At 36.3% G+C, this 72,089-nt stretch overlaps 2 protein-coding genes across 7 annotated transcripts; one reads left to right on the top strand and one right to left on the bottom strand.

Annotated features, from left to right (window-relative positions):
* Positions 1 to 11,467: 11,467 nt before the first annotated feature.
* LOC144447435 (uncharacterized) lies at positions 11,468 to 21,850 on the bottom strand. Of its 3 annotated transcripts, none has more exons than XM_078137460.1 (7): positions 21,708 to 21,850; positions 18,806 to 19,079; positions 18,095 to 18,151; positions 17,422 to 17,562; positions 16,975 to 17,112; positions 16,272 to 16,500; positions 11,468 to 12,309 (listed from the first exon to the last, which is right to left on the bottom strand). In XM_078137460.1, exons 2-7 carry the CDS (start codon positions 19,049 to 19,051, stop codon positions 12,260 to 12,262), a joined length of 861 nt encoding a protein of 286 aa, XP_077993586.1. In that variant the 5' UTR covers positions 19,052 to 19,079; positions 21,708 to 21,850; the 3' UTR covers positions 11,468 to 12,259. The 3 variants fall into 3 exon arrangements, with proteins under 3 accessions (XP_077993586.1, XP_077993585.1, XP_077993587.1); XM_078137459.1 differs by lacking the exon at positions 21,708 to 21,850 and adding an exon at positions 21,546 to 21,696; XM_078137461.1 differs by lacking the exon at positions 21,708 to 21,850 and adding an exon at positions 21,599 to 21,682.
* A 6,739-nt stretch (positions 21,851 to 28,589) lies between these two features.
* On the top strand, positions 28,590 to 37,474 carry LOC144447478 (uncharacterized). Of its 4 annotated transcripts, none has more exons than XM_078137512.1 (7): positions 28,590 to 28,688; positions 29,280 to 29,569; positions 34,009 to 34,065; positions 34,612 to 34,755; positions 35,097 to 35,240; positions 35,738 to 35,966; positions 36,322 to 37,474. In XM_078137512.1, the coding sequence occupies exons 2-7, from the start codon at positions 29,321 to 29,323 to the stop codon at positions 36,330 to 36,332; spliced, it is 834 nt and encodes a 277-aa protein (XP_077993638.1). In that variant the 5' UTR covers positions 28,590 to 28,688; positions 29,280 to 29,320; the 3' UTR covers positions 36,333 to 37,474. The 4 variants fall into 4 exon arrangements, with proteins under 4 accessions (XP_077993638.1, XP_077993639.1, XP_077993637.1 ...); XM_078137513.1 differs by having other exon boundaries at positions 28,618 to 28,743; positions 35,097 to 35,234; XM_078137511.1 differs by having other exon boundaries at positions 28,618 to 28,743.
* The last annotated feature ends 34,615 nt before the right edge of the window (positions 37,475 to 72,089 follow it).

The following is a 72,089-nucleotide window of genomic DNA, read 5'->3' as shown; positions in this document are numbered from 1 at the left end:
TAAAACTTAAAAATCTTTAAAGGTTATTTTACTTCTGTTGAAGGCCAAAGAATATCCATAAGAATACAAATATTTTAAAGATGCATCTGACTTGTGTTGTTGTGTTATAACGTTACGGATAGCTTTGAGCTTCCTCCACATGATGTTTGACTCTTGAAGGGTATGTTATTAAATAAATTGATAGGACATGTATTTAGAGCCAGTGCTGATATCTCAATATGCTAACTACATTAACACTAAATGATTGGTAAGAAGGGGAGGGATGATACTCTCTTCAGATTATTGAAGTATTGAAATATTCATGTGAAAAATGGGATTACTCAGTTTCATAGATGTACTGGTTCATTTCATTATATGTATATATATATATATATATATATATATATATATATATATATATATATATATATATATATATATATATATATATATAGTTTTGGTAGTACTGGAACTCTTTCTTGGTTGTAACTCGGAGTTTCACGCATAGTGCGATCATCAGACAACACTATCATCACGCATCACGCACTATGCGTGAAACTCCGAGTTACAACCAAGAAAGAGTTCCAGTACTACCAAAACTATTGCGCTCTGCCACTGTGGTATAGAGCACTGTCTTAGCAGATATATAAGCTATATAAGTTACAGCATCTCTACAAATAAATGGTGTTTGTAGTGATACGTAAGATTTCATATGTATGAGCATTGAAGTAATACTGCCATGTTAGGAGCAAAGGTAAAAATGACAATTGATGAACTGCTTCAATTCATTAATTTATTGCAATAAAGTTTTGTAGCACTGTAAGTAATCCTGGATTGATTTCAATTCTAACTCAAGAATATCATTTGAAACCCCAAGTCTTCATAATGAATATTCAAATAAATGGTCAATTAATTAAAAGTGGCCATATGAATGAGGACCGGGCATTTATATTGGATTTTTCATTTATAAAACATTTTTATCATTGCTTCCTATTTGGAAAATCAATGCAAAACAATTTGACTAAGTCTGTGTTTGTAACTCAGTGACTGCAAAAATTACAAAAAATGAATGGTGTAAAAAGTTTGTTATTGAACATTACAACAATTGCATCAAATGCATTGATCAACCAGATGAGTATCTGATAATGGATAAAATTTACAAGTGTGATTTCGATATGGTCATACTAAAAGATTTGTTTTCAGCAAACAACCTGATTGTTTATCTAATATTTACATGAGGATCTCAAGTCAGCTGGGACTCATGGAAAAACGGGTTCATTACAGCATCAAGAAAGATACCAGTAACAGCTGTTCTGTCTGTCTTCTCAACTATAAAATGCATATTTAGTATTTTACACCTTTTCTTTTGTTTCTCTTGTACAGTCAAGTTGCAAGGACAAAAGATGCACTGAAGTAATAAGTATCTCATTGTCTATTCAGGCAATGTGTGACAACATCTATCTAAAGATAAACATAGACAATAGCTAGTAGGCCTCTCCACTGTTTTGGGGATAAATTACCATGGTCTATTCAAAATATCCTGAAACAACACATAGCAATGCCAAGATCTTAATAAACATTTGTAACATCACAGACGTACTGGGGTCACATATGGAAAGTTTGGAATCAGTTCTACCACCAAGTATTTAGTCACTATTGAAGAAATGCATGGATTTGCTGCATATATTAAAGAGTTTGAAAAGTTTAAAAAAACAGTACTTGAACTAGAAATATAGCCCTAGCACAATCTGCCACATGTCAAGAATAATGATAAAAATTGTCACTCTTACCTTTGTTGTTCCAGTGAACTTGATTTTGACCAAAAGTTGATCAGATCATGGAAGTAATATCAGCCATGGTCAAACAGAGAAACCACTATTGTGGAACCATCAGTAGACGTAGACATGAGATCATCTTCGGTTAAAATTACACCAAAAATGGCAGAAAAGAGATCTCCTTTGCAAAGGCTGCTATAGCTAGGTAACTTGCTACATGCCAATGTGAAAATAAGTGAAAACTTGGCTAAAACTATGTATCAATGTGTGGCACCGTACTTTTACCAGTTGTTGTATGTGGTACAACTTCAGCTGAATTATGCTAAAATTGACCTCTGGCCTTTCCACTCTTTCAACCAATAAGCATGCATGCTCATTGTTATGTAGTATACAAAACAGTGACACAATATTATGTGTTTTGTGTTTGTACAAAGTATGCACACTGCCCAGTGATACAGATGTACACATGTAGCAAGAACCAAACAAGGTCTGAGTTGCAGAGTCGGCACATACATAGTGCATATGACAATCAGAGTTTTTACACAAAAATATTATTGTTCCTAAAAAGAAAGGTAAATTTCATTTTGGTCAATCCCATCTCAAATTAACAAAAACAGTTACATTTTTTTATCTTACATCATTATTTTTACCTACAAATAGGTGCATCGGCATAAAAATAATGATAATTTGTGTTTAGATAAAAAATGTACTCTGTGGATATTCCTGAAATTTCCCAATGATAGTTGAATTTAATGTCTTTGTGCTGACAATTTTGTACCCTGTTTTACCCAATATAAACTGAGTTTGGGATTTATAGATCCAAAAAAGACACGCTGTATCTCAGACTAGTGGTTTATAGTGGTTTGAGAGTGTATGTAGTCACTTCCTCTGTCTGTTGATTAATGTAATATGGATTCAGGCTACTGGGCTATATTTTCTGGATCTGCAATTTGACATTGCAGTTTGTTTTTGTGTGTGATGGATTCAGGCTACCGCTAGTACCAGGCTATATTTTCTGGATCTGCAATTTGACATTGCAGTTTGTTTTTGTGTGTGATATATATCTGATTCAGTTACATGCATGTGTTCTACAAGCAAGACAAATTTCCTGCAATAATTGCACATACATTGAAACATTAATTTTCAGACACTGGTTCCAAAATATATAGATCTCGCGCTATTATGTTGTACCATATTTATGAGGTACTTGTATAAATTCATCCTGGGTTTATTGTAAATGCTGCATGATTCAAACTTTCTGCATAACCATTCTATACTAGTATGTGTTCCTCACAACTCCACCAAGTTCAGTCAGAGAGGAAAAGTTTGTTTTCTCCTAGGCAACATTACATTTTAAATCTACAGAATTCCTGTACTCCATACATGTCTATTGTATAGTCATGGGAACAGTTAGTAACTTAGTCATGAGAACATTGATAGATGTATATACATTGTGTATTCCACTAGATAACTCTAATTATGCCCTTTATTAACTGTCAAAATGTTGACTAAGTTCATGGAAGTATAACCCTTCTTTCATGCTCAGTGTTTGAGATGTGCAGGATTAGCAGTCCGCTACTGGAGCTAATAGTAAAGTTTGTGCACAGGGGACAGCGAGCATGTAATCGATTGATTGATTGATTATTTGGTCGAATGATTGATTGATTATTTTTTCCTTCTCTCCCTGGCTACTTTTCTCTCTTTCAACTAGTATATAATACTAGTTTATGCATGATTGATTGTTTGTATAGGGTGTTATCCGCCAAAAGATTAGGCATAATGAACATTTTCACTGTAACCGATCATGGGATTAGGGGTGTTTTAATTTAGATAAGAAGAGAACAATTGACAAGGTGTCTTTATTTATATAGTAAAGATACAGTTGAAAGAGAGAAAAGTAGGCATATAGACAGTGTAGCCGACACGAAAATAGGGTACACGAAAAAAAGAAAAAAATCATGGGGGGGGGGGGTATGATGAACTTACTGCGTGGGCTGTAAGGTAGGGGGTGGCCCATTCCAAGCTATCAACTTACTTCTGGAGTTACCAAGTTAGGGCTTGGCATCTAAGGTAGGGGTGCCATGGCCTATTCCAAGTTATTCCAAGTTACCAACTTACTTAGTTACCAAGTTAGGGTTTGATCTCTAAGGTAGAAGGTGGCCCATTCCAAGTTACCAACTTACTTAGTTACCAAGTTAGGGTTTGATCTCTAAGGTAGAAGGTGGCCCATTCCAAGTTACCAACTTACTTAGTTACCAAGTTAGGGTTTGATCTCTAAGGTAGAAGGTGGCCCATTCCAAGTTACCAACTTACTTAGTTACCAAGTTAGGGTTTGATCTCTAATCTAAGGTAGAAGGTGGCCCATTCCAAGTTACCAACTTACTTAGTTACCAAGTTAGGCCTTGGGCTAGAAGGCAGTAACTTGTTCTGATTGACCCATTCAATGTTTCAGAAGTAGTTCTGCTGAGCACAGTCCCTCTGTATAGAGACTGTGTGCTGAGAGACAACATGGGTGATACAGGTTCATAACTCTACATTAGGGAGTTGGAACTTGGTAGACTTGCATATGATTTGCATGTCATTATCGGCTACACCATCTGTAGCCCGAAAAGTAGCCAGGGATAGAAGGAAAAAACAATCAATCAATCATTCGACCAAATAATCAGTCAATCAATCGATCGATCGATTACATGCTCGCTATGGCCCCTGTGGTTTGTGCAGTGGCTGATAACCCAACTCTTTGCCTGTGTTTGCTGTTGAAGTATTATCAGTAATGGATAGTGTAAGACCTTGAAGGAATTATACTGTCAGTATAATTCCTCCAAGGTAAGACAAAAGCCATGGTCACATTGGTTTATCTTTGTTATTCATTCTTATCTCTTCACAATGGCTGGGTCAAAACCCTAAATTTTGGACATTACATTATTTTTGTAGAAGTAGATCACTAAGATGGTTACATGCAAAGCTGTAAAACTACCTGTGAAACACTGGGATTTTCTGAACATAGGACTTTGACAAAGTTACATAATACTGGTAATACTAGATTGTCAGGTTGACATTTATAGCCGGTCATACAGCTGTTATAGCCGGGTGTTGTAACCGGTAACCGGCTATTATCTACATCACTGAGTACGCTGGTGTTTTTTCACAATTTTTTATTATACGCTATTTGCAATGATGTGTAAATGAGTGTCTCTTACTCTAGTCACCACATTGATGATTCTTAATAATGACTGAGACTGCCCCTGGATTATATATATCGATATAGCTAAAAAGTCATGTACTATTTCTTGTCTTAGGTTATCATGTACGCAGTCGTCCTTTTTCCAACTGACAACACAGTTGATGTTGTGCCAAGATCCTGGCTTTATGGCAAGGACCTCAAACAGTGTTGGTGGCCACCACACAAAGGCCTGAAGTTTACCAATATGATCATGAACTTGGAACCCTCCCAACCAGGCTGGGAAAGCTATGACGTGCAGCTCTTAAAAGAAACAGGTTGGTGTGTGTTATAAGTAGTTGCAGTATTTTATTGAAATTTGGAACATTTGGAGTTAGAGGTAAAGGATGTATTACTAGCTATGTATTTAATCATCTGAAGGACAGCAGTAACTAACTGTTTATTCTCAAGTTGATGGTGTCTTCTGTGCTCCCTCTGACAATGACTGGACCATCCCAAGATTATTCTGTCATTTTATCTGTTAGAAGTTATCTTTAAATCAATAATGTGAGAAAACATTAAAACCCTAAAAATTAGGAAAGAGACATATCTTAATTGGTGTGGAGATTTTACTCTTAGACTGATAATATACATTTATGAAATATATTCCTGAAGTACCCTTTTTGTGACTTCTTTGAGACATGATATGTATCTAAATTATTATCATGTAACCATTATTGGAATTCCCATAATTGGTGGAAGCCATGGTTCTTGGGCGTGGGATATCATAGAATTTTATCTGCACTGGCAAAAGTGTGTGTGGTATGTGTGCTTATCTGTCATACCAAGTAATGTAAATATTTCCCCTTTTATACCTGCTGTGCTTTGCAGTGTTTATCAAGTTAACTATAGATATCTTGCTTTGGTGGTAGGTGTATACTACGTTCACACTTAGGCAGTTAAACCGGTGTCGGGCCTACTTAACTTTAAGTCAACTTAAACATTTCTAATGTGAACGCACTATGTCAGCCCAGGGCCGACTTAATTTAGTCCCAGACAAAGGGTGGGTTTAGGCCCGGTCTCAAACCGACTTAAAGTTAAGTCGACATAACATAAGTTGAGTGTGCATGGTTAACCTGACCTAAACCCAACTTAAAAGTCATTCCAAGTTGCTAAAGCAACCTCTTCCCACCAGACCCTGCTGCATTGTCAACTCGAAAGGGTGCGATTCACTGTTATGGTTGAAGGCACGTTCATGAACATCCACAAGGTTATGTGTTTGTTTCAACTGTTCTCCTCCTTTGTCGTTGATATCGCGCTCGTCTTGACCTGTTTAATGTAATCTGTCCGTCATTTTCTTCACTGAAGTTTCTGAATCTAGCGAAATGACCTGTTTAACAGAGTTCGACCTTCTTGAGTGTAAAAAGCGTAAGAATAAAAGAAAGAGAGAGAACAACCTTGCTTGTGGTTGTCCGACGGCCGCCATTACGTTGGAATGAGGGTGCTATGACTTTGGAATGTTAGGTCGGGTCAAACGCAAAAACCTTTCATGAATGTAAGTCGAGTTGTAACATTTTTTGGCTTATCAGGCTAATCCTTATGTCGGCCCTGGGCCACTTTTGGATTTGAGTGTGAACGTAGTCGTACTCTGGGTTTTTGTTTTTTACTTATACCTCGTTCACACTCAAAACCAAAGTGACCCAGGGCCGACATAAGGATTAATCTGTTAAGCCAAAACAAATCACGGCTTGGAGTTAGTTCGGGTTCATACACGAAAGGTGGTAAGGCTTTTGATCCAAAGCCAAAGTGCCCTCACTCCACTCAAACCATCAAACAAGCCATATTCTCTCTCTTTCTACCATTCCTACATTTGTTGCTCAAGAAGGTTGAACTTTGTAAACCAGGGCCATTTTAATAAACTTAGAAACTCAAGTGAAGACAATAATGAACAAATTATACAGAATAGATCAAGACGACCAGGGAGAACAGTCGAAAAGAACACATACTTAATATCGATGTTCATGAAAGTGCCCTTTGGAGTGGACAACACCGTAGGGTATGGTAGGAAGGGGTTACTTTAGGGACGTAGAAATTGAATGATACAGAATGGGTTGTGTGTGCGTATTCAGTGCTTCTATGCTGAAGTCAAACACCGAGGACGTCCTAAAGTCGGTTGAACCATTCACATTCAAAATAGTTTATGTCGGCTTATCTTTTACCCCAGCCCTAAACCCCCCCCCCCCTCTTGTCTGGGACTAAATTAAGTATATATATATATATATATATATATATATATATATATATATATATATATATATATATATATATATATATATATATATATATATATATATATATTGTCTTGCATTTTTTGAATAAATGAATGGACCTCTTTATCACCGTACTGCTATAAAAATAAATATATAAATCAACAAATAAATGAAAAAAAATTATATACTGGGGTATTTCCAACATAAAACTTAACCCTGCAATGTTATGATAACATGGTTAAAGTCTTCTGCAACCCTGCAGTGTTATGATAACATGATAACATGGTTAAAGTCTTCTGCTACTTATATGTTTCCTGTACACTCTTTCAATTATATATTCCAGGTACGCCATCTCAGTACCTTGGGAGGTGTTTCTTCCAAGGATGTGGTGGAGAGGATAATGGTGGCCATGTTCTCTCAATCATTATCCACGATCTACAACTGGCTGGGAAAAGGGAAACTAATAAAACGTGCCCTTTCACAACTGAGTATTGCAACAATTATCAAAGGTAATTTCTCAATTAAGATTTTGCATGTATCCTAACAGAGGGATAATGTCTCTGCAAGGCGAATTCTGTATTATTATTTATTTTTCACAGTGCTGCTCACATTGGTATTCAGTTTTACTTTATTAGTTTATTAACCAAGGTAATGAAATGAGTATACCAGAGTAATGCAGTACATTATAAATAATCCTAATTAACCCCAGGATTGTAAGAGGCACAAGTGATGGACTTCTATATTCTCTCATGGTGCCAAATAATTTGACAAAAGCTTTTAGAGTGATATTCATAAAAATTATACCATCCAAATTATGATATGTCTCAAAAAAGTGGCACTAGCCAGGGATCAAAGAAATAAAAAAAAAAAAAATCAGTAATGAATCGAAATCTCATGCAACATTTGCCATTCCAGATGCAGCCAAACAGTCTAATGTAAAGGAGGCTGACTGTGAGGCAGCCATCAAGAACTGGCTGAAGTATGCCAGCGACCGGGATGGGGGTCGAAAAAAGAGGGCAGAAAAGCAAAAAGGTACAATTATAGTGTCATATCAAATATTCATGACCTCAGTGAACTAAATCAAGATCACAGATGTCAGCCTGACTTCAAAATACTCATTTCTTTATGGTGCATATATATTTTTCCAATCAGTTGACTTGTTACTTTGTAAGTTGTAACTGTGAAAGAGGAAGTGTGTTGAAACCAGCCTCCAAAATGTTGTCCCTGCTTTCAGGAAATTCATGTTTTACTATTGAAACTATAATTGAAGGTCCCGTGAAGTGTTTGACATAGAAACATTTAATTTTTACCTTGTCAGCCATGAAGATATGCTGTAACAGTTAAAAATATTGGTAATAATGTTATCTTTTTTCAGTATCTGGCAGTTTACATGTGTAAATGACTTAATTTTGACTCACATGCTGGAGTCTGAGAAAACACCTATGATTTAAAATCAACAAAACATGACTGCCTAAAATTTTACTTCTTTATTTGCAGAAAGAGATAGAGAGCAAGCAAGGAAGTTCAAGGCTCTTAACCTGAACCTTGACTCAAGTGATGAACAAGAGTGATTTTTAGCACAACTGAACTGAGGTTCAGTAGTGCTATAGGGATGGCAAAGTGTCTGTCTGTCTGTATGTCTGTGTGTGTGTGTAAACAACTTAAAGTCAAAAACTGCTGGACCGATGGCTTTGATATTTGGTGGTCATGTTACTTCTGGTATCTAGTTGGGAAATTGTTCAAATGAAAATGATAGTATCACAGATATGGGTTTTGGGTCAAAAAATGTGATTTTTGGTCAAAAAACTTAAACTCCAAAACTACAAGGCAGATTGGCATGAAATTTGGTGGGGACATTCTTAGGGGTGAGTAAATTAAGATTGTTCATGACATGATGATTCCCTCAGTAATATGCAAATTAGGGCTAAAAATGTGTCTTTTTGGTCAAAACGCTATAATTCCAAAACTACTCAGCAGATTGGGCTGAAATTTAACAGGGATGCATCTGTGGGTGTATAGACAAAGAAATACTAAGCATACTATGATTTCATGAGTGATATGCAAATTAGGTGGAAAAATGTTCATTTTTGGTCAAAAACTTATATCTCAAAAAGAACTTGGTCAATGAGACTGAAACTTGGGGAGATGTTTCTGAAAGTGTTATTCTTGCAGATTTTCTTCAAAAACATTTGGACAAAATCAAAATGATTGCATCACAGATGTGCATTTTGCATCAACAAATATGATTCTGGGTGTGAAACTCATGCAAAATGAAAAGTTATAGTTTTATAGATGCAATAAAATCATTAAAATCTTTTATGGGCTACTTCACATGTCAATGTCAATTGCATGAAGATTACCCTCTGTTTAAGGTTGCTTGGAAACACTGTTTTAAAAATACTCTCTATGATTAAACAGGTTCATTCTGTGCTACATACATAATACAGTCTTTGGGGGTCAAGAAAGTGTGATTCACCAAATGAACATGTATACCTATAGCATGCTCACCATGCGAATAAATATTTTCAAAACAGTACATTGTACAGTTGTGCTACAACACCATTGGTGGTATTTTTAGCATTCAAAGTTGGTGTGAGGAGACATTGTCCATAGGGCAACCATTTTATTATAAATTCTGCCATGTCTACAGCCTTTATTACTTTGAACTCTGTTAGCAAGATGTCATACATTCCACACACAATTACATTTAAGATAAGTTTTAGATATTTCCAAATATTCAAAAAAAGAAAAGAAAAAAAAAGCGGGAACTGTGTAATATCATTACTTGTACACTAGCAATAAATATTTGATAAAATCCAATATTTTGTGTCTTGTTTAGTGTATTTGAATCACATTCAGCCCTGAATGGAATCTCTGATAGATCTGTGGGCAGCTTGCCATTATGCAGTGAAGCACCATTGGGCCAACAGTGGCCCAACGTTGGGCCAACCTTACCACCAATTAGCAATGTTGGGCCAAAGTTGGGCCAACGTTGTGCCTACCTATTTCTTGCCACTGTTGGGCCAACGTTGGGCCAACCTTGCCAGTGTCCAAAGTTGGGCCAACGTTGTGCCAACCTATTTCTTGCCACCAGTGAGCCAACGTTGGGCCGACGGACAAAACGACGTTGGGCCAACCTCAGTTCCTGACGTTGGCCCAACTGATCTACTTTCGTTGGGCCAACGTTGGCCCACCACAGGTGTGCTATCTGGGTATAGTGTCATGTGTACAGTACAAGTGACAGTATAGTGTCATGTGTACAGTACAAGTATAGTGTCATGTGTACAGTACCTATGACAGTATAGTGTCATGTGTACAGTACCTATGACAGTATAGTGTCATGTGTACAGTACCAGTGACAGTATAGTGTCATGTGTACAGTACCCATGACAGTATAGTGTCATGTGTACAGTACCTATGACAGTATAGTGTCATGTGTACAGTACCTATGACAGTATAGTGTCATGTGTACAGTACCAGTAACAGTATAGTGTCATGTGTACAGTACCAGTAACAGTATAGTGTCATGTGTACAGTACAAGTGACAGTATAGTGTCATGTGTACAGTACAAGTGACAGTATAGTGTCATGTGTACAGTACCTATGACAGTATAGTGTCATGTGTACAGTACCTATGACACTATACTGTCATGTGTACAGTACTAGTGACAGTATAGTGTCATGTGTACAGTACCTATGACAGTATAGTGTCATGTGTACAGTACCCATGACAGTATAGTGTCATGTGTACAGTACCCATGACAGTATAGTGTCATGTGTACAGTACCTATGACAGTATAGTGTCATGTGTACAGTACAAGTGACAGTATAGTGTCATGTGTACAGTACCTATGACAGTATAGTGTCATGTGTACAGTACCAGTAACAGTATAGTGTCATGTGTACAGTACCAGTAACAGTATAGTGTCATGTGTACAGTACAAGTGACAGTATAGTGTCATGTGTACAGTACAAGTGACAGTATAGTGTCATGTGTACAGTACCTATGACAGTATAGTGTCATGTGTACAGTACCTATGACACTATACTGTCATGTGTACAGTACTAGTGACAGTATAGTGTCATGTGTACAGTACCTATGACAGTATAGTGTCATGTGTACAGTACCCATGACAGTATAGTGTCATGTGTACAGTACCCATGACAGTATAGTGTCATGTGTACAGTACCTATGACAGTATAGTGTCATGTGTACAGTACCAGTGACAGTATAGTGTCATGTGTATAGTAAAGAGAGAAAAGGAGCAGCAAAAGAAGGGAAAACAGTTTTATTAATCACTACAAAAATCAACAAGTCAATTGATCAATACATAGACCCGAGGGCATATGGTTGGATGAATGTTGCGGTACAAGTTAATAATCATTTGTGCTCAGAGAGAGTAAGATGAATACCGTACCATGGTAGGACATGTACAGCTCCAACGAGGCCATGAGAGAATAAATTGCATGATTATATCCAAAATGAAGATCGTAAAACCATAATTTGATGTCCGTCATTCATCGCAATCACTTACTCATGTTCTATCTCATGTTCTATCTATATCCCGATAAAATGTCATATTTCTACACACATTTATAGACAAAAATTACTGTATTATGTGTATATTGAACTCCCGTGTTTTTGCAAAGTATACAGATAAAGCATACTACCCCCCCCCCCACCCATCCCTGTAATTCGTAAATTTCACTTATCAGGCGTAACTGTACACATAAAATAATTATTTGTATAAGTCATAATGCACACATTATCCTCTTCACTATATATACACAGCACCCCCACCGTGCCCCACTACCAATCCACAGACAAGAAAACAAATTCGTGTACTAATTCAAGGAGCAAGGTTACAGCTTTTGTAAACTCAAATTACTCAAGTTGTATAACACACAGAGCCAGTAAAAAGTGAAACATAAAACTGTTTAAACAGGAGTATGGTTATTTCAAAGATGTTTCTAAGATGTTCCATCGGATAGGCACTGATGTTTACTTCAAGGATCTTTATCTGTGACACTGGTGTTACCGTTGGTTGTGGACATTCAGGGACTTCAGATGTAGGTTACTGCTGATCGAATGCTGAGTGTGATGGTTTTGTCTCTAAATTACCAGCTGTAAAAAAGTGTAAAGAGATGTATAGTTTAGTTTAGTTTAGTTTATTTCAGTAAAACAACAAGATCGACAGTGCAGATATACAAGTAAAAACTGGTACAAATTGTTGAATTACTTGGATAACCCACGAAAGTCAAAGACTTGTTTCCAGTGGGGTCCGTACAGTGATTCAAGAAAGTGGCAGGATTAGCATAAGTATTTGACTACATGGAATGGGAAAGAATAACAGATGAAAAGGAAAGCTATCGAGGCAAACTAGCTAATAGGGAATAAACACGCTGTTTCCAGTATTAGTGGTCCCTTAGTGTACTGGACAGATATGATTTGACTGCTTTTTTGAAGACATTCCTTTGTGATATCTGTTTTATCGATACTGGTAGATTATTCCAGTCCTTGATAGCATTAGCGTAAAACGTATTTGCAGCCTGACCTTTAATCATTGGCTGGTGAAAATTGTACCTACTTCCCCTAGTACCATAGTTATGAACAGAGGATACTTTGGTAAACTGATGGGACAAGTACTCCGGGCTGGAGTTATTGTATATTTTGAAAGCATGGTTGAATCGGAGCTGGCTCACTCTACCCTTGACATCCAGCATACCCAGGGCATCAAACTGATCAGCACCTATGTGTGATCTTGGCTCCATAGAAAGGATGAACCGTATTATTTTGTTTTGTGCAATTTGGAGTTTCTTTTTGAGAGTTGTGGTAAGAGCAGAGTACCAGGATGAACATGAATAATCAAAGTGACATTGGATCAGAGCAGAGCAAAGGGTTTTACGGGAGTATTGGTTGAGAAAATTTGCTTGTCTGTAAAGGAACTTAAGCCTTGAATTGGTTTTCTTAATGATATTCTGAACAATTTGGAGCCCTGATAGATTTTGATCAAGATCGAGCCCAAGGTATTTGACAGATTTGCTGGCATGAATATCATGTTGATTACAAGTTATTTTGAATTCAGAAACCTTACTTAGTTTGCGTTTCGAGCCGAATAGAATGAGTTCTGTTTTCCCGAGGTGGAGAGAAAGCTTATTGTCAATCAGCCATTTGTTACATGATTCAAGTTCTTTGCCCAACTCCGAGGCAATGTGATGCACGTCCTTATGTGACACTAAAATGGCACTGTCATCAGCATAAAGTAGGAGTTTACATTTGATGGAAATTTCCATATCATTCACATAGCATAGAAATAATAATGGCCCTAGAATACTTCCTTGCGGAACACCACAGTGAATATCCTTGATATCTGAATTCGTTTCATTTACATTAACTAACTGTTTTCTGCCAGTTAGATAAGACTGGAACCATTGCACTGATTCTATACCCATAAGGTTAAGCTTTTTGCACAAAATAATGTGGTCAACGGTGTCAAATGCTTTTTGAAGATCTAATAGAAGCATGCCAGTGTAATTTCCAGAAGCTGTTTGGGGTCTGATATAGTCCTGCAAATGAATTAAACAGGTATCGGTGGAATAGTTACCCCTAAAGCCAGATTGTAGGTGATAAATCATGCTATTATCGCTAAGATATTTTTCAAGTTGTACATAAACTGCCCTTTCGAGAATCTTAGATGTAACACTCAGTATGCTGACAGGCCTGTAATTGCCGACTTCCAAGCGACTGTTCTTTTTAAATAGAGGTTTAACCCTAGCAAATTTAAACTCATCTGGTACAGTTTCACTGGTGATAGATAGATTCACAATATGAGTGATAGGGACCGCTATAGCGTTGGAACTGTCTTTTAAAAACCTTGCTGGAATACCATCTAAACCTGTGCTTTTGCACACACTCAGTTTGTCAAGTTCAGACTGTATAAATTCCATGCTTACTGGTTGCAATGAAAATGAATTAGGAAGAACGCCTTTCTTATTGTAATAATTTTTGACAGTGTCTGAATTAACATTATAAACACCTGTTGCCCTAGGAAGCTTGCTTACAAGGGTCGATGATATAGTAGTGTAAAACGTATTGATATGGTTGGCAATTGATTTGCTATCAAAACACTGCTCTCCATCGATATTTAGGATGACATTACACTTATCTTTGGACTTAGCGTTATATCCTAAATCCTTAAACTGTTGCCATAGCTTTTGGGGGTTGTTTTTATGCTCCTCAATTTTATTGGACAGATAATCACTTTTGGCATTCTTAATTGACCGTTGTACTCTATTTCTGATTTTGCAATATTCTTTATAAAATACCTCGTTTTTTGTTTTCTTAAATTGAAGTAATACTGCATCTCTTTCTGAAATACATTCAAGGATTTCCGCTGTCATCCACGGTTCGGAACGCTGTTTCAGCCTTACTTCTTTAACAGGTGCAACAACGTTCAGAACATCGGTAAACATGACTTTAAACAATGACCAGGCCTCATTCACATCCTCACAGGTGGTAACACAGTCCCAATTTTTACTTCCTAATTGGCTAGTCAGCGTTTCCTTTGAATAATTTTTCAGTGATCTAATTGTAACATTTTTGTGGCAATTAATTGAACCTTTGACAATTTTCCTGGTGCAGTATATGAGAAAGTGATCGCTTATGCCAGTGGGGATGACCCCAAACTGACTTATTTTTTCAGAGTTGTTACACAGAATATGATCAAGAATTGTGGAACTGTTAGTGGTTACTCTGGTAGGATTTGTAATGAGTTGTTTGAGCCCAAACAAACTACAGACATTGGCATAGTTTCTATACAGAGATGACCTTGGGTGACGAGAACAGATGTTGAAATCACCTAGAATTATAATTTCACAATCTGACCTGATTCTAGACAAAGTATCTTCAAAGTTAGTGATAAAAGACGTTTGTGTTGGTGGTCTATAGCAAACACCTAAAACAATGGGTTTAGTTTTTGTCAACAGAATTTCTGTCCATATGGATTCTTGGTCATCAGATTCAAGTTCGTTTCTTGGGTTAAATGCAATATCGGAGCGAATGTACATGCATACACCACCGCCGTTCCTGTCCCGATCTCGCCGAAGTATGTTGTACCCGGGAATCTTCACCTCGTTGTCGGTGACTGTGTCATCTAGCCATGTTTCGCTGAATCCAATGATGTGAGCCTTGGACTTACTTGCTAGGACACGAATTTCTGATATCTTAGAGAGCAAGGAACGAGCGTTGAGATGAAAGCAGTGCAGACCCTTCTGTTTAAAACAGTCAAAGTTGAAACTAGAGGCGTTAGATATATCGTCTACAGGAACCTGGATATGTTCTTCTAGTGGTTCTATTACTGGGAAGGGGAGATCATTGTAAGAACACTTATTACAGTTATATGTGAATTCTATATTGTTGGCAACAAGGTTGTCGTAGTCTGACAGTGAAAGAAAACCAGTACATCTACAGTGAATCCAACGCTCACATTGGTCGCAGCTGATGGCTTTGCTTCGACTGGTCACCCTTTTCTCACAATGAACACAGGTGGATTTCAGTTTTCTTTGAGAGACTCGGTCAGGGTACTCTAGATTTATAGTTGGGTTATGTAGCCATGTCTATCTTCTGATTTGTGTATGTCATTTTAAGAACATGGCTATCCTATCTCGTAGTATAGAGACAGTGGACAATATTTTTATTTCATTAAGAAGCTTCGAGCCCCATCGCTGTAATTTTTTATGAATGGCTAAAGTACTTGGGCAAGATTTGAACCACGATTGTGCATCGGTCAACCCAGCTGTATAATTAGGGACCTGGTAGGATAGAGGTTGCAGTGTGAATGTTTAACACTATGCGCTTATAGAGCTCGAGGCTACAATGGATTGTAGAGATGAGGCTCCGAGGTAAAGGGCCGTTGTGCCACTATAGATCGTGCCGGGGGTGATAATAGTAATTTAAAAGCGCTTTGAGCATGGAGTGGAAAAACTCTATATGAAAATCTTGGTGAGTGGCATGTGCTACTTTTAGTTAACCTGGAAAAATAACTGTTGGATAATTTGATTTAGGGGTGGCAGAATGATAATACATACCTTGGTGTTCATATCCTGGAGGGGGACTGGTAGGTCGAGGATACATAGGGACGGTAACTTGGCCTGGCTGCAATGTCTGACTGTATGCCATCATTGGTTGCATACTAGTACCAGGCTGTATTGTCTGATTGTACATCATCATTGGTTGAGTACCTGGCTGTATTGTCTGATTGTACACCATCCCTGGTTGCGTATTTGGCATTAATTGTTGCTGTGGTAAGTAGTACACCTGAAAATGAAAATGACAATGACACACATTTATGTATTTGTATGTCTATACAGCCCGTATCAAGTTACCATTCAGTGGGTCTGTTTGATACAGCCATGTAGAAACCAATAAAGAAACTACACATGCTACACTTTAAGATACTAGCAAGATTGAATGAGTACAATTTTTTGTGAACTGCAGATATGAAAACATTGGCGCCTGTGTGTCTGCATCTAATTCCAGTACGTTTACATGGTTTATTTTATATTAGACAACATGTACCGAGAACTTGTGATCATGCTATCTTAGTGTAGAATATACACTTTCCTATTGGTGTACGTGGTTGTAGCAAACTGATCATGTAAACGGTAACTTGAAACGTGCTGTATGTGTTCAACAACACAAAGTTCAATGACAAAATCAAATTGTAAAACTTCAGAAAATATTAATGATTGAGACTCGAAGGTAAACGTTTTAACACATGCAATAACTCACCACTGTATTAGTCTGACGACTGCTTGTACCACAGCACACAGCTCTACAGCAAAATGCCGAGTTGATTATTGCAACTATTACATAGATGATTGGCAAAGCGATGAGGGTTGCATGGACGCCTTGCATATCTTCGTCTGGCTGTAAACGAATACAATTAAAAATTAGTTTCTTAAGAAGAAAGAAAAGCCTTATATTTGAGAGGGTATCGGAAACGTGACGGAGTGATGGAGATTAAAAAGAAGATTGTGCAAAGATGTTAGGCCGCTGTGAAAGGAAGATCTCATGTCAAACGATCTTTGTAGATACTCTTGAAACATAGAGAAGTCGAGGATATCAGAAGAGGAGTTAGCAACGTGTTCTTGATGGAGTGAGTTATTTGATAATTGTTAAAACCATTATGTAATTTTTTAATACATGAATTTGCATTTTTATAAATAAGTTACTTACACCACAATTGTAATAGCCGTTGTAACTAGATTGCCAAAAGTAGTCGCAGTCGTCAATCCAATTCATAGATGCTGACGCTATGCCCAATAAAGATGGGCTGAGTGACGCTGAAAGGATCGACAGAACCATTGACGTCACAATCTGTAAAAGAAATAACATATTGAACCGTAATCCGTACCTGCTAATAAAAATAAATCGGTAATGGTGAATATTTATCTAAAGCTTCAATCATTCCACATATTGTATGTTTTGCAATTAGAGACGACTTTATTTATGTAAGAAATTTGCATTTTATTCCCCAAAAACCAACACGTGTTATCATGACAATTAGAATAGTCCGAGAACAAATCATTAAGAAGCACCTTAAACTCTTTTAGTTACTGTGGATTGTATAATTATAAAGAGTTATAATTTTATGCAGATAAACTGAATTTATTTAAAAGTGAAAGACACAACATTGTACACATTGCAGACCAGACAAAGGTTTTAATGGACTCTAAAAAAGCAGACACCATTTGTATTTACAACTTATGTCCACTTGTCTCGAAGTCAGTTTTGACCCATGATTGGTCTTTCTAGAAATAAAGGTATTTCTTCATGAATCCTATATTGGTCTTACACTAGGCTTTGATACTCCTCATAATTTACACTTACAATTGCATTAATAACTTACGAGGCATGTTGTTTTGAAGTAGGCCGACGTGACACCAAATACTCCAGTCAATATCATCTACAAAAAAAGAAAACAAAGAGAAAATTGGAAATGTAATTTTCCTTTCCTTATTCAGAGGAGGAAACTACGAGTGATGCAGGGGTTCTTTATGTGTCAAGAGTATCTTCTGATTGAACAACAAACTTTTTTGGAGAATATTTTAATAAATACTTGTGCAAGCTAATTTCGGGGAGGGGGTTCCCATCATGAACAATTCTTAAACTAAAAACCCCTATTAAAAATGCTCTCAGTCAAATTTGCTCAGTAGTTTTGGAATTATAGATTTTTGACCTAAAAGACACACCTTTAGATCTAATTTGCAGATCACTGATGAAACCATAGTGTCATGAACAATTCTTAGACTAAACATCCCCAAGCACATTCCCAGCAAATTTCAGGTCTATCTACCCAGTAGTTTTGGATTTCAGTTTATTTTGACCAAAACTCATATTTCTTACCCAAAAACGAACACCTCTGATGCGTTTATTTTCATTTGAACACTTTCCCATCTACACATCCAAAGTAATGTCCCCACCAAATACCAACAAGGCAGTCGTTTACGCACACACACACACACACACACACACACACACACACACACACACACACACACACACACACACACACACACACACACACACACACACACTGATGGATTTCAAAAATACTTACCAGAACTCCACACCATATCGGACTCCCTACAAAGTACATCCCGCTTTCGTTCACGATTGTTACACTTCCTAGGATAATCGCCAGGACACCAATTATGATTTCACAAATACCAAGTCCTGCTGCCACCCTGTGAGCAAAGCCAGGCCTCTCACCATTGTTGGGTTGTGTTGACAGACTCGGTTGTTGTATTATCTGGACACTGGTTGGTGGTTGATGTATGAAACCTGTCTGGCCATAGGCTTGCATATTGATTCAGAGAGTGTATCTTAATAAGCTGGGACAAACAACAGAAAGAAAAATACCACAAATGGCACTGTAGCACAACTGTACAGTTTTTAAAAAAAAAAAGGTTTATCCTTATGCTAGTCCATCCTAACAGTATGTGTTCATTTGCTATATGACTATCCAGTTGCTTATCCAACCATGTTGCTATCTTTGTGATATACAAGATCATTTGGCTGTTGTTATGGGCGTGGTCATGTTGCTAGACATATTTGCAAATATTTTTGAATGTTTTTGTTCACTTGTGTATGAATTCCTGATATTATCTTTGCAATATATATGATAAGTTGGCTGTTGCTATGGGCGTGGTTATGTTGCTAGGCACATTTACATTCATTTTTGAATGTTTATTCATTTGTCTTGCAATTCCTGTTATCTTTGCAATATACATGATTATTTCGTTGTTGCTATGGGCGTAATCTTGTTGCTAGGCAAATTTACTCACATTTTTTTGAATTTTTATTTAATTGTCTATTAATCCATGTTATCTTCGCAATATATGTGATCATTTGGTTGTTGCTATTGGCATGGTCTTGTTGCTAGGCACATTTACATACATATTTTGAATGTTTATTCAATTGTCTATTAATCCCTGTTGTTATCTTTGTGAAATACACGACCGTTTTGCTGTTGCTATGGGCATGGTCATAGTTGCTAGGGATATTTGCATACATTTTTGAATGTTTACTCCCTTGCCTACCAGATGACGTTATTTGAGCAAAGTATACTGCTATTCTGTTGTTCTAAGAGCCTGTTCATGGTTGCTAGGGCCAATTGTATCAAAATATTTTGAAGAAAATCTCACCAAGTTTCAGTCTCATTGGCCGAGTGCTTTTTCAGATATAAATTTTAGACGAAAATGCACATTTTTGCACCTAATTTGCATATTACCGATGAGATCAATATATAAGCTTAACATTTCTTCATCTATACACCCACAGATGCATCCCTCTTAAATTTCAGCCCAATCTGCTGAGTAATTTTGGAATGATAGGTTTTTGGCCAAAAAGACGAATTTTATAGCTGTAATTTGTATATTACTAAGGGAATCATCATGTCATGAACAAATCTTAATTTACTCACATCTAAGAATATTCCCACCAAATTTCATGTCAATCTGCCTAGTACTTTTGGAGGTTTTTGACCACAAATCACATTTATTGACCCAAGACTCACATCTCTGATGCAATCATTTTCATTTCAACAATTTCCCAACTAGACACCAGAATTAACATGACATTCAAATATCAAAGCAATCGGTCTAGCCGTTTTTGACTTTAAGTTGTTTACACACACACACACACATACACACACACACACACACACACACACACACACACACACACACAGTCCAGACATACAGACATACAGACACTTTGCCATGCCTATAGTACTACTGAACCTTATCAGTTCAGTTGTGCTAAAAACTATATCATTGCAGTCATTTGATCTGTAATGCAATTTAACATGATTAATATGATGTGATGCAGTATTATATATTGCAATCGATGTTTTCACTTTAATATTAATTATAATAATATATATATATATTTGCATTCTATCTGTGGCACTTAGGGTGATATATTCAGTACTTTCATATTTTGGTGATCTTGATACCAGTTGTCTTGGTAACAGAAGTTTGTAATAAAAGAAATTCCATATATGCATTTGCAGGATTTGAAAGACTATATAAGTTTCTATTTTCAGATTGATTTTTATTTGTAAAGATCATGTCTGGTGTTAGCTATAGAAAAGATTCTGACGGTGTTACAATAATGACAATGACATATCTAATGGAAGTACACAGAAAGGTTTCAGTGCATATTTCGATAAAAGTCCAACAAATTAAGATGACCTTGAATTTTGACTAATACCCCGAGCTTGAATGGAAAAGTTCATGTAATCATTGCGTTCCCTGTACCCTAAAATATATATACACATACATTAATTATGTTGATAGCATTTCTGGGGCACGAGATATGGCGTTTTTAATGTTTTAGCATCACTCAAAATAATGTCAACGTTACCATGGAAACCGTCTCCTGTGAGTTTGCTCAAGAGAATCCAGAGGGGCAACATCAGTTTTCGGAAGCCCCAGATGTTGCGCTAATCAAAGAAACTGACAAAAATCGTACTTCGAGCCAGATATTTTTCTTCCCCAAAATTTCAGCCTTAAAATTGGCACCCTGACTATAAGTATAAGTGTTGTGTGAGAGTTTGAGTATGAACTCCACAAGTATCGCCTTGCCATCGACGGCGCCGCGCCGTTAATGAGCCTCGGCAGACGGCCAGCCTCAGCTGCCGAGTTTGACTCAACTACGGACATAGACAGGCTACCTTACCATAGCGGATGAATAAAGAGATCTCTTGAACAGATGGTGAATAGTTTGAAAGCAATCAATATCCGGGTGACAGCAAGGACAAAATGGCGTGATTTGATATTAGTATTTATACTTACATATGTACAGAGAAGTGATTAGGCTGCTCTCTTAGTACCTATCATTCACTTACGAAATTTGTTGCGCAGTGATATACATATAATTAATAACGTATGACCATTCCACAGTCGCAATTCTCTAACTACCAGGCTATGGTCTGATTGCATTAGAAAGACACCTACCTTTTCAAGTCGGGTGTCATGCGTCACTGAATATTTAGAACTAGAAGGTTAGAAAGGGTCACAAGATATATAAATATACGACATGGACACCCTTGAATATTAAACCTTGGCAATTGTCCAGAAATCCTTCGTATTGATATGTTGTAACCACGTAATAATGTCAGCGTGCTATGTTCACACAGTGTAAAAAAACAATGTCGTGACGTTGCCATTTATTTGGTGAGTCAATATAGTAAACAGAACCTTTCATTTATATACGGAAGCCGAGCCAATGACCCGCTTTACGCATGCGCAACTAGTGACAGTGCGTACGGCAAAAGGCGACGATTATTCACTTAAAGCTATGGTTCTGTTAGTTAATTAGTTAGTTAGTTGGTTAGTTGGTTAGTTGGTTGGCTAGTTTGTATGTATGTATGTATGTATGTATGTATGTATGTATGTATGTATGTTCGATTTGTTGTCTTTATGTGTGTATATGTCTGTACCTGAGTGTCTGTTTGTGAGTAGGTGTGTCTCTTGCACGGAAACATACTAAAACTGTCTTGGTATCAGCTGAAAGCTTAGTTTTCGCAGTAGTAATGCCACATCATAATATGAGGCATGTGGTATTATGCACAAGAACAATACAACGTTACTATTCGCTTAAGTTTGCGCAGAACTATTTAAAAATAAATGTGACTTTACTTTGCTATGATTATTCCCACAGGGACCTTGCAAACACTAATGGGGTACTTAGGTTCATTCTGATTGGCTATAATACAATGGAAACAAACACATCTATTGGCTGTATTGTTTTTGTTAATGAGTGTAAAAGTATATTACAAATTGTCATGTTTGCCGTATCCAAGAATGTAGCTTTCAAATGTAACAGTGTAGAAACAGGGACTGGCTTCATGTAATGACGTACAATTAGACAATACAACCATAACCAGGCCATCCTTTTGTTTCCATGAATCCTAACAATTCTCCTCCAGGACACAAAGGTAAGAATTATCATTCAACCATACCGAATCAGAAGTTTTCATTTAAAGCCAATATCCATTAATTCATATATTGGTTGTCTCTGATTGCACGCCATCATTGGTTGTCTCTGAATGCACTCCATCATTGGTTGTGTCTGATTGCACGCCATCATTGGTTGTCTCTGATTGCACGCCATCATTGGTTGGCTCTGATTGCCCTCCATCATTGGTTGGCTCTGATTGCATGCCATCATTGGTTGGCTCTGATTGCACGCCATCATTGGTTGGCTCTGATTGCACGGCATCATTGGTTGGCTCTGATTGCACGCCATCATTGGTTGGCTCTGATTGCACACCATCATTGGTTGGCTCTGATTGCTCTCCGTCATTGGTTGGCTCTGATTGCGTGCCATCATTGGTTGGCTCTGATTGCCCTCCATCATTGGTTGGCTCTGATTGCCCTCCATCATTGGTTGTCTCTGATTGCACGCCATCATTGGTTGTCTCTGATTGCACGCCATCATGGGTTGGCTCTGATTGCACGCCATCATGGGTTGGCTCTGATTGCACGCCATCATTGGTTGGCTCTGATTGCACGCCATCATTGGTTGGCTCTGTTTGCACGCCATCATTGGTTGGCTCTGCTTGCACGCCATCATTGGTTGGCTCTGATTGCATGCCATCATGGGTTGGCTCTGATTGCACGCCATCATTGGTTGGCTCTGATTACACACATTACCTGTCAGAATATATGGTGCTACGTAAATGTAATAGTTATAAGACACAAATAACTAGCATTACGGCAAATTTTAATTCTATCTACGTACGATTGTATGTCGAATATACCAACCAACGTATAAACAATGTGTTATATTTGTCACACGGTATACACATTTCTCGAACTTTTTGTCATGTCCTATCAGTGCATTTTTTCGATGCAGATCCAAAGAAAGTTAACTTTAAATATACTTAGATTTCTTTTAAGTTACATTTAACAAACTTACCTGCAGGATACTGGGGAGGAATACTTGGAAATGACATCATGATTGACTTCTTTCGGTAAATAAATATTCGATTGTTTACGTATTTGTTTCGCTTGGATGCAGCATACAAAGCTTCGTCAACGAAGTTCGAATGTATACGTAAACAAAAACTGTACGCGCAGCCTAGTGCGCATAACATTGGTCTCCAAGGCAGCTGTCTCCAAGGAGCGATCACGGTTTCTATGCACTCGCGCGCGTGCCATGGTGTGCGCGATTTGTCTCGATCACGTGATGTTCTGTCTATTGTCGACGTTTGTTCGATCGTTTATTACAATGACGATATCATTTTGTCGATGAGGGTCTAGTTCAGTCGCAAAAGACGGCTCGAATGATCAGTAGTTTCGTGAGTGGAGTTTATTAAGAAGTTTATCTTCCAACGGTTGATGACGTATACTATATATTGTGATGAAATACTCACCGTGATGGACTAAAGGTATTTCTTTTTATTACTCTACGACATCAACTAATCATATATTCGTCGTCATCATTTTCAACCTAATGGGTTGATCGCATTTAAAAAGTAATTTTAGCAAAACAGACTGAAGAACTACTTCATTCAAAGTGTATTTTCAGCATGTTATTCTTTTCACTTCCTTACCAGTGCTAGTTTTTCATAATCGGGTATTCTGCCAACATTGTAAAAACCATATCGAACATCGAAAATATAAAATAGAAATATGTGAATAATTTGTAGTGTTTACAAATACAGCAAGTTACTGTCAACCGTGATTTATGTATTTATTTATTTTTGAAGTTTTGAGATACACACGTTATGTCTTCCAATTGTAACATCGCATTTCCACCTAAAATTAAATAATACATTTATCCCTTGCAACCTATATATTTACTTATTTGTCATAAAAGAAAAGAAAATACATTATGTATGTATACATACATACATACATACATACATACATACATACATACATACATACATACATACATACATACATACATACATTTCAACTAAATATTCAAAGACATTGGCAATTTCGGAATCCGAAAATTTTTATAGCTTTTCACTAATCAGTTGTGGTTCCATTTCAAACTCTGTGTGCAATGACAATGTAAATGGCCAAATGAGTTGGAAATACATTACTGATACAACTACAGAGGTAAATGACAGTGAGAGGAGAAAGAGTGTGTGAAAGACATCTGTCTACATATCATGAATTATGCTTTGCTTAAAGCTTACCTATTGTGATGCGAGAACCTTTATATTAATTTGTAAGTTATTCCGCAGTGTAGCACCTTCAAATGAGATTCCAAATTGACTCAAAAACTGTAATACACAGACACTCCATTCAAGAGTCTACCCTCACATAATCAGATGCAAGCTATCTTTGGAGACCTTACTCTTTGACCTTGACCTTCAGGGTCAATTATCAAAATCAAGCCAGTTCCGTTAGTTCAAGTTTACAAGAAATATGAAGAAAAGATCTACACACAAGCATTATATTGGTGCTCATATCACTTGTACTGAATGGTAGCCATATTTGTAGTTTATTTACTGCATAACTCAAAAAACTGTGATACGTAGAGACTCCATTCAAGTGTCTACCCCCTATTATCAGATGTAAGCTATCTTTGGAGACCTTTCACCCTGACCGTGACCTTCAGGGCTAGGTATCAAGCCAACTCCTACCTTACAGACACATTGTAGTGTTTACACATTGCCAATTTCTTTTAAATCATGCTTCACTTCATTTGTTGTTTTTTATGAGTGATCTTCATACACAAAATTATTTATCATGTTTTTCTCTTCTGTTCTGGAAAATATGTTGTATATTTCTTTGGTCGAATCAGACCATTTGTAATGTCCGGGATGTGTTTGCAAATGTTCATTGGCATTGGTATCTTTGATGTTACATGGTATATTTAGTACTGTTGATATTGGACAGTGGTCACTACCTGGTTACATGTAATGACTGAACCTTAAAACTGACGACTGTTTTATACAAAGTACTGTCAATAAGAGTACAATCAACAGAACTCATTCCATTTCTTTCAAAGCAAGTGAAGTTACCAGTTCTGTCACCATTGCTTTTACCATTGAGTATAACTAGTTGGTTGGTCTTACATAATTGTATCAGTTCATCACCAAATTTATTGTCCACTTGAATCATTGAATCATGAATCATTGATTTAATCTTCTGGGATTGGTATACGTATTTGTCATATCATCAGCATCATCCATTATTATGTTTCTGTGTGTTGTGAGTTCAGCCTGTACTATTACGTGTCCTTTCTGTTGGTACTTCTGTATTTCATGATTGATGGTTTTATATGGATTGCGCATACTGTTGTGTTGGTACCACGATGAGTTGTCAGGTGGTATTTATAATGAACTTATATAGATTGCGTGATTTTTAGATCCTTTCTTCGCGAATATATTTTACCATTTATTAGCACTTGTAGTGTTTCGTACTATGTCATAACATAGGTATAATGTCAGGTGGTGTCTTGGTATCCTTTGTTAAAGAATATTCATTTGAAACGTCAGGATTGAATTTATTTAACAGGTCTGTTTTACTCATTATGTTTGCACAAACATACATCTACATACATACATACATACATACATACATACATACATACATACATACATACATACATACACACACACATACATACATACATACATACATACATACATACATACATACATACATACATACATACATACATACATTTATACATACATACATACATACATACCTACCTACCTACCTACCTACCTACCTACCTACCTGCATACATACATACCTACCTACCTACCTACCTACCTACCTACTTACCTACCTACCTACCTACCTACCTACCTACCTACCTACATACATACCTACCTACCTACCTACCTACCTACCTACCTACCTACCTACCTACCTACCTACCTACATACATACATACATACATACATACATACATACATACATACATACATACATACATACATACATACCTACATACATACCTACATACATACTGTCAAGATGCTATTTGAATATATTAACCCTGTGTTACGTAGTCAATAATTATATATACTATACTATATATACCAGAATCTTATAAAGTATTTGCAAGATGGTTAACACCATTGTAATTAATATATCAAAACATGTCGAGTCAAATCGCTGTTGACAACGTTAACCATGCCCTAAGTCATTTGTTAGTAGTGATGTGAGGAGATGAGTGGGTCTTGCGAGAGTGAAGGGAGAAGAACAGTGTGGTAAGGTATTCAAGATAATACGGTGGCACAGGGATGTTTACCTCGGTCAACACAATGCTGGTAGTGCCGGTGGTGCACTCATCTAGCAATTCCGGAGTTCTTGTCTTCTTCTCTGCCAATTAGAATCAAAGACGAGAAATAATTAAAAAGTGCCTTAACACAAATTCACTGTGGTGGCAGCGGTGGGAAAAAGTTTTTACCATCGATTAGGAGACATGTCCCTTCTCAAAGCGGACACCATTTTAACCCAGGTTTTTGAAATATGTGAACAGGGGAGGGTCGTGTTTTAGATAGAGGAAATTGAGGGAGGCTCACTTTTTAGGCAATAGATCTAGACTAGGCTTGATTGACCCCTTTTGTAATTACTGAAGGCTCCCTACATTAGTTAACACCAAGACAAACACACAGACGGAAGCCTCTGGCAACATTTCTGCTACGCTTAGGATACAAACTAAACGTATTCTCTGGTTCAGCTATACTATGGAGTTTTCACTTTTTCTGTACTTTCTCCAGTATGATGTTAATTAGCTATATATAGTGTTTGCAAGGTCCCTGTGGGACTAACCATCACAAAGTAAAGATACATTTATTTTAAATGCGAATAGTTGTATTGTTCTTGTGCGTTACACCAGATGCTATACTGTATAAAATATATATTATGATGTGGCATTACTACTGCGTAAACAAAGCTTTCAGCTGATACCAAGACAGTTTTAGTATGTTTCCATGCAAAAAGACACACCTACTCACAAACAGACTCTCGTGCACATATATATATACACACACAAAGACAAACAAATAAACAAAAATCAAACATACATACATACATACATACATACATACATACATACATACATACATACATACATACATAGAAATGCATAAGGAACTAATAAACCACGTTTCGAATAAATATTCTTTTTCAAAGGAAAAATTGGCGAGACATACATACATACATACATACATACATACATACACACACACACACATACATACATACGAACAAGCAACCATAGCTTTAAAGTTCTAATAAGTGTCACCTTTTGCTATTCCAGTATTCGTACTTTTACTAGTTGCGCATGCGCAAAACGGCTTCTATTATACCCGTATATAAATGAAAGGTTCTGTTTACTATATAGACACCAAACAAATGGCAACGTCACGACGTTGCTTTATTATGTATAGCACGCAGATTTTGTTTACGTCGTTACAGCATATCAATACTAAAGTATTTTTGGATAATTGCCATGGTTATTCAAGGGTGTCCATGTCGTATAGTACATCTTGTGGCCCTTTCTCATTTAAATTTCTAGGTATAATGTTCTGCATGACACCCCGGGGGCGGTACCAGTGGCCAGCTCTGGTACAATGGTGTGTGGCCAGTGCTGGAAACCCCAGGACCCACATTTTAGACACATTTCGATCAAATATCAATACCCCATTTTAGCCCATTTCAGGTTTTTAAAAGATTGAAGTTTAGACCTACCACATTTTAGAAAATAATGCAAAGTTTTAGACTCTTCAGGAAAAAACCGATGATCCTTTTTAGACCAAAGGGTTACAAGACGCACCCCAAAGTGCAGTATATATGCACATACTCAAATAAGGGGAGTAGCCCCCCGGGATGACACCCGATTTGAAAAGGTAGGTTTCCTGCCAATAGCAATCAGACCATAGCCAAGTAGCTGTAGTCAGACAGCGTCTGGAAAGGTCACCCTGCTATGTATATCACTGCGCAACAAATTTCGTAAGTGAATGATAGGTACTATAAGAGAGCAACCTAATCACTTCTCTGTACATATGTAAGTATAAATACTAATATCAAATCACGCCATTTTATATTTGCTGTTACCCGGATATTGATTGCTTTCAAACTATTCACCATCTGTTCAAGAGATCTATTTATTCATCCGCTATGGTAAGGTAGCCTGTCAACGGGTGTAGTTGAGTTAAACTCGGCAGCTGAGGCTGGCCGTCTTCCGAGGCTCATCAACAGTGAGTGCGACGCCGTCAATGTCAGGGCGACACATGTAGAGTTCCGATACTTAAAATCCAAATAACAATAATATTGAAGAAAAGAACTATATGTACACAAGCATTAGTTTTGGAGCTCATATAACTTTTACTAAATGGCAGCCATATTTGTTGTTATAAATCATTATTTACTTCTGAATATCTCAAAAACTAAGGCATATAGACTAAAATCAAGTGTCTACCCCCATATTATCAGATGCAAGCGATCTTTGGAGACTTTGACCCTTGACCTTGACGTTCCGGGTCAATTATCAAAATCAAATGACTGCGATGGCAAAGTTTTTCTTTCTGTTTTTTGTCCCAGCTGGTAGCTTATTAAGATACACTCGAGCTCACTGAATCAATATGCAAGCCTATGGCCAGACAGGTTTCATACCTCAACAACCACCAACCAGTGTCCAGATAATACAACAACCGAGTCAGTCAACACAACCCAACAATGTTGAGAGGCCTGGCTTTGCCCACAGAGTGACAGCAGGACTTGGTATTTGTGAAATCACACTTGGTTTCCTGGCGCTTGTCCTAGGAAGTGTAATAATCGTGAACGCAAGTGGACTGTACTTTGTAGGAAGTCCGATATGGTGTGGCGTTCTGGTAAGTATTTTTGAAATCCATCAGGTCCTGGAAAATGTACAAAAGATTGACTAGTCATAGATTTCCATGTGTGATGTCAACATTTATGTCGCTGTGTGCCATCTTTTATCCATTCTCATATTTCGATGGCCCTATTTTTGTTAAAAATGTTTAAGTGACAAAAGTGTCGTTTTATTAGCACAACTGAACTGAGTTTCAGTAGTGCTATAAGCATGGCAAAGTGTCTGTCTGTCTGTCTGTCTGTCTGTCTGTCTGTCTGTCTGTCTGTGTCCCTCTGTCTGTCTGTGTGTGTGTGTGTCTGTCTGTGTGTCTGTCTGTCTGTATGTCTCTGTCTGTCTGTCTGTCTGTCTGTCTGTCTGTCTGTCTGCCTGTCTGTATGTCTGCCTGTATGTATGTGTGCGTGTGTGTGTGTGTGTGTGTGTGTGTGTGTGTGTGTGTGTGTGTGTGTGTGTGTGTGTGTGTGTGTGTGTGTGTAAACGACAAATTCAAAGACAAAAACCTCCAGACCGATTGGTTTGGTGTTTGGTGGGGGGTGTAGATGGGAAATTGTTCAAATGAAAATGAACGTTCTAAGAGGTGTTAAGATTAAGATGTATTCTTAATATGATGATCTCATCAGTGATATGCAAATTAGGGCTAAAAGTGTATCACTTCCGGTATAAACATCACTGTCTTGTGTTATTTTGTCTTTTCTTCAACTGTACTAAACGCAAAATGGACAGTCCATCAATTATCGAAAATAACAATTTACCTATTCAATTTCAAAGTTTAGCAGTGATTTAAAATTATACAACATATTTTATAAATATGGCTGAGATTTAAAATTATCAGAGTTTCATCAATAATTGTCATCTATACTAACTGAAATTAGAAAACAATGTTATCCTCACTTTCATAAAAAGCAGTCATGTTCTATAGTTACCTTCCGTAAGGAAGGTTATATATTGGGGATGAAAAGTCTGTGTGTCTGTCTGTGTGTCTGCATCACCATTTTCTCAAAAACGGCTGGCTCAATTCAAATTTTGTTTGGTGCATGTGGTCTGTGCCGTAATGGCAAGAACTAAGTAGGTTTTGGTAAACATCCCAAGAATATTAAAATGAGCTATTTACATAATTAATAGTTTTCGGTAATCTTAAAAATGCACTCTAACAAGTTCAATATAATTTGATACATACATTGATGATAACAAAGTGGATGTGTCATATAAAGTTTGATAATATAGCTTGTAGTTGTAATGCCATAACTAATGATTTTCAGTAATGTTCGAATACACACTTCAAATTCAATATAATTTAGCATACACTTCAAACATAAGAAAGGGAACATGACCTGAAAAACTTGTTGATGTAACTTTCAGTTGAACCATTTACATAATTAATTATTTTCAGTATGGCTTTACATGAAGAGTATAACCTTCAAATTCCATATAATTTGGTATGTGCATTAATGATACCAGGGAGCACATGTCTCATAAGGCTTACTGGTGTAACACTTACATTTAACGAGTCATTTGCATAATTAATGATTCTCAGTAATTAGTCTATATCTTAAGAATGTCCCCTTCAAATTTAATATAATTTCGTATATATATATTGATGGTAAACAAAGTTCATACACAAGATAAAGTTTCATAATGTAACTTTTAGTTTTAATGAGTCATTTCCATAATTAATGATTTTCAGTAAATGTGCTGTTGCATTTCAACAATCATTGTGTGTAGTAACTAAAATCTAAAGTCTTTGCCCTTACGGAAGGCTTTCAGTTTAAATCTTGGTTTTAATGTTGTTATTAGATATTACTTTTTATTTTGTTATAATATAATTTGCTGATGGTTGCTAATTTGTGTATTTGATTGATTGCTTGTGTGCTCATCGTCTCAACACATGTACATTATGCTTTGGTAAATGATCAACTTCATCTCCAGCAGATTCAGTTGCAATGAGCATACACTATGTTTAATAGTTAACAAAGTCTTACAGCTTTCCATAACATTACTAGCTGAGACAGGACTAGTTCTCATTTATGTATACACAGTACAAACACAGAAAAGTGGAGATAAACTACTTTGGTTTTGATTGAGATGGTATTGATTGTAAGTTCTATTAATTTCTATACAAACTTCTAGCCTGAATAATATTACCAAAATCTTATAATATTACTGCTAAAAATAAATAGTTTGTTAAAATAAGGAAACAATGAAATAAACATGAAGTAAAACTGAAATCTGAAAAAAGGAATAGAAATGGTCTCTGAATGATTGGATCAAATCAAGTCTTCTGTTTCTTGGTTTGTGCACTTTGGCTGCCGTAGCCCTCGACTTTTCATGATTTACTGCATCCTCTCTTACACACACACACACACACACACACACACACACACACACACACACACACACACACACACACACACACACACAATTACATACATACATTGTTATGTTCTGGTTGTTTGACCATTCCTCCAGTAATTGTAATAGGGTATACGTAGCCATCTTGGTTTCTGGCGAGGTTTATGTTTCGTGTTGTTTCTCTATAGTAAGTATTGTTACATACATTTATAATGTTCCAACCAAATCCTTTTTTATAAAAAAAAAATATGCCAAAATTAGTTTCATTATTTTTTATTGTTAATCTTGAAATTAAGATATTCCTATTATTTGACATGAATTTAAGCAACTTGTTATAAAGATAGCAAAATGACTTGAAAAAATCATATTCATTCAAAAATGAGATTACTTGGGATTTATTGTCATATTCTTTTTTGAAAGAAACCAGACCAATGAACCTCTAGAGGGCGCCCTCCTTCAAAATCTTGGCGGTGGACCCACACTTTTTTCCCCCAAAACAAAAAGCTCCCATCATGATCTACAACTGGTAAAAATTAAAAGTGATCCGATGACTTTTAAAGCCTGAGGTACATTTCACCTTAATGGGGATGCCTATAGGGATGTGTACATGAAGATGTAGTCACAATATGATCATCCCATCAGCATATGCAAATTAGGTCTAACAATCTCATATAAAACGTATATCTTGAAAACTATATGGTGAATGGGGCTGAAACTTAGGGATGTTTCTGGAGGAGTTAGTTGCAGTTTTTGATTAAAACGTGTTGACACAACTGGCCCTAGCAACCATGGCCACACTCTTAGCAACAGTGAAGTGATAATGCATATTACAAGGATAGCAAAAGAGACAGGTGGGTAAGTGAATAAAGAATAAAAAAGTATGCCTAGCAACAAGACCACACCCATAGCAACATCCAAATGATGGTTTTGCAAAGATGAACACTGCGAAGGGTAGGCAAGTGAATAAAGATTTCGAAAATGTATGCAAATATGCCTAGCAACAAGACCACACCCATAGCAGCAGCCAAATACAGTTGTGCTAAAATGCCATTGGTGCTATTTTTGAAAGTGACTTTACAATTTACGAATTCGAGTCGGTTATGGGCAAGATACCCTATACTATGACTCTCGGCCAGTAATTCCCAACAGTGTGCGCAAATTTACAAAGCTAAACATCATCATGAGGAAAAGGGCTTTCTGTTGATTTGTTCAATGATTTTTGACATTTAATCTTTAAATCTCCTTAGACAACTATGTTAGACATAGTCTCACGAGCTGAAAACACAATGTTCGAACAGAAACTACAAGATTTATACCCGGGTTGATACATGTCACGACAACTCTCATCTACATCACAATCCACATCACTGGTTCTGCAGTATTCGAAATATGAATCAAAGCCTGGCTTTTATTTCCCTCCCTCCCCCTCCGCGATTATCTTAATAATAAGCTTTCACAATTATTTTTATTGCCAGCTCGAATTTGTAGTCCGCAGAATCATACTCGGAGCATTATGACGTAAAACGAACATTTATGTCATGGGATTATATATTGATCACATAATTAAGTTTATCCAAATTGTCATCAGTAATCTACATGATGTTTTGTTAGATTGAATAAAATGTATTCAATAAAAATAAAAGTACTTTTACGTATCAGACTCATACCACCCAAGGATGTATGTAAATTAATGTGTGCATTTACCAGTTTTGAAAGTACATAATGATTACAATAACTTGATCGTAGCATAGAATGGCAAGAACAGTTGAGAGAGAAAAAGTTCTGTAAAAGTTTGATCTGTCCTGTTTGCAGTCACACAGGCGAAGATTTGCACATGTTTATGTGATAAATTATCATCTCCAATATTTTTCTGTTGTTGAATCAAAACGTTCAGCCTGGTATTTATTCCCCACCCCACCGAATATCTTGATAATAAGTACTAGAATTTATCAATATTCTTCAATATTTTTTCTGTTGTTCAACCAGAAGATACTCTTGACACATGAAGAACCCCTGCATGACTCGAAGACTTCTGAATTAGGGAAAGGAAAATTACATTTCCAATTTTCTCTTCGTTTTCTTTTTTTCTAGATGATATTGACTGGAGTATTTGGTATCATGTCTGCGTACTTCAAAACAACATGCCTCGTAAGTTATTAAATTATGCAATTGTAAGTGTAAATTATGAGGAGTATCAAAGCCTAGTGTAAGACCAATATAGGATTCATGAAGAAATACCTTTATTTCTAGAAAGACCATTCACGGGTCAAAACTGACTTCGAGACAAGTGGACATAAGTTGTAAATACAAATGGTGTCTGCTTTTTTAGAGTCCATTAAAATATTTGTCTGGTCTGCAATGTGTACAATGTTGTGTCTTTCACTTTTAAATAAATTCAGTTTATCTGCATAAAATTATAACTCTATATAATTATAATTATACAATCTACAGTAACTAAAAGAGTTTCAGGTGCTTCTTAATGATCTGTTCTCGGACTATTCTAATTGTCATGGTAACACGTGTTGGTTTTGGGGGAATAAAATGCAAATTTCGTACATAAATAAAGTCGTCTCTCATTGCAAAACATACAATATATGGAATGATTGAAGCTGTATTTAGAGAAATATTCACCATTACCTATTTGTTTTTATTAGCAGGTACGGATTACGGTTCAATGTGTTATTTATTTTACAGATTGTGACGTCAATGGTTCTGTCGATCATTTCAGTGTCACTCAGCCCATCTTTAGTGGGCTTAGCGTCAGCATCTATGAATTGGGCTGACGACTGCGACTACATTTGGCAACCCCGGTACGGTCACTATAGTTACATTTGCAGTGTAAGTAACTTTAATTTTATACAAATTCATGAATTATAAAAAACAATCCATAGAATGTTTTTAATGATATATCACAATTATCAAATAACTCACTCCATCAAGAACACGTTGCTAGCTCCTCTTCTGATATCCTCGACTTCTCTTTGTTTCAAGAGTATCTACAAAGACAGTTTGACATATGATATCTTCCTCTCACAGCGGCCCCCACATCTTTGAACAATCTTCTCTTTAATCCCCGTCACTCGAAGTTTCTGATACCCTGGCATCACTCTCTCAAGCCTTTTAAATATAAGGCTTTTCTTTCTTCTTAATAAACCAAATTTAATTGTATTCGTTTACAGCCAGACAAAGATATGCAAGGCGTCCATGCAACCCTCATCGCTTTGCCAGTCATCTATGTAATAATTGCAATAATCAACTCGGCATTTTGCTGTAGAGCTGTGTGCTGTGGTACAAGCAGTCGTCAGACTAACACAGTGCCAGTGGTGAGTTATTGCATGTGTTAAAACGTTTACCTTCATCGGTTCAAAATAACAAACTTCGAGTCTCAATCATTAATATTTTCTGAAGTTTTACAATTTAATTTTGTCATTGAACTTTGTGTTGTTGAACACATACAGCACGTTTCAAGTTACCGTTTATAGGATCTGTTCGCTACAACCACGTACACCAGTAGGAAAGTGTATATTCTACACTAAGATAGCATGATCACAATTTCTTGGTACATGTTGTCTAATATAAAATAAACCATGTAAACGTACTGCAATTAGATGCAGACACACAGGCGCCAATGTTTTCATGTCTGCATTTCACAAAAAATTGTATTCATTCAATCTTGCTAGTATCTTAAAGTGTAGCATGTGTAGTTTCTTTATTGGTTTCTGCATGGCTGTATCAAACAGACCCACTGAATGGTAACTTGACATGGGCTGTATAGACATACAAATACATAAATATGTGTCATTGTCATTTTCATTTTCAGGTGTACTACTTACCACAGCAACAATTAATGCCAAATACGCAACCAGGGATGGTGTACAATCAGACAATACAGCCAGGTACTCAACCAATGATGATGTACAATCAGACATTACAGCCAGGTACTAGTATTCAACCAATGATGGCATACAGTCAGACATCGCAGCCAGGCCAAGTTACCGCCCCTATGTATCCTCGAACTACCAGTCCCCCTCCAGGAAATGAACACCAAGGTATGTATTATCGCTCTACCACCCGAAATCCGATTATCCAAAAGTTGTTATGTCAGGTTAAAAGTTGCAAATGCCACTCACCAAGATGGTTAATTAACAATTTACTTAATGAACTCGAAATATTATACCGTCCACCATTTATATATTACCAGATATGATGTCGATAATGTTTTGTACAGTATTTGCTATTCTGATTTCCGACATCTTTTGCACTTTGCACTCGAAATGGAAATTACCAATATCACATACACTGATTAACTTCAGACCAGCAGAATTCTACGATATCATCTTGTAAAATTACATACACAAATCAGAAGATAGATGTGGCTACATCTCTTTACACTTTTTTTTACAGCTGGTATTTAGAGAAAAAATCATCACACTCAGCATTCGATCAGCAGTAACCTACATCTGAAGTCCCTGAAAGACCACAACCAATGGTAATACCAGTGGTACAGATAGAGAAGTAAACATCAGTGCCTATCCAACGGAACATCTCAGAAACATCTCTGAAATAACGATACTCCAGTTTAAACAGTTTTACGTTTCACTTTTTACCGGCTCTGTTTGTTATATAACCATGAAGTCAATGTCTCTTTGTCTCCTCACTACATTTACAAATCCTCTGCTCAAGCCGCAACCCCGGGTGGAAAAACATCGTCAAATATGACTTTTCTTAAACTGTAATATAACAACACGATTGAATGAATACAGCAGTTTCTTGCGACATTTTGTCTAAATGACATGATTAGTAATGTGCCACAATGTAGACATCAAATATTTGCAGTATGCTTAAATGAATTTATTTTATTTAAACAAAATGTAACATGAAATTGCGATCTTGTTATAGAATGTGCAGTTTCTTGTTGGCGTCTGTGTGGTTGCATCAAACAGGTCAGTAAACACTAACATGAAATGGGTTGTAACTCTTCTCAGTCTGACTAAAATTTGACGATTTGCGACATGGACACAAAATGTACAAATTAGTTAGATAAAAGTGGCACATTTGAGAAAATAATTATTGGTGTAATATCAGTCTATATATAGAAATATAACATGTTACAAAATTATACGGAAAAAAATAACGCACTGCTTAAATATTAGAATTAATGTAAAATTTTATAAAATCTGAAAGATACAAATAAGGTCAACCAACCAAAGCTAGAAGCTAGAAGTATTGACCATGACAAGTTTATATTATTCTCACCAAGCGGCCTATTATTGGTATTCTTTTGTTTAAGTCATGCTGTATTAAAATGATGTTAATCCCAAACCCTAGACTGTTACACCGTAGATGGCGGTAAATATAAATCTGTGTGTTTTACTTACTAGTAATAAAATCCACGATGATGAACTCTTATAATAAAAAGAAGATGAAAATAGTTGGAAAACATTTACAAACTTTAATCATTGGTGGCAGAACATAAAAATATTTATCAATATTTTGTCGTCTTAATGGGATCTAGATTACTAGGGTGGTGGTATTACCCATTCAATTCAATAAACATGTACTATCAATTTACAATATCAATTGTGTAGAAGTATGTAACTATTTGTAAGGGATGGCGCAGAGGTGATTATGAATTATAAGATCATGAATGATTTCCCATTAAAGTAAACTTTGTATCAGTGCGGTTGTGTGCGTGTATGTGACTGCGTGCGAGAGAGTTAGAGAGAGAGAGAGAGAGAGAGGGAGAGAGAGAGAGAGAGAGAGAGAGAGAGAGAGAGAGAGAGAGAGAGAGAGAGAGAGAGAGAGAGAGAGAGAGAGAGAGAGAGAGAGAGAGGTTGGGTGGGGGTACGTAAATGTTAATTGATTAATTTGAGTTTATCAAAGATGTAACCTTGCTCCTTGAATTAGTGCACGACATTGTATTCTTGTCTGTGGATTGGTAGTGGGTGGTATAGATAACTTTTGGATATAATTCCATAGGTAGTTCTCTCTCTCTCTCTCTCTCTCTCTCTCTCTCTCTCTCTCTCTCTCTCTCTCTCTCTCTCTCTCTCTCTCTCGCTCGCTTTCTCGCTCTCTCTCTCTCTCTCTCTCGCTTTCTCGCTCGCTTTCTCGCTCTCTCTCTCTCTCACTCTCGCTCGCTTTCTCTCTCTCTCTCTCGCTTTCTCGCTCGCTTTCTCGCTCTCTCTCTCTCTCTCTCTCTCTCTCTCTCTCTCTCTCTCTCTCTCTCTCTCTCTCTCTCTCTCTCTCTCTCTCTCTCTCTCTCTCTCTCTCTCTTAATAATTACACAAACTGTGAATGATAGTCCGACAAACAAATCTGTAATTATGCACTTGGCATGAGGATCAAACCAATTCCTCCACATATGACTAAGGTAAGTGTGCGAGATCCGTGAACTCTAGGGTGGGGGTATGATCACGTAGGAAGACACTTTAGGGCCACAGTACTGGGGTATGGCCTCGTTGGAGAAGTCCTTCCAAGGTACGATATTCACCTTACACTCTATATGCATAAATGATTATTAAATTGTACTCTGACATTCCATCCAACTCATAGCCGTATGTAGACTATATAAACAAACCCCAGACTATTACATAATTTCATTTTTAATTGATTAACAGCGAAAGGGACTTGTATTTCGTCACTTGTAGCGCATCAGATGCCGTATAAGGTTTGTTGTTATTTTGTCTGTCACCTTGCAAATAATATTTTGACACAATATGCAATTATATTGACTAAAGTATTCAATTATTATATTAAATTCATGTTTCATAGTCAGGATATCAGTTAAAACCTTAAAACCTGTGAAGTTTAAGGATCAGATTCATCACGCCCGGCCGGTCCAAAGGTCAACAATTTCACTACACTGATTGCTGTCTTGTTTCTTTAAAGGTTTTACTGCAAATTTTCGGAACGGATCCGTACATCATATTAAGGATGGAAACGCAAGCTTTGTTTGTATTTGCAAGTGTCTAGGTTATAAGGGATAGCTGTCATGTTGTAGTTTGGTGTATACTCTTTGTAGCATCAAAACACAAAAAGTGTCACTGCATAATCTGCTGTCTGGTGGCGGCGGCTAGTGTGTGTCACATTAATTCGAGAATACAAAAAATGAACGAAAAATATACACGTGACCTATAATTTCTTATAATATAATAATATACTTTCACAATGAACACAGGAAATATTCATATTTCAATAAATGTCATTCGGTGAATGCTTCTATTCTTAATTAAGCCATAATCATACTTTAATGCAAAAGGAATATCTACAAATACATACATGACAGTGTGTGTATTATGTGCACGCCCATGTCTGTGTGTATGTATATCTACATGCTTGTGTTCGCTTTTATTAGCCAGTCTGTCTGTCTAAATCTCTCTGTTTAATTAGTCTGTGTTCCTTTGGTTTGTCGGTCCGTCGGTCGCCGAGTCGATCTTTTTCCGTCTGTCTGTCTGTCTGTCTGTCTGTCTGTCTGTCTGTCTGTCTGTCTGACCGTCCGTCCGTCCGTCCGTCCGTCCGCCCGCCCGTCCGTCCGTCTGACTGACTGACTGTCCGTCCGTCCGTCCGTCCGCCCGCCCGCCCGCCCGTCCGTCCGTCTGTCTGTCTGTCTGTCTGTCTGTCTGTCTGTCTGTCTGTCTGTCTGTCTGCCTATCTGCCTGCCTGCCTGCCTGCATGCCTGGCCGCCTGACGTAAGATATAGAGCGTTTTTGTGTTGATTTAATTTCAACTTAAATATTTCAACAAGTGTCACATGGGCAGATAGTTTATATGGCGCTGCGCTGAAACACAACAAGGCACTCAAATAGTACTTTATCTCTAGCTAGTAACACTACTAATACGATTATAATAATATCTAACGTAAAAAAAACAGTATAATACTTTGAATATTTATTTATTAAAGTAAACATATCATAATTAAGCTGTTGACTTTTTCTTAATCCTATTAATAAATATTCATATTTCAAACGTCCCCTTCACTATACATGTCATAAGTGTATCAAAGACAGCAGTGTCACTATTCGCTTTATACCAAGTCTTCGCCATCGTATTAAACCACTCACTGAATGATTTGTTATGTTACACAAATTATACATTTATCTCATTCTATCGGACCATGTATTACTTCACACAGGTAAGATAACGGACTTTTCTTTGTCCCTTTTAAGGCGCATCAATCAGTGAGTTACCATCCTTTTGTAAATTAAAATGCAGTTCTATCACCATGGCTACTCGGAGTTTGTTCAACAGCCTTCACCAACTTTGCAGTTCCCAACCAATCAAGAGCAGGTACCAAGCACGATCAATAATAGGAGACGCAAGTTTGCCCACAGAGTGGTAAATGGGCTTGGTATTTGTAAGATGTTAATTGGTATTACATGTATTGTGCTGGGGAGTCTATCTGTTGCTTACGAAACTGGGTTGTACTATGTTGGAGCGTCAATATGGAGTGGAGTTTTGGTAGGTCATCTAATCAACTTGTAGCTTATATATTATTATTACGTTTCAGCACTATTCACATTGTCTTCCATTAATTAGTAACAATATTTGTTTATATGTAGCGTTGAAATGTATATACTACTACGGAAACCTAGCTTTCGACTCACTGTGATAACTACAAACTCAAACTATTAGGAGAAGTTGTTTGATGCGGTTAATTACAAAAGTGAATGATAGTGGCGTCTTCATTGTACTGATATAATCACCCTGTAATGGAAATAGGGTAAACACTGGCAAGTCCCCAAAAATGTACACTGTAAAGTCATGGAAGCTTTCTTCCTTGTCCAATTAAACCAATAGCTTATTATATATACGAATAATTTTCGTTTGCGTCTATTTTAGTTAGCCGAAAGCCAGGTTTCCATTGTCGTCACTCTACGGTATATTTTGGTTTGTCTGTTTGGTACTTGTTTGTTTGTTTGTTTGTTTGTTTGTTTGTTTGTTTGTGGTTTGCAGTTTGTTTGTTTTAATCAGCACAGTTAAAAGTAAAATAATACTATATAGAATCGCCTTCCACACCAAAATCATTTGCTAACACCAATCTGATTAAAATCTGATGTGGTGAAAGCGGCTAGATGCCTTCATTTACCTCTATTTCCATCGCTTGTATCGTTTGCTTTGTTCTTTGCCGCCATCCCACGGCGATCACCCAGAACAAAACAAACGACATAAAACGATGGAAATAGAGGTAAATAAAGGGAGCTAGCCGCTTTCACCACGTCAGATTTTAATCAGATTGGGATAACCACGGCAAAGTCGGAATAATTACTTCCAATGTGGTCCAAAAGCAGCACGAATACACATAATATCAACGTCATACGTGTACAACAAGAATGCAGATGCACCTAGTTACCTCACTGAAATGTTCAATCTTTCCAACCAAATTCATCTTCATAACACAAGACAGGCCAGTAAAGGTAACATATACATCCCTACAGTTAAAACGGAATATGGGAAACGGGCATTTCACTATAGTGGTGCTGTTCTATGGAACAATCTACCCCTATCCATAAGATCAGCTCCGAACTCATCGATATTTAAAAGACATTTTAAGAATGTAGTCTGGTAATAATGTGGGTGGATATCTTTTAAAGTGCACTCTAGATCTGCGTCTATAACTTTTTGTCCTGGTTTGTCCCCTTTGTTTGTTTGTTTTGTTTGTTTTCTGTGTACGTAATCTTGCAACAGGTTCCATTGGGAGAACAGTGCTAATGCACTGAAATGGTGTCTGTATATGAAATGTTAATAAATAAATAAATAAATCTACTATACATGTAATGAAAGGTTAGGTTATACCACATATACAAATGACACAACCCTTTATGTTTACGAAGGCTCATCATGAAAGTTTGCATTACAAATTTTCTACGCCGTTCAGAAGAATTCATGCCACCAACAGAGATTTATTACGATAATTGTAAAGTATTCTGAGTTTTGCATGGTCTTGATACAAAGTTTTCAAGAGATCTTGCAGTAAGTCATGATTTTAGTCACCTTACACCGTGTGAAAAAAAAGTGTAATTTTGTTTTTATCTTTTATTGAATATGCAACAGGTCAGATTTAGGGATCAAGAGTCCAAATAACTAAATACGTTGACATATATGTTCTATTTGTAGAGGAGTTTTGTTATTACACAACAAGTAGTGACCCATATTCATACAATTTTTAGAATATGAAAATTTTCTCTTTGTTCCGACAGATGTTACTGAGTGGAGGGTTAAGCATCCTCTCGGCATGCAAGAAAACAACTTGTACAGTAAGTTCAAACATAGACAGTTTAAGGTCTATGTATTCAAAGTACAATGAAATGTAAGAGCGTAGTAGATAGTAGTTGAGTCACGGTAAAATACTGCATCACAAAGCGGGTCGATATACACACAATGATCTTATATGGGCAAAATGTGCCGAGATGTGATACGCATTTGCAAGAGTAGACTTCGCGATTTCCTAAAAGCAACACATTTATGTAATATACAAGTGGTTTATTTACCCGAGCGTATAAAATGATTACAAAATAATGGTTACATAAAACAAGAGGGAGAGGGTGTCAAGAAATAGCTTACAGCTAGTCTTGCCTGACCCCCGACATTGTACATTGCGAATGATAACAATAAGAGGGTTCAGTCATCAATGGGATTGAAAACATAACTGGGAGAAGAAAATCACACATACATATACATACATTTGACATGATCACAGTTACTATGTCAAATTCAGATGTGATGCAGTCGTCAAATTTAGATAATATAATTTGTTTAATAAATGTGTTTTCATCTTACCCACAGATTGTAGCCTCTATGATCATGTCTATTATTTCATCATTGATCTTCTCGCCAGCGTCATTGATCACAGAATGCATCTCACTAGTTTCCGATGACCCTGATCAATACAATTGTGATTACCCGTACGATGATAGCGGTGACCTCTATTGGTACTGCAAAGTAAGCACTTTTTGATAATATTTTGTTTGTTCGCAACAACAACAACAACAACAACAACAACAACAACAACAACATCAACAACAACAACAACAACAACAACAAAATTGCAAAATTGAATCCATATTGAATTAGTGGACAATGATTTGTTATTTCATCTACAAAAATGTCTTCATTTTCCTTTCATTTTGAATCTGGAACTCGAAAAGTATTTTTTTTATTTCGATAAAAAATGTCCACTTTGAATGTGGAAAATATTTTTGTCATTGAAGGAAACAGATTTTGAAATAATATATTAACCAATTTTGAAATAGTGGAATTATTTTTTTTTTACATTTTGTTGATCATCAAGTTTGCCGTCACGCCCATTTTTTAAAATAATACATATAAGATTAATATGAATAATTCTTGTATGTCTTCAGGTAGAGGAGCTGGTGATCCACATCATAGCGATACTACTGTCTTTTATATATGGTATTATTTCAATTGTCAACTCAGTATTTTGTTGTAGAGCTATATGCTGTGGCAGCCGCATAACTGAAAATTTGGTAAGTATGAGTCACATTTTGAACAATCATTGAGCCCCCCCCCCCCCTCCCTCCCTCTCCGGCATGGACTTCGATACTGACAAGGGTACTCAGAAATTGAAGTAGGAACTTGGTTTTGTTCTTTTTTTCCCGTTACCTGCATTATTCAACCGATGTTGTTACAGTTGATCAACTGTACATGTTCTTATAAATGTTTCATATTGACCAGTAGCATTGTATTACCATGGTACCAAAAAGTAACATATACCATAAGTCTCAATTCCAGCTGTACTCGACGTTTCATGTACTATTTATTGTACATTAAGTATCCTGATAACTGGTACTTATGGCAATGCTTGATTGTCAGTGACTGTAGCAGCAGCTCAAATTCTCTGATGAGATTTAGGTACATTATACTTAATTCATATCCAATGGACTAACTTGGGTTATCGGTGGCAGAGTGGTTAAACCACGGTGCATGTAAGAAGAGTGTCGTTCAGTTTGACTTTTACCGAACAACGGAGTCCCCACACTCCGGTTTCCCTCCACATTAACACTGAACCCTCCTCCTCCTGTGCGCAATGCCTGTAGGATGGTTGATGAATAAATAAAGAAATAAAAAATAAATTAATAACTGTACGCATCTATCACGGGCTTGCATCAAAATCTTTCAATAATTCAAGACCATGTAAAAGTTTAATTTCAAACACCATTACCCTACAATACGGAAGTTGCAATCCAGACTGAGCATGCTCAGACTCATAAGGACTATATGATTATCTGTGGTTATCGTTTTACGTAATCTGGAGATATCGATAAAATAAACCTCCCACAAAGGTCAGGATGACTATGAAATGATTATCTGTGGTTACAAACAATGTAACAATATTGTTTACAATACTAATTGATTAGCATTTATTATCCCATTTCCCATGATGCAACATTCAACATGGCGGGGTTTGCAAGTTCCCTATTATGATAATATTAATTTTGTTTTCGTCATTATGTGATAGGTGTTTCACATCCTACAAAGTGAACTACAAACAGTGATGCATGCTAACCAGCATCAAACAATGGTATATAACCAAGGCATACAAAACAGTCATGCACATGTATCCTACCCAATGCAATCTGGCCCGTCTCTGCCAGCAAATAAAGGCGTAGGTAAGTATAAGTAAATGCGATAATACACTGGTTTAATACTTGGATAAACTCAAGTCAGCGATGTGCTGTCTTAGTCTAAAGGCTATCCGTGGCTTCGAATCTCAAGATCTCTCCTGGCCTCCTCGAGAAGAGATAGACTCGAAGCCACAGATAGCTCTAGACGAGTGAGTGCCGTCCACGATACGAACGTACATGTACCCTTTCCTGACCCCTTTATATCAACAAGGTATACAGACCACTACAAACCTAGCCGTTATAAATTAGTTAGGGCGTCAGGTTGTCATTCGGAAACACGCTCCGGTCAACTTTACAAAGACAGTCCAGACGCTGGATGGGCGCGATTTGTATAACTTTCCAAGGCAATTTTCAAGTTAACTTTACACGAGGCTTGGAGCTACACGTCTTTGTCGATTCTGTGTTTAGATGGGAAAGTGAAGCAAAGTTTTAATAGGGGATTTTTGGTGCGACACTTTAATTTCCGTTCACCAATTATCCCTCGTCCTGGCATAACCAATTAACTTTTGTTTCTGTATTTCACAGCTGGAGATATAAAGGCATAACGACCGAAGATTAACGAAGGAACCACACTTGCACCGACTGTTTCCGATATAACGTACACCCGATCACCATTAAGTTCTTTTCTTTTTAAATAAAGAATGCACCAAGAAATCAATTGTGTAATATACTTTATATAACTTATTTATGTTTTTCTTTGCATTGTTCCAAAGTCATACGCAGTATTAAACTTGTTTAACTGTCATGAATTATGTGGAAGGAAACTTGATAATCACCTAACATGTGATCCTAAAGCACTGTACCTGTGTACATTTTTTACATAATTCACCAAAGAGGGCGTCCTACTGAATGTACAGGTATAATTACTTCATCGAACGTAAGTGTACTACAGCTACATAGCATATACATCAGATTTCGTTAAACTACCATCGTTTGTGCTAATTTCAAAGATATCTGTGTTTTATTCAATCAAAATATAACCACTGCAAAATTGATTGATTGATTGATTGTTTTTTTCCTTCTTTTAAATCTATTTCTGTCTGTCTGTCTGTCTGTCTGCCTGTCTGTCTGTCTGTCTGTCTGTCTGTCTGCCTCTGTCTGTCTGTCTGTCTGTCTGTCTGTCTGTCTGTCTGTCTGTCTGTCTGTCTGTCTACCATGCTTACAAACATGCACACACGTACGCCCATGGTGACAAATTAAATAGATATATATATTTATGATTGAATGTATACTGTAGGTAGCGCTCTCCAATCCATAGTTCGTGTATCCCTCTACCCGTATCATACATGTATCACCGAATGTTCGGTCACGTTTTATTTATCGGAGTGTCTCGTCACCTGCGTCTGTCAGCAGCATAACGTGCTCGTGACAGGTCCGGGATTTTTACAGAATCAATTTGATGTGTATTGAAAAACACGCTCTGGTTACCTTTGAAAATGATTGCCTTCGTACCCGAAGCGTGAAACTGACATGATGGGGCTGGGGTATGTTTCAACCTAAGGGACCGGTCAGTTTCTCCAGCCTGGGGGGGGGGGGGGGGCGGTGGATTCTTAAATCGGGCCGACAAAAAGTCACTGACCCCCCTATCTGTAAAACCCAAAACAGGCTGACCCCCTATCACTTAATTCTAAAACATGATGACCCCCCCCCCCCTCCATATATGATATTCGCAGATCGTGACTCAGTGTGGACTGCTTGACTGTCTTGCATGTACTTTATAAGATCCCGGGTTAGCACTATCATAATTATAATTATTGACTACACAGGGTAAATATATTTGAAAAGGAGTTTAATAGCATCTTGACAGTGAAAGGTAGGGGGAAAGCTTGAGAAGGGAATATGTACAGCTGTCATGGGGGGTGCTAGGGGGTCTTCCCCTAGAAGCCCAGGAGGTTTTTAACTCTGAAAAGTCAATTTTGAGACTATTCAGACATTTTTAGAAAATCATTCCCAAGCTTTACAAGACAGCACCAACATGTAAAAAGCAACTACATAAGGTTGAAATATTTTTGAAATATAGTTTGATAGGATCTTGACAGTAAGAGGTAGGGGGAGATCTTGAGACTGGGATGTGTACACCTCATGGGGGGGGGGGGAGTCCTAGGGGATCTCCCCCTAGAAGCCCTGGAGGTTTTTTACCTGAAAAGTCAATTTTGAGACTATTCAGACCCTTTCAGACAATAATTTCCAAGCCTTACAAGACAACACCAAGATGTAAAAAACAACTACATAGGGTTGAAATACTTTTGAAATATACTTTGATAGCATCTTGACAGTAAGAGGGGAAGAGCTTGAGACTGGGATATGTCCACCTCATGCGGGGGGTCTGAGGGGGTCTCCCTCTAGAAGCCCTGGAGGATTTTTACTCTTATAGCCAATATTTACGCTATTTAGACCCTTTCAAGCAATAACTTAATCCATGCTTTACAAGACAGCAAGTATCAGAAACTATTCTTTATAACTTACACTAAGGGTTGAAATATGTTCTTAAAAAGTTAAATGGCATCATTATATACATGTAGTAAAGGTCAGCACATCTAATGGTAGTATCATTGGTAGGGGAGATTTAGAGATTAAGGCAATTTTAGACTATCTTGGCAAACATTTCACATCTTGAAAAGACAATATCATCTCAAATTAGAATAGGGTGAAAATATTTAAGAAAAGTTTAATACCATTATGACAGTAAAAAGGTTGTTGGTGCATCTGATTGTTGGTTGAATGCATGAGTGACCTCTGGGGGTGATGGAGTCCTTGGGATTTTCCCCCTGGCAGATCTGGAGTTTTTGCTTGAGATACTAAGGCAATGTTTAGGTAAACCTTCGAGGTAATATTTCCAAGCTTCGAAAAACTAACGTAAATGTACGTTTTAAATGAGTTTCCTATATCACATAAAGTGGACATGTAACATTAGTATAGGGGCATTAATATATGTATGATAAAGTCACCGGTATGTTAGAGAACTTTAGGTGGTCATACCTAGTGTATGATAGAAACTGGAATCTGATGAGATGTGGTGATTTGTAGTGTCAATAACATGACGAGTAGAACAATTTATAAACTATCTATGAAAATTGCAATTACGAAACCTTCAAGTTCACTTTTGCCCCAAACTGCAATATAAGTGAAGCATTGATTGTGAAACAGCCAAGCATTTACATGACATGTTCTGTAACTAGCGTGGTAGCTAGGTAATACATGTATATGTATATGTATAGTTATGTTTGAACTAATAAGTAATATTAAAGAATTCATGTAAGAAACAGGGACAAGAACAAATATTGACATTTACCACATTTCAGACAAGGCTATATGCCATTGTAGAAAGGATTTTTTTCTTCCATCACAATTTAAAACACAATGACCCCCCCCCCCTATCCACAATTTTGAAAACAGCATGACCCCCCTACTGCCAATTTCAAAAACATGGTGACCCCCCTACCAATCCACCGGACCCCCCCCCCCCCCAGGCCGAAGAAACTGACTGGTCCCTAAACCAGTTGTTCTATATCGCTTTGTAACGTTGTTACTGAGTGTTATTGTTGTTGTAAAGATTCAGTTTACTTCATCGTACATTGTAGTATACATTCTTTTAGTGGTATGAGTACACATGTATCATGACAAGTTGAGAACAACATGTCTACGTGACTCGTGAACAACATCAACATGTGCGCTAGTACTAGTAGAAGTAGCACTTACCCATTGGAAATACGCGTTCACTTTTCCCCATGTTTTTGTTCCTAAACTTGTATTGCTAGAGCTATTTTGCTCATGCTGACAGTATAGTGTACATCTTACTTCAATATTCTGGCCAGGTTCACAATAATGAATGTTATTGATACAACAAACTTTAGTTTTTTTTTATAGATGAATTACCTTTACCCGTTGCACACTGATGGATCGTGTTCTACGTACTACATTATACATGCGGCCATAACTTTAACGTGACGGTGTACATGTGTGTACGCTCGGTTGTTGGAAAAAAAAACCACGACCTATCACACGTAAGTTAACAGTTTTGAGACCTGATATAATGTTTGAGCAATCAATTTCAAAGGTAATAAGAACGTGTATTTGACGCCGAAACACGTCGTAAGGGGACGTCAAAAGCCTGGGTCAAAAGTCACGCCTCGCTTGTCACCAACACGCGCCTGTCAGGAGACTAGGCCTTTATTTATTTCCCTTTATGTCAGTGCCTTGTATTGTGTTATTATGTAACCACACAATTTATTTACCATAACAACTGCCTACTAGATAGTTATTGTGGTGAATCGAATGTCTGAGTGTTTATTTGTAAGGCACAGCGATTTATGGACATGCAGTTCTTAAACCAACCAGGACTTGGTCAGCAAACCTCCCACTCTGTGCAGATTACAAATCAGACAACAACAATAACTGGGAGACGCAAGGTTGCTCCTACATTTGTGACTGGGTTCGGTCTTTGTATGATATTACTAGGTTTGTTATGTACTATATTGGGGATTCTAGAAGCTTGTTACAAAACAGGACTGTACTACGTTGGAACTCAAATATGGAGTGGTGCTATGGTAAGTCCTTTATCCATCTACCTAATTATAGTTCAAAAATATTCAGTTTGAAAATCATAATACATGATGTCTCCACTAGAGAACTTGCAAGCCTGTGACCTTGAATGATACATCGTGGGAATATGGTACCATTCTATCGATATGCAAAAATCAGTCACTGTGGTATGGAATGTCACATCTTTTATAACCACAAACTGTCTTGCTTACCAGACTCTTATAGGAGGGCCATCCTTCCAACTTAAGAGTAGGTATTACATGAAATCACATATTTGTTAAGTTTGATTATTAGATGTACTAAAGACTACTTGGCTATAGCATTGACAAATACATGCCTAGGGAACCCAGAAAAGTAATTTCAACCTATCCTGCATCACATGAACTCTCCGCTAATATTATAGAATTAGAATATTTAGCCTAGAAGAGGCATTCTGTACACGTGGGCAAGGCATACTGACAGAGAAACAAACAAACAAACAAACAACAAGTAAACACATATACATAAACAAACAAACAAACAAACAAACAAACAAACAAACAAACAAACAAAGCTGTTATCCGCTGCCTATATTCCACTCGAGCTCATTGAAGCATTTTTAGCCACAACTTGCAATTGACTAACTCAAACCTGGAATTAAACTCTAACTTAAACAAGATTCAGTGACGTAATTTATCATACGTATAAAAAAAGTCGGGGAAATCCTTACTGTGAAATCAACAATACCAGAACACAGTTTTAATGTCATGGAAGGCATGCATTGGTATTTATACATTTATAAGAGCATAATTTTAAAAGGTTTTATGTAAGTGTCTTCATTTGAGTAAAAAGGTTATAAGCTCATCTTGTGCGACTTTATGTTAATCTTTAACTATTGGAAGTCATTTTGTTTATTGACATGGTTGTAATACATTGTCTTCAAAGGATCTTCAGAAACCAACAAAGACTGAATCCAATATTACATGTAGATTGAATGTTTGGTCATTGTATATACACAGCAAATCACTCATTTTGATTACAGAAGCTAAAGATGGACGATTCTTACAGTTTAAGGTACATATTGACACAATAATTCATTTCAGTAATATTTTACATAATATTTGTTGGACTAAAAGGCACATTGCCATACTAGTGTTAAGTGAAAGATGTACGGATTCCTCAGAGGCTACCAAAATGTCTTTCCTTTCTTTGCGTTCCTTATATCCCAGATACGATTGTAAAAAGCTGCCAATATTCATAACATCTACAACATATAACAATTTGAAAACTTGATGTTCTTTCCCCCAGATGATATTGACTGGGGGATTAAGTATTCGATCTGCAAAGAAGAAAACAACAAGTTCAGTAAGTTAAATAATACAAATAAACATAAAGACATGTACACTCTAGACTGTTTACAGAATTACTGAATTATCTTCTGTAGAAATAATAGTATGTGTTGTGGTCTAGAAGCCATTCATCTTTTGAATATGTAAGTATAGTGTGTTCGAAAATCTTTTATATATAAAGATATATAGGATATCTTATCGCTTGTAAAGTTGCTGTGTTGTAATTTTGTATGCTTTCGCCAACTTAGCGGCCAGTAGCAGCTCAAATTTGCGTTCATTTTTCAAAAAAGAAACCAGGATATATACATTTCACTTATTTTCATCTTCCATCCAGATTGTTTTATCAATGGTTATGTCAATCCTCACTGCATCAGTCATTGCACCAATGTTGTTGCTGTTGGAAGTTTGGTCTCTCATCTTAAATACCGCCAATGAAGCAAATAGTTGTAACCGGGATGGTGGTTATGAATCTCCTGAATGTACCGTAAGCTTAACTCAATCTTTTGTAAACTCTTGTTACATCGGAAATTATAATAGCGTTCAGTTTCAGTGTTCAAACGTGTTTAATAACAACCACATTCAACTCGGTAATATGAACGAAAACTAAGATAAGTAAACATAATTATGACCGCATTAGTAACATCATCAAAAATTTAGCTAAGTAGCATCTGTCATATTAGTGTAAGTAATACACAACAGTGGGTGAGTGCAACCAGATCTCTACTGTCTTGATGAACTTAAACTTGGTAGTTTTATTTCATGCTCACACTTCTAAATGTGGTCCACCAAACCAGTTAATTACTTACGCTGATTGGACATCTAAATTTGTGGTGGCACCCCTCCATCCCACCCAGGCAGAGAGGCTAATTCAGTGAGATTCGACCATGCATTCCTCTAGATCTGTCCGTTCATTGAGTCTGTAATATTCATTTGTTATCACCAATATAATGTAAGTCATGCCACCCTTATCATGTTGAGGTAAAGTATTTGGGGGGATATGTCTTCTACGAAGACTTGTTTTTACTCAATTGATTTACGTTGTATATCCTTATAAAAAATACAGGTTTATTTCAGTGTACAAACTAGGCCACTGGTCTGTCAGTACACGACTTATACAATGAAAACAATTACAATTTACAAGGTCAAAGGTGTCAAAGGAAACAAAAATAACAAGGATTTTATGATGTCGTGAATCCTCCCCTTTTTAAACTATTAAAATATACTTTGCAAGTCCCATGATTACATTTGTATGTTGTCTTTGCATTACAAGTATGAAGTTTTCATATGTAGCCGTGATCTATACTCAGATTACAAAATGTTATTCGTCATCCACTAAATAATGTGAACAAAATATACAAAGTCTAACATTTTTTCTTCAACATTTAGTTGTCTACCTTTGATGAACGAAAGCTTATTATCTGAAGAGCATTTATTTATTTATTTATTTATTTATTTATTTATTTATTTATTTATTTATTTATTTATTTATTTATTTATTTATTTATTTATTTATTTATTCATGCATTCATGCATTGATTGATTGATTGATTGATTGATTGATTGATTGATTGATTTAACTTTCACATTAGTTCACCTATAAACGTGGACCCCCAAAACAAAAAAACAACCAGCAAAATCTACGGTTACAATACAAGATAAATGAAACACCAAAAAATACATTAAACGACACTTTGTACAATGACAAACTAGTCAATCTATGTTGTGAACCGTGTAAACTGTCTAATTATTCATCAAAGTCCAGTAAGTAGTAGAGAAGCAAGCGAGAGATACTCTACGAGAAAGCAGGCTGTAGTAAAGAAATTTGATATATTTTCAGGTAACTGATTATGATGTGATCCATGTTATTGCGATGGTGCCGTCTTTTGTCTATGCAATCACTGCAGTTATAAATTCAGCATTATGTTGTAGAGCTGTGTGTTGTCCAACTAACACAACATCATGTGTGGTAGGTATTATTCGGGTACACAAGGGATACGGAAGACAGAAATCACAAACTGTGTTCTTATCGTGTATGTTGTGATAGAATATATAGCTTGATATACTTTAATAGGTTAAAGGTGATTCAAAATGCTCACATTCACTATCGCTAATTTGCTAGACGACATGTTTGTGAAATGCATTCTGGTTTTAAAACTTTTCAAAAGCGTCTGCAAACACCTTAAAATGACCCTTTTTCAGTCACTTCCCTTCGGATTTACTTCGAGAGTTTTCGGGTATTTCCGGTCCCACCTAGACCACGGGATTTTATGACGTCATAAGAGGTATACGTTAGCACTAAGACTATGACGAGCGTAGTCACTAGGTGAATAAAACTCAACAGCAATGTGAAAAAATACATTGCTAGTGGTTGTAACAGACATCAGTAAAAAAAAACTACACTCTACATGTCTTATTAACCAACATTTACCGATATTTACTCACATTTTCTCACTAATTGGCAGTGTCTGTGGGTATAAATGCTAAAATATTATCTCCCCATATTATGGCAAAATAAATCACAACGGCTCGACTAGTTATATATAAACACTTGTAATGTCGCGTGTTTCACATTCATTGACTTTTATTTATCTGATTTTTTATTATTTGCCGATAAGAAGCATTACGATACCGTCGTGACGTTTTGACGGCATCCCCGGGCCAAGGACGGCATATTTTAGCCCAATCGTACTCGCGTCGCATTTTGAACAGTGCATTTAACAACAACGTAAACATATTTCATCTCGAATAAATATACTAGCTATTAGAATACCAATGGGAAACTTCAAGAAGGTGTATCGGGACATGTGCCACAATATATTTGTTGGTCCCATAATACACTAATTGATTCGATTCAAGTTGCTCGGAGCATACGGAAGCACGCTCCGAGTCATTGCATCATGTAAATGGAACTGTGACCGACCTAATTTTGTTGTCCATATATAAAATGAGAGTGACCTGTAAATTTTTCGCAGTTTTCGTTGTGGTCTTGTATTGTCACATGTTTGGCTTGTGAACACAAGTTTACATCTATTATTGTCTAGGGCGTAATACTCTAGTCCGAGTCTGAAACCCATATAAAACCTAAGATACTCGCATTTGGATCGGAATGAACAGAAGTACTGAGGTCTCATCGACTTGTTGGGGACTCGAATTATTGCTTGTTTTTATCACGGTATACAGGTGATTATTATATATCGGTAGAAGGGTAGTGTTGTCAAGTTTTGTGCAGTCACCGCGGCCGCGGCAGTAAGCTTATACTAGGATAGTTCCGCCGATTAAAGTTGAAGCAGTGTATGTACAATGTACGTATGGAATCGGGAGAGCACAGCGCACATTCGTGTCGGGTTAAATTTATCCACGTGTTGATGTAATCCATATTTATCAATCAGATATATTGTAAAATTCTTCAAGTTGTACAGAAATAACGTCTCTAACTTCAAAACAAACCCTGAGAAATTGGACCGGACGTGGCTAAGTATCTAGTTGCATGATTTGTTGGTTTCCTAAACTGTATACTTCGAATACCATGATTCGTTACAAAATTCTTCTAATGAATATTAAATAGGCTTGTTGCATTAAATTAAGTGATATCGCAACAAGGGAAACCATACAAGTTTTCTTCCAGACGAGTTGCTAAAGTCATGTAAATGACAACACTAAACTCACGAAATTTCCTCAATTCTTTACAATTTTATTGCTGATAATATGGCAATCTAATAGCTAGTTTATTTATTCAAGATAAATATGTTTACTTTGTTGCTAAATGCGCCGTTCAAAAGGCGACATCAGTGAGTATAGTGGGCTAAAATATGCTGTCGACGCCATGCATGTCGAAGATATTGTAATGCTTCTCCTCGGCAAATAATAAAAAAAATCAGATAAATAAATTGAAACACGCGACCGACATTACAAGTGTTTATGTATATCTACACTGTAGTCTAGCCGTTTTGATTTATTTTGCCATAATATGGGGAGATAATATTTTAGCATTTATACCCACAGATACTGCCAATTAGTGAGAAAATGTGAGTGAATATCGGTAAATGTTGGTTAATAAGACATGTAGAGTGTAGTTTTTCTTTACTGATGTCTGTTACAACCACTAGCATTGTATTTTTTCACAATGCTGTTGAGTTTTATTCACCTAGTGACTACGCTCGTCATAGTCTTAGTGCTAACGTATACCTCTTATGACGTCATAAAATCCCGTGGTCTAGGTGGGACCGGAAATACCCGAAAACTCTCGAAGTAAATCCGAAGGGAAGTGACTGAAAAAGGGTCATTTTAAGGTGTTTGCAGACGCTTTTGAAAAGTTTTAAAACCAGAATGCATTTCACAAACATGTCGTCTAGCAAATTAGCGATAGTGAATGTGAGCATTTTGAATCACCTTTAAGTTCAACGCATTTAGGGTAGGATAGAATGTAGGAAGCAAATGAAAGATCCATCCGTTGAAAACACACACACTGTACAATGATTGTTTGATAAAAATTACCAGACATCTCTAATACTGATCCAAAGTGTTTATCAGCTTGATAGATGATTTAATAAAGGTAATAACAACTAGCAAGTTTAGATCTGCCTTGGTCGACAATCCTCATCAGAATGACAAATTCCATATATCTCCACTGTTTATAATCTACAAATATAAAGTACTACATATACGAACAATGAATTGTGATGCTTTGCTTGACATTGGGCTATGATATGCACATCCATAAAATATTCAAAAGCCAAGACTTCACATGATGTAAGCTATTTGATGCTAGTTATAGTCGAATGATCAAGTTTCACGTACATTCTAAACTAAACCAAGATATTAGAACTAGAAACTACTTTTAAAATTCTTCTATTTGTGTCACTTCAGAAGTTATATAACATTGCAGACAGCCTGGCTTTGTGCAGATAAAATGACAATATTTATCATGTAAGTGACAACACTGTGATGACAACAGTAGTCATTTAATATGCATGATACATATTTAGATGAAATCATAAGTTGTGTTTACATGTATTTACATGTATATACATGTTTTTACATCACTGGGTGTTCCTTTTTTCCTTTGAGAGCTCATTACGACTGTTGTCATCCAGGCTCCTTGGAGCATAGTACATCAGTGGAAAGAACGACGGATCTTCAGGGTAGAAGCAAATATGATGTGACGAAATACGTTGCTGAATAATTGTACATGCATTGCTGAGTTTGTAATACAATGAAAATAGAGAATACGCTGTTGTGAGGATCAATACAATCTGATTAAAATCCGATGTAGTGTACACGTTATTACGTCAAATGTCATTTGACTGGGTCAATCTGACCTTGCTAATACAAATGCAAACAATTCATTCACGTAAGAGTGAAACTAACCAAAAGGACAGGCTGTGTAGAATAATTACAAGATTATTTTATATTCAAGGAGGACAAGGAATACTTTTATAATAATCAATTGTCAGCCATCTTGAACAATGGCGGCCATATTGGAATAAGTGTTGTTTTCGTTGTTTTCACAATCATCAATTGATAAATGGCGCATGCCGATATTCATGCTTGAATCATCATGTGATTGATCAACCATATATCACAAAGCAGTGTCAATAGAATCCTAGCAACTTATTTTATATATTTTTACTGGAATGTTTTTGTTTCTCGAGTGAAGCCAGAAACATTTTCCTAACTTGGACGTTTGGTAACTTCAGCTTGATATACATTAACACACTGACAAGGCGGTTGTTTGGTTTGCTTCGTTATTGACCATTGTATACGTAGATCAAACTCTTTGACATTGATGAATGCTCTTTATATCTAATAGTCATTCGCGAACGATGGATATCCATTAATTGCATCGAGTTCATCTTCCACATGCCTTCCTCAAAAGGATGACACTCAGAATTACCTTTCAGTATTCATGAACACATTGATATTTTTACTTCGCCATCATCACAATATATTGATTTCGTTCTCGCTATCACTCTTCTTTCCGGGGGGGGGGGAGGCAGGGGAGGATTACTTTTCATAGTGTGTTGTGGAAACATAGACACCGTAGTGCCTGTATGGTCGCGAAAGTATAAAACTCAGGATAATTTCCTTTGTAATATCTAAAGAAAATGTTGATGTATACCATTGTATTCGTTCTGTTATGGTAGATATATTACGTCCCACAACAACAACAACAACAACAACAACAACAACAACAACAACAACAACAATCGATGATGTCATCAAGCCAACACAATGCTATGATGCAAGCCCGTTTCTCACCAATTCAAATACATTCACCTTACCAAATACAACCTGGGCCATCTCCGCCACCATATGAAGTCATCGCAGGTAAGAACTTATAAAATAAAAACACTCTAAAAGTTCAAAAATTGAACAATACCAAAAAAATCATTTCTGATTACTTAGAAGGACACTGGAAATAATTTCGGCGAAATGTGGTATACTTCATATAATGTGCACATGTAATTTAATTCAGAGTCACGCTTTTCCTACTTCTTAGTTTTGTTGTTGTAGTCTTGTTTCTTGCTTGATCTGTCGTGTTTGTAGTCTTATTTTTTTTTAAATTTAAAAAAGATGTGCTTACACACCAAAACTATATTTTAAAAAAAATAACAGAATTCGAAGGCAGTTTGCCTTGACATATCATTGAAAAGACGATGACTTTGTACAAAAGGGCTTGGCCACCGAGTTTGTGGCGTTTTCTAAATGTTGGACGAACCATTCTTATATAAATTTGAATCAATCTAATATCCCAGTCGATCGTCTCATGTTGACATTACTAGGTATAATGCAACATGTTCTTGTTGCCACACCATAATGAAAAAAAAAAATCGTTAATGCTATATGTGACTGAAAGAACTATTTTTAAATAAAAACTACTCCTGTTTCATACACCCAAACGTTTTATAAACTTTGTTTCAGAATAATGATCACTATGTCTTCTATGTATTTCTATAGTGGAAGATTTGAAGACACGACCACCACATCACTAACCTTAATGGTGTATAATCGGTTAGACGTCGGATAATGTCTACAACCATTTATTTGGAAATGTCTACTGTCTGTGTTCAACGGTTATATCAATTATCACACAAATTTCCCACACAAATTTAAGCTTGTTCTTTCCTTTTTTGAAAATGTGTATTTTACTAATTTATAAAGCATGTATACAGTGACTGTTGTTACTTTGTTCTCACAACGTTTATTCAGGTGACTGTCATTTACAAATACGGCTAAAAGTTATAATCTAAACTGTCAGTGTTAAAATAGTTTTTTTGTGTTTAAAAAAAAAAATATCGTTATTCTATACTAGGTATTAAGAGTGGTCAAGTGCCTTAGTTCTGTGCCTTGATCATGATCCTTGCATGACAATTAAATATTTGAAATATTTTTGCCAAATGTTTATCTTAGTTCAGCCATGGAAAAACAAATGACCTAAGGAGTCTTGGCACTGTGAGTCGATAGACGAGTAGTGACAAAATCCTTAGGTCATGAGTATTTTCTGGTTGAATGAAGAAAAATATTGAAGAATAATAAATATTATACCTGCACAAAAATAGTTTATAAAAAAGTATGAAAAATAATTTTGAATGTTTATATAGTTTAGCACAGGAGAACAGGAAACCAGTGACATAGTATAGACACGTGTACATAGAAAGACCAGAGTTTATCATCCGTATTATCAGTTCAAAGACGATAACTTGGTTTGTGCATAATAATGAGTACGTCTCAACACAGAACCTATCTACGTACTTGCCCACTACCGGTGATTGTAACTGTACAATATTTCTATTTGTATATGTAACATTTAATATTTTCATTGCACCGTTGAGTATCATATTCTTTCACTTGTGTGCCTGCGCCCTGCTACCCTGGGATGTATTTTTTAAAATTGTAGCAGGGTTTAAAACAGGAATAAATGTTCATTTAAAAGATGATTAAGTTATCGTCTGGTTAGATATCATATGTGTAGATAGCCTGTGACTCGATAGATCATCACCATTATATGATCACTGATAAACAGTTGAAGAGTACACTTTCATTATGTGGTGTTTTGTTGCAGCGTTCTTTTTGAGACACATATAAGGCCATGTTATTCTTCATGGTAAGATTGGCCCGTAAAATTTTTATAAGAACCTGGCAGACAGTAGACCGTGAAGTGAACAATATATAGACGGCAGCTAATCGAAGCGGAAAACGTCGAAAATCGAAGCGAAAAGCCTCAACTCGAAAAGCAGCAACATAGAAAGCATAATTGTTGTTGGCTCTTTTGGCAGTCTTGGCGAGCGCTCTGAATTATTATTAAATGAATCATCACATATCGAGGATACATAAAAGATGTAGACAATATACAATAACGCCCTCCAGGTGTTACATTAGACAGCCAGTTTGTATGCCAATATACCACATGACGAGGCTATAGAAGGCCACAGAGTTTTGTTTTAAGAGGAATTATTTTGAATGGAAATAATTAAGAAATACTACAAATACTGCAACAGTCATGGGCAGTTTCGTAACACGTATTTTTTTTCAAGGGAAAATTTGACGAATTTCTTTTCGGGATTCATATCAAGTAGAACAACGAAGAGTTTATTCACCTTTCGCAGTCTTTACCCTAAAGGCCTAACCAAAAATACAAGCTACAAGCTGCCATCACTCACTGCTGTAAAGTCGGCTGTCAACATTCTCAATCACTTTGGTTGCGTCGCATAAGACAACAAAATGACGAAAAGAAAAAGTGAATAGACAGAATGTCTTCATACAATGCAAGTGCGGTGAGCCGCAAAAATATCCAGGAAATTCATTGAAGGAACACAACACACAACGAAAAAACGACCTACGTAATCTACGAGGAATAGGTGATCGAGTGTTTCCTATTTCTACAATCCTAGCGCAGACTTCTAAATGCAGTTTCAAATGTATCACCCACCATAAAGAACAAAGAGCAAACATCTCCGCGATTTACTTGTTGCAGAAATCCCTAAGCTGATGGTAAGCCTTGGAAAGAAAGAAGCTTTCCTATACAAATCCATGCTTTGTGTGGTTACAGACGTGTGAACGTTCTCTTATTAGATATACATTTAAAATGTCTGTGCGTTGCATAACTGTTGATCATAATCGAATTACCAGATATCAACTTGAGGCTAAACTGGAATACCTATAAATACTAAATACCAATTATATAAAGGGTATCACATCAAAATACCTTTTAGGAAAGCTTTAAAGCAAAGTCTTATTCATGATATGTAGACACACCTTCTCCTCTCACCGTCATTTACATCTGTAGTTGCATTAGTAATGTATTTTCAACTCATTTACACCTTAATATTGTCATTGCATACCCAATTTGAGAAGGGGCCAAACTCGATTAGCGGAAAGCTATTTATTGGCCTCTGAAATTGCCATTGTCTTTTCTTTTTTGACAATAAAGTGAATATATAGCTTGTAAGTGTATGAGTTATTTTGGTGGTGATGGTGGTGGTGGTGGTGAAAATGCATTGCTAGACTTGGAAGACAGAACGTATGTATCTCAAAACTTCAAAAATAAATGAACAAATCAGTACTGTTTATAGTAACTTGCTGTATTTGTACACACAACAACTTATTCACACATTTCTATTTTAGCTTTTCGACGTGTTTTTTTTTTTTTACATTGTTGGCAAAATACCCAATAAAAACTAGCACTGTTTAGGAAGTGGATAAAATAACATGCTGAAAATATCGAAAATACATTTTGAATGAAGTAGTACTTCTGTTTATTGGAAGAGATCATTCGTTAACATGTCGTTGTGTTTTAATAACAATACAGTGATTTACACTGTCTTGTAGGTTGAAAATGATAGTGACGAATGATTAGTTGATGTTGTAAAGTAATAAAAAGAAATACCTTCAGTCCATCACGGTCAGCAATTAATCATAACATACAGTATACGTCATCAACCGTTGGAAAATACATTTGTTGACAATCTGATTAAAATCCGATGTGGTGAAAGCGGCTAGATGTCCTTATTTACCTCTATTCATCGTGTTGTGACGTTTGTTTTGTTCGGAGGGATCGCCGCCTTGACTCCGAACAAAACAAACGTCACAACACGATGAATAGAGGTAAATAAGGACATCTAGCCGCTTTCACCACATCGGATTTTAATCAGATTGATTTGTTGATAAACTCCTCTCAGTACGAAACTCCAATCAGTACGAAACTGCATTCGAGCCGTGTTTTGCGACTGAACTACACAGTAATCGACATTATTATCGAAATTATGATATCATGATTGTAATAAACGATCGAACAAACGTCGAACTCGACAGAACACCACGTGATGGAGAAAAATCGGGCGCACCATGGCACGCGAGTGCATAGAAACCATGATCGCTCCTAGGAGACCAATGTTATGCGCACTAGGCTGCGCGTACAGTTTTTGTTTACGTATACATTCGAACTTCGTTGACGAAGCTTTGTATGTTGCATCCAAGCGAATCAAATACTTAAAAAATCGCATATTTATTAACTGAAAGCAGTCAATCATGATGTCATTTCCTAGTATTCCACCCGAGTATCCTGCAGGTAAGTTTTAAAAATGTAACTTACAAGATTTCTGAGTATATTTAAAGTTGATTTTCTTTGGCTCTGCATCGAAAGATGCACTAACACCGAAGATGACAAATCTGTCAAGAAATATGTACTCCGTGTGACAAATATAACATCGATTGGAATTTTTCATATGTGGGTTGGTATAGAATTCGAGATACAATCGTATGCAGAATTTAACATACCTGTAATTTGTGTCTTATAACTATTATATTTACATAGCTTCATATATTCTGACATTAGCATATCATTAATTCCCCTGACCAGCTTATCCACACCACAACTATACTCTCAGGCCAGATGAATTGAATACGGACCCAGTTCCGATTCCATCCCTGAGTGGTGGTTAAACACGGTGGATATGGTAAGCACATTTGGCCGATCTCACTATGTATACCATGTACAGCTGATGTTGTAATTAAAACACATGACAGTGGTATTAATGTTTTATCAATCTATGCCAACGATACTGCCTCAACACCCCACCTTTTTTTGCTTATTTTTACTTCCCCCAATCTCCCCCTCGTGCATCCTTCTTCATGCAAGTACGTCAATTCATTATGCACTATTTGTTCTTTGTATCACTTACGACCGAAGTAATAGAAATAGGAACGCCTACGATTATACTCTATGGTATTGTCACAGGCACCTTTTAAGTTTTGTATCATTCTTCTTTTGTAGTTTGCAAACACTAAGTTACCAGGAAAGAACGGAGTTGAGAGTGCAACTAGCCGAGGAAAGGAGGCAGGCTAAAATCAAAGTTGAGAGAAGTTTAGCTGAGAAGAGACAACTCGCTCAGCTTAAAGCAGAAATTATGGGACATCATTCAGTACATACTCCTCTCAGGCTAGCAAAACCGGCGACAGTATGCACCCATCAAAGTACTAGTGGTCCTGTAATCATGAATGTACTCGCAACAGCCCAGCGCTGTGAACAATTTCCACCAACATTAAAACAGTTCTCTGATTTAAGCGACCGTCAGTTGCAACCACTAGTAGTACCTATCAGCCATGTCCGTCATCTTCTAAACAGGTGCCTACTTTACCAGTACCTAATCAACGACCGGAAATCCAGCCACGTATGTCTGCATACCAACGTGAGTTGATGCATTATAAACAGTTGAGAGAGAAACAGAGTTCTGCCGCTGCAATGCAAGGAAGCAGGGAACATTCTACCCCCTCGAAACCTATTTGCGAAAGGTTTGGGGAAAGACCTCCTAGTCATATGCAAGCAAACACGACTTCCAAGCAAATAGCTACACCATCTAACGAACTTGTAAAGAAAGAACGTCCAATGACAGCATTTGCTCGAATGAGGGCAAAGTTGATGGGAGGAGTCGCTCCCCAAAAAGTTGAAGTTACTCATCAAACCTTGCTGAATGTAAATCAGGTACCTAACAAACTCAGTACAAGTTCACAACAAGCACCCTCAGCCGGTCCACCGAACGAACTTGCAAAGAAAGAGCGTCCAATGACAGCATTTGCTCGAATGTGGGCAAAGTTGATGGGAGGAGTTGTTCCTCAATAAGTGGAAGTAACTAATCAAGCCTTGCTGAATGTAAAACAGATACCTAGATATTTGAGTTGTAAAATTGAAATAAGAATTGGAATGACGAATTGTTAAATGGAATATAGAACAGAAAAATAGATATTTGAGTTGTAAAATTGAAATAAGAATAGCAAAATGAGGAGTTGTAATTTTGTCATGGATTGAACACCATATCATTTGCTCTTACGCATACATAATTAATTTTATGTGTGTCACTTACGTCAGACTGTAAGATATGTCCTGACGTTCCGCCCTCACCGGCGTGGGAGGGGTTGGCTGATGTGTGAGGGCGCCCCATCACGGCATACCTTACAGACTTCACTTACGTTCATCATCATCATCATCATCACACATGATCAAATGTAGACGAATAATAAAAAAGTAAGTACCCTATAGAAGACACTTAATACTCTTAGCCGTGAGATGTAGGTGATGTACACTTGATATCTTGTAGATGTAATAGAAATTGCCTTGAATGACAGCCACAAAAGCCAGACGATAGTACTTTCAGTTGGTCATTATATGTATAGACTATTTATAGAACTTACGGTATATTTTATTTCATTCATCTAGATTAACTGGTATATACCGAGTACCGTTGTGATATGGCAAGTTGGGCAAAAAAGTCCCCTGAACGTTAGATCCTTGATGTTTTTATTGTCCATTCCTAATCCCAATGATATGATGTACATGATTGGTAGAACTTCACTGAGCTCTGTTGAAATGTGGCGCATGAAATATTGAATCTAACGTCCATATTATCTAGTCAATGCTAGGGGTATCATTGCTGCCAAGCAATTCTTTGTCGCTTCCTTTGAGTTGCCATACATGCCCTTTTATATAAAAGAGGACACAGTTTTTCCTTTATTTTTTATTTATTACTTTTATTAATTATTTTTTGGGGAGGGGGGGAGGCAAGTTTAATACACACACTCACAATGCTTGACTGCCAATAGCGAGGAGTTATGAGGGTATGGTGCGATTGTAACTCTCAAACATGAGAACTTACAGTTTGTGTTGGTGTTGGTGTAAAAATAACTTGAATATGACACAGGGCGAAGATGACGAATGCAGGTGGAGATGCGGGAATGATGGCGAATGTAGATGAAGACGCAGCAAAGATGACGAATGCGAACAGAGATGCGGTGAAAATGGAGCCAGTGGTGGAAGTGCGAAATTTGTGTCTGTGGATGTTAGGTATGAGAGAAAGTCCATAGCCAGGCAAGTGAAAATAATCCAAGCTACCGACCCACTGACCTAACCTAACCTGAGGACAACCCAAAATGAGAAGAAAGAGAAAAAAGATGAACTGTTTGTGTATATGTAATATGTGGTCATGCGTAGTGATGGCAAAAAAGGACCGAGGCGTGAGGAAGTTGATGGCGATGATAATGAAAATAAGGGTAGTATTTGAAATGTGTAGGTTGGGGAGGGGGTTATAAGAACAACAGTCACTCACTCATTCATTCATTCATACTTAGAAAAGTAAAAGCATTTTAATTTCACAAGATTTTGATAATCATTTTGTTTGGCCTTTGTAACAATCTTGGGTTTTGTTATAGTTCCATGCTAATACTGGGTGCTAGTATTCAATTCCCACATTTCTTGCAATAGGGCTATTTAATAATGGATGCTAGTATTCAATTCCGACATTTCTTGCAATAGTGCTATTTAATACCGGGTGCTAGTATTCAATTCCCACATTTCTTGCAATATGGCTATTTAATAATGGATGCTAGAATTCAATTGCGACATTTCTTGCAATAGTGCCATTTAATACCGGGTGCTAGTATTGAAGTGTAATAGTGACCCAGTTTGAATGTTATATTATCCATATCCGTATTATTGATAATGGTCTTTCTGAGACCGAGACCTTTGACCTCAACCTGTATCTTCAAGGTCAAATAGTCGAACATTAATCATAGTGCATAGTTTACAGCAGAGATGCATAGACCAATTTCAACCAAGCCTGGCACAAATATCAAACTTCACATTTTGTGCACAAGCTCAGTCTGGTAGCTTAATACATAGAAACCTAAATTGAATGACTTAATACCCATTTTATTTATAATGAGCTTTAAGACCTCGACATTGTTTTGTTTTGTCACCTTTGTAATGAAAATATTGGCCATATTTGTCATAAAAAAATCTGAATCTGACTTAGCTAGTAAGTTGAAATATTGAAGACTGTCTTAGATGAAGACTTTCAGATGAATATTTGAGGCTACATCACTTTTCATCTGTGTTCGTGACATCACAGATCAATTGTAGATGAACAGCAAAGATAAGTAAAGCAATTCTAGATGACGCTTACCATTCACAGCTGTTAGGTGTAAATGATGTATACTTGATATTCTGTAGACGTACCATGTAATAGATTGCCTTGAAATACACAGCCATGGATACACTTAAGACGACAGTACCTTAAATTCACTCAGTCATTAGTAGCATTTTTAGCATTATGCCAACAATTATTTAGACTGAGAATGTAGTCATACTCGTATGGTAATTCTGGCTATATGGTCCCCTGGATTTGAGAGTTTAATTTGAATGTTTGTAGTGAAATTGACCAACCCACCCCCCTGATAAAAAGAGGATTAAACGTTTGATAGCTCTACTGAGCTCTGTATGCAGTTGAATTTAGGCCGCATTGGAAATTGATTACTCTAAAATCCATATTATCTAGTCAATGCTAGGGGTGTCATCGCTGCCAAGCAATTCTTTGTTGCCAATTTGAATCACCATACAAGGACACATGCTTTTTTTTTGGGGGGGGGGGGGGGTTAACATACATGCACATGCTTGACTGCGAATTATGAAGAGATATAATGGAATGTGCCATTATAACTCTAAACCATACAAACATACAGAAAGTTAAAATGAATGGGGGACTTTATTGTATTGTTGTAATGTAACTGTTGAATATGACGCGCAGCGACGATGGCAAATAAAGACGGCGACACGGCAGTAATAGAGTTGGCGGAGGTTTGTGAGGTTTATGTGTGTTGGTATGAGAGATGAAGGCCATAGACAGCGGGTGAAAATATGTAAAACCTACAAAGGACTAACCAACGAACCATTGCCATGGCAACCAACCAAACAACAAAGTAATCAACCATAGAGACCCACCTAGTCAGAGAAAACCAAAATCCACAAGAAACCAGACGTACGGAAAGGGATAACAAAAAATCGAGGGGTGCTGTTTGTGTATGTCAATATGTAATATATGATCACGTGCAGCAAAGACAGCGGACTGAAACGCGAGGTAGATGATGGCGCAGATATGACAATTGGTGCCGGAGACGCAAAAATGATAGTGTATTTGATGTACGTATGTTGGAAGGTGTGAGTTGGGATAGTTAAAAGAGCAATCACACATGCAGCCATACATACTAAAAAAAACTCAAAAAACTTACTTGGTGCTGATATCTGAAACTGTTTTTCTGTTCTTCTAAACTGCTCCAAAAGTTCTAATAATAAAATGACTTAAAAATACAATTCAATAGATAAATGCAAAATACACATCAGTATCGTAATAATCAAATACATCGATCAGTCTTGGGTCTTCTTATCACCACAGGCTAAAAGAAAGAAATTTAAGAAATAGTATACGTACAAGAATTGAAGTATTCACTCACAATGCAACTATAGTATTTTCTAAATTTATTTTATATTGCAGACATGGCAGTCAAATAGAAATAAAGTTTCTAAATTTAACTTTCAATGTATACACATATTAAATATTAAAAAGAAAGTTTTTTGACTCACATTTTCCATCATTTGTCCATCTTTGTCGAGCCTGGCTTTCTGAAAATAAACTTGCATGGAAATTGTATTAATACAGTGTGGTTAATATATTGTTTTATTTAATAAAATAATGAAGAAATACATTCAATATAGATAACATTTACCAAAGTGCTCCCATATGGATGATATTAAATTTTCAAGGTTATAATTTGTAGACAATATTTTTTTATGAAATGGGGTGAAAGGAAGAAATCAAATCTTGACTAAGGTACACTTGCCCAGGTTTGGGAAACCACTATAAAGAAAGAACTGTGTGTATAAATTTGCAAATACAGTATAATTAATTGATTTTTTTATGTTCTACTGTTTCTCCCTGAAAAATCGACCCCAATGGTTAGAAAAGCCAATGAGAATAAGTCAAGCAAAAACATTTTTATACTATTAAATTGATTATGAAATAATAACTGACTAAAGTTGCATAAAGTGGGTAGAATTTGTATGTGTTATCAAAATGTGTAATTTTGTCCTATCTCAGAGAATTAATTTTTTTTTGCAGAAGTAATATGGGAGGGGGGGGGGTGCACATCTCCCATAGGTGGGAAAGGTCTGCTGGAAAGCAGTGTTTTTTTTGTATACTTCTCTGGGCTGGAAAACTTTGGAAAACCCTGCTCAGCTGGACTGATAGATTTTGCTTCAGTTGCAGCTTAGAATAAATCTATAATTTTCAAAACATTATTACAATTCTTAAAAGTGAGATTTCATTTTCCAAAAGACAATTAATTTGGTCAGTTTTTAGCTATTCCATCGTACAAACTGCCGTCTGTATCTATCATAGATCTGTAGAGTATCTATTTTTTGCTATAAAGTTGGTATTAGAAAGTGTCTCCATTTTTGGGTATGTAGTATGACAACAGTAAGGACTTAATGATCTCAGCAAAGCCTCCTGGTATCATTTCATGCAGAGTTGTCCTCTTAATTTTCAATTTCTTTTCTAAATAAATCATTTAATGATGTCACATGAACATGTGAGAGTAATCCATAATGCCAATACTATTTCAACTTTAAGTGCAATTAACTATGAAAGGAGAATTAGACATTAATAGTCATTGGTGCCTAATTATGTGCTTATTTACTATATATATTAGTATTTATCATATATTAGTATTTATTATATTAGTACTTATTACTTATTACTTATTAGTGATTATTTATTATATGTTATTATTATTACCCTAAAGTTATTATTATTATCATTATTGTTATTAAGATAGAATTTAATAGTAGGGCCGGCAAAGAAAATTTATCTAAAGTGTGCTTCTTTGAACTAGTATTGGCAAAATAAACCACTTTCATTAAATTTGTTCACATGACCATATATCCCAGGATGAGGTGGACAACTCTTTGTGAAATGACATAGGGAGGCTATGTTGAAACCCCCAAAAACCAAACTGTTGTCATACTACACACCCTAAAAATGGTCTTACTCTTTCTTATACCAACTGAATCACTCAAAATACATACTATACAGGTCTATAATACATGCAGATGGTAGTTCATATGATGTAATACCTAAAAACTGATCAAAAATAATTAATTTTTTGAGAAATGAAATCTTACTCTTAGCAATTGTAAGAATTATTTTGAAAAATAAATCAATATTTTGAGCTACAATTAAAATAAAATCAACCAGTCTAGATGGGCAGGGTTATCCAAAATCTTCTCGCCTAGAAAAGTATATACCTTATATCATACATGTACCTTATGACATACAGACTTTACAGCAGACCTTCCCCGTATAGTCCATGGGAGTAATTTGTAATTGCTCAAGGCCAGGTTTCAAAATAAAGCAAGTTTTATGATTAATTATGCAGTAAATATTGATTTTTGATGACAAATATGGCATATTTTCCAAATGACATGTCACCTTTGTGCCAGTTTTGAAAGAAATCAGATATTGGAAGTCTGAGCCCATTGTAATAGATACTCACTTTGGGGGACTAAAAGTGCTTTTGCTGGATGAATTCTATTCCCTTTTCTAAACATTGTGATCTCTGCTTGAGCGAGAAACACAAGTGTGGTAAAACATAATATTTTTGTTCAAAATTTCAATTGATAAATATTGAATTGAACTTTTATGATTCAGTTTTAATTTAGCAAAACCATTTGCAACCTACAGGAGCATTTTGGTTTACACCAGTTATATTTTTACAGCTTTTATTTTATTTATTTTTTACAGAGCTTAATGAGGGAGACAGTAGTTCTCTTATAAAAACTTTTTTTTATAAAACTCCTCCCATGAAACAAGAACTACTCCAATGGTAAAAAACTACTAACGGTCCTTGCTCAGTGCTCGGGGATCATCATGTTATAGATCTAGACTTTTTGTAATTACAGATTTTTAGTTGTAGTCTTTTTAGCCCTAATTTGTATATCACTGATGAAATCATATCAAGAATACATCTTAATCTAATTATAGACGACCAGAAAGACACATTTTTAAATCATAATTTACATATCACTGATTGGATCGTGTTATAGACCTTTTGTAAATATAGACTTTTAGTTTTAGTCTTTATAGCCCTAATTTGCATGTCACCAATGGGATCATGGTATTAAGAATACATCTTAGTCTAATGATAGACTTTTGACCAAAAAGACACATTATTAGCCCCTAATTTGCATATTACTGATTGGATCATCTTGTTATAGACTTTTAGACTTTTAGTTTGAGGCTTTTTAGCCCTAATTTGCATATCAGTGATGAGATAAACACATCAACAATACATCTTAATCTAATGATAGATTTGTGACCAAAAAGACACATTATTAGCCCCTAATTTGCATATTACTGATTGGATCATCTTGTTATAGACTTTTAGACTTTTAGTTTGAGGCTTTTTAGCCCTAATTTGCATATCACTGATGAGATCATGATATCAAGAATACATCTTAATCTAATGATAGATTTATGACAAAAAAGACACATTATTAGACACTAATTTGCATGTAACTGATTGGATCATCTTGTTATAGACTTTCTTTTATTTTTAGTCTTTTTAGCCCTAATTTGCATATCACTGATGAGATAAACACATCAAGAGTACATCTTAATCAAATGATAGATTTTTGACCAAAACGACACATTATTAGGCACTAATTTGCATATTACTGATTGGATCATCTTGTTATAGACTTTTGGTAATTATAGACTTTTAGTCACATTTTAGGCACTAATTTGCATATTACTGATTGGATCATCTTGTTATAGACTTTTTGTATATATAGACTTTAGTTTTAGTCTTTTTAGCCCTAATTTGCATATCACTGATGAGATAAACACATCAACAATACATCTTAACCTAATGATAGACTTTTGACCAAAAAGACACATTATTAGGCACTAATTTGCATATTACTGATTGGATCATCTTGTTATAGACTTTTAGACTTTTAGTTTGAGGCTTTTTAGCCCTAATTTGCATATCAGTGATGAGATAAACACATCAAGAATACATCTTAATCTAATGATAGATTTTTGACCAAAAAGACACAATTTTAGGCACTAATTTGCATATTACTGATTGGATCATCTTGTTATGGACTTTTTGTAAATATAGACTTTTAGTTTTAGTCTTTGTAGCAATAATTTGCATATCAGTGATGAGATAAACACATCAACAATACATCTTATTGTAATGATAGACTTTTGACAAAAAAGACATTATTAGGCACTAATTTGCATATTATTGATTGGATCATCTTGTTATAGACTTTGTAAATATAGACTTTTATTTTCAGTCTTTTTAGCCCTAATTTGCATATCACTGATGAGATAAACACATCAAGAATACATCTTAAAATGATAGATTTTTGACTAAAAAGACACATTATTAGGCATTAATTTGCATATTACTGATTGGATCATCTTGTTATAGACTTTGTAAATATAGACTTAGTTTTAGTCTTTTTAGCCCTAATTTGCATATCACTGATTAAATCATGGTATCAAGATTACATCTAAATCCAATGATAGATTTTTGACCAAAAAAAACACATTATTAGCCACTAATTTGCATATCACTGATTGGATCATCGTGTTAAGGACCTTTTGTAAATGTATACTTTTAGTCTTTTTAGCCTTTGCATATCACTGATGAGATCATATCAAGAAAACATCTTAAAGTATAGACTGTTAACCAAAAAGACACATTTTTAGCACTAATTTGCATATCACTGATTGGATCATCTTGTTATCAACATTTTATAAATATAAACTTCTAGTTTTAGTCTTTTAGCCCTAATTTGCATATCACTGATGAGGTCATGGTATCAAGAATACATCTTAATCTAATGATAGACTTTCGACCAAAAAGATGAGATCATAGGCCTTAATTTGGTTTTGAGACACATATATTTGATCACTATATCATGGGTATAACTGAAGCGGTAACATTATTTTGTATTGTAATTTACGAATGTTCTGACCATCACAAAACGAAAAATAAGTTTGGTACACATTGTTGGTTGTTATGCGGTTAATAGCTATATTTGTAATATTGTAAACAAACATCTTTTTCATCATCTTCAAAGAAGAATGTCTTTACGGAAATAACTCTAAACAAATTTTAAATTTGTCACATGAATGAAAAAATATGCGCTGCAGAGCAAAATACACGGGTTTTAATTTTGAATGATTAGCATTTTAATGAAAGAAATATTTCAATTCAACTTTGTATTTCTAGAAAAAAAACTAGCTAACTAGATTTTGCGAAAACTTTAACCCTAATTAGAAGTGGCACAGCCAGTATTTCCAGAAACAATCTATTTTAAGTTTACATTTGGTTAACTAGTTTGGGGATAATTTTAGTACGGGAACCCTAAATAGAAGTGGCACAGTCGCAGTCTGTATTTCGAGGAACAATCTATTTCAAGTTTACATTTGGTTAACTAGTTTTGGGGTAATTTTAGTATGGGACCCTAAATAGAAATGATGTTCGGTGATTATACGCAATTATGGTTTTCAAGTTTGTGTTTGGTAAATAGTCTAATATAAACATCAATGACTTTTCATTTGAACATGGCAAAATACAATTGTTTAGGCTGTGAAAGAAATGTGTATACCGGAGGTGGCTGAATTTAGAGGAATCTGGGTACCCGAGAACAACTTTGTGTACACGACTATCTATTCAAATTTGTTTGTCGATAAATTTTGATTTGTATTTTTTATTCGTAGATAAATTTTGATATGTATTTTGTATTTGTGTTTTGCGTTCTTAATGTTTTCGAAAATGGGGAATATTACAGTCTGTGCCACTTGAACAACCAATGACAAATTTTCCTCCTGACAAAACCGTCTAAATCCTAACCTGTCAACCCGGGCCGCCACCCTCCCGCCAAAAAAGGTACCGCGCCGAAATTGCCCCCATGGCCCCCATTCCCATACAACGGGCCCAAATGCAGCAGAAAGAACTAACATTGCAAACCGACTTATCTCATATACCATCCGTCGACGTTCTCGCAGGGACCATGCCATGATGAATTGACGAACCAATGCGCAAACCATAGACTTCCATTCTCGAACAGTCTCTATTGTACGGCGAACAAACATCTGAACCAAACACAGCATCCATACGGTGATACACGTTGCAATTTTTCCTTCCAACTTCCTCTTTTCGACCAGTGAGCGAAGTAGACAGCATACAGCATCCAGGACCCATACCAAACATCGGAATATTCTTCTATCATCATCCACTCTCAGCAGTACAAGGCTTCGGA

The sequence above is a fragment of the Glandiceps talaboti genome, chromosome 16, assembly GCF_964340395.1.
Source record: "Glandiceps talaboti chromosome 16, keGlaTala1.1, whole genome shotgun sequence".
Classification (NCBI taxonomy): domain Eukaryota; kingdom Metazoa; phylum Hemichordata; class Enteropneusta; family Spengelidae; genus Glandiceps; species Glandiceps talaboti.
The sequence above is the reverse complement of the archived record's forward strand: the minus strand, read 5'-3'. Positions and strand labels throughout refer to the sequence as shown.

Coding starts and splice junctions, on each gene's coding strand:
- LOC144447478 (XM_078137512.1), top strand. CDS start 29,321: ATGCAAGCCTATGGCCAGACAGGTTTCATACCTCAACAACCACCAACC. Junction 29,570..34,008: donor CGATATGGTGTGGCGTTCTG/GTAAGTATTTTT, acceptor CTTTTTTTCTAG/ATGATATTGACTGGAGTATT. Junction 34,066..34,611: donor ACTTCAAAACAACATGCCTC/GTAAGTTATTAA, acceptor TTTATTTTACAG/ATTGTGACGTCAATGGTTCT.
- LOC144447435 (XM_078137460.1), bottom strand. CDS start 19,051: ATGCAAGCCTATGGCCAGACAGGTTTCATACATCAACCACCAACCAGT. Junction 17,563..18,094: donor ACTTCAAAACAACATGCCTC/GTAAGTTATTAA, acceptor TTTCTTTTACAG/ATTGTGACGTCAATGGTTCT. Junction 17,113..17,421: donor ACGGCTATTACAATTGTGGT/GTAAGTAACTTA, acceptor ATTCGTTTACAG/CCAGACGAAGATATGCAAGG.